Genomic DNA, 70040 nt, shown 5'->3' on the forward strand with positions numbered 1-70040 from the left:
AGGCGGACAGAGGGACACTTCACTGGACCGTGAGGGGGCAGAGGGACACTTCACTGGACCGTGAGGGGACACTTCACTGGACCGTGAGGGGACAGAGGGACACTTCACTGGACCGAGGCGGACAGAGGGACACTTCACTGGACCGAGGCGGACAGAGGGACACTTCACTGGACCGTGGGGGGACAGAGGGAGGGACACTTCACTAGACCGTGGGGGGCAGAGGGACACTTCAATGGACCGTGGGGGGCAGAGGGACACTTCAATGGACCGTGGGGGGCAGAGGGACACTTCAATGGACCGTGGGGGGCAGAGGGACACTTCAATGGACCGTGGGGGACAGAGGGACACTTCAATGGACCGTGGGCGACAGAGGGACACTTCACTGGACAGTGGGGGACAGAGGGACACCGTGAGGGGGCAGAGGGACATTTCACTGGACCGTGGGGGACAGAGGGACACTTCACTGGACTGTGGGGGACAGAGGGACACCGTGGAGGACAGAGGGACACCGTGAGGGGGCAGAGGGACACCGTGACAGAGGGACACCGTGAGGAGGCAGAGGGACACCGTGAGGGGACAGAGGGACACCGTGAGGAGGCAGAGGGACACCGTGGTGGACAGAGGGACACCGTGAGGGGACAGAGGGACACCGTGAGGGGACAGAGGGACACCGTGAGGAGGCAGAGGGACACCGTGACAGAGGGACACCGTGAGGAGGCAGAGGGACACCGTGAGGAGGCAGAGGGACACCGTGAGGGGACAGAGGGACACCGTGAGGGGACAGAGGGACACCGTGAGGAGGCAGAGGGACACCGTGGTGGACAGAGGGACACCGTGAGGAGGCAGAGGGACACCGTGGTGGACAGAGGGACACCGTGGTGGACAGAGGGACACCGTGGTGGACAGAGGGACACTGTGGCATGCGAGGAATCAAACCACACAATAAATAAAAAGCAGACGAAGCATTAAACACAAAAACCCGGTGTTTTGTCGCGAAGAGAAGATAAACGTCACGTACCGGATCCACGCGCACGTGAGCTGTCGCGGGGTGATGACGTACAACACAAACACTGAGCTACAACGATGAGGAAACACTAAAGGCACGAGCCAAGCAAAACAAGTCACAATGACGTGTTTCCGGTATCTGGAAGTAATATATGTAAATCTTTGTTTCTTTAGAGGTGTTTGTGTGACAAGTGCGACAAACACTCAAAAACTGTGAATGCAAAAAGCAGCTATGAGGTTGCAGACTGGAGGCTGCGCCTACATGCCCGCACCCACACGCCCACACTCACACGCCCGCACCCACACGGCCGCACCCACACGCCCGCACTCACACGGCCGCACCCACACGCCCGCACCCACACGCCCACACGCCCGCACCCACACGCCCACACGCCCGCACTCACACGCCCGCACCCACACGTCCACACGCCCGCACTCACACGCCCGCACCCACACGCCCGCACCCACACGCCCGCACTCACACGCCCGCACTCACACGCTCGCACTCACACGCCCGCACCCACACGCCCGCACTCACACGCCCGCACTCACACGCTCGCACTCACACGCCCGCACCCACACGCCCGCATCCACACGCTCGCACTCACACGCCCGCACCCACACGCCCACACACCCGCACTCACACGCCCGCACCCACACGCCCGCACTCACACGCCCGCACCCACACGCTCGCACTCACACGCCCGCACCCACACGCCCACACACCCGCACTCACACGCCCGCACCCACACGCTCGCACTCACACGCCCGCACCCACACGCCCACACACCCGCACTCACACGCCCGCACCCACACGCCCGCACTCACACGCCCGCACCCACACGCCCGCACCCACACGCCCGCACTCACACGCCCGCACCCATTGTAAGCACGGACTCAGGGCTATGTTTGTTTCTTCATACATTTCTATTATTTCTGCACCTGAACGGATTAGAATGATTGACAGCTCTACTACAGGTGTGTGAGGCTCTACACAAAACACACATTTATGCAGAGACACTCTATAATATATAATATTATAATAAGAATAATAATACACTCATCAGACAGATGTGTTTCATGTGCCACAAACGTCACATTCAAAATGGTCCTTGAGTTAAACTGGTCATGATAAAACGCACCTGTCACGCACCTGTCACTCATGCAAATCAAAGCCACTTCTTTCCTGAAGACACGTCCTGTTTTTTGAGTGTGATTTAAATAAAAGACGATGTCGTTCACTGCGAGTGTTTTTTTCAAACTTCCTATAAGTGATCTGTTCTTTTCTTCTGTATCTACCTCTATACCTACCTGCGTTGCAACAATGAAATTTCCCCATGTGGGACAATAAAGGATTATCTTATCTTATAAAAGAGAAATAAAGCTCAAACACATTTATTGCTCGTTTGATATTTCAATGATTACGTTACCGTGTTCAGCAAAGCAAAGTGATACAATAATGTTAAGTATTGGGAGTACTACCTACTTTTAAAGTAACACTACTCAACACTGGTCATAATCCACATGCACTTCAAGTAAAACATGCTGCAGTCTTAACAAGAATCACTATTAAAATGTGCATATAACTATATAGATCTCTATGTAGATGTAGAACTATGTGTGGGTCAGCTATAAATACTATAATTGTGGTCATACGCTTCAAAAGTTCAAGAAATAATATTTCTGTATAAATTGACATAGAAAAGACAGGAGATTCTGAAGGACTTGTACATCAGTGTTTCCCATTGTGATGAGTAGATATAAAAAATGGCCTGCCACAACACAAAATACTTCTAATAAACTCTTGAGGTTTATGACTTAAGGGATAAGACGTAAAGTACAGCAGACACATTGTTTAGTAGAGGCTGTATTTACAGAAATCTCTCAAAACACGAGAAACGGAAACTTGTTCCCAAGTTCCACTCTTTTTTGCAGTGAAAGCTTCATCTGAGATTTAAAAAGTCTTTAAAAGTATCAAAAGTCTGCACAATTCTAACAATGTGTAGATATTTCTGTATTTTATTTTCACAAACATGTGAATAAGGTAAAGGTCATTTCCACCAGCAGAGGGAGCTGTCCTGTCCCTTTGTTGTGTGAGAACAAATCTACTGAAAGCTTCACAGCAACAAGTGTTCAGTGTGTTCAGTGTCCACTACAGTATGTTCATCCTGTTTCCTCCTCAAAGCTGGAGCTGCAGCTCAGAATGTCCTCAGAATGTCCTCAGAATGTCCTCAGAATGTCCTCAGAATGTCCTCAGAATGTCCTCAGAATGTCCTCAGAATGTCCCCTGCAGCTGGATTTTGTACGCACAGATGAGCAGCTTGACCTGCGCAAAATAAAGTCAATCACTGTTAATTATTAATAATAAAAAGTAGTATTTCTAGTAGTTTGACCACCTCGTCCCTTGTCACCTTCGGACCCCTCGAGGGTCCACATAGATTAATATGGCGCAGCAGCGGAGCGCGGGCGGCACCACGAGCCCCGGGTCAAAAGACAACTGGCCTGTCACTATTGTACTATATTTATGTGTAAATATCTCATGTTACAACATGAGCACCTGCGGTTTATTGACAGGTGCAACTTGTACATGGACAAGTTCCATTTTCGTAAATTTTGTGTGTTTTTATTCAGGAGCTTCAATAATACAGGGTGAAAAACAAGGTGCATTTCTGTGATTTGAATGAGTTACAAAAACACAGCAAATCTTCATTGACGCCATCAAAACACGTTTTGTTCAAACCATTATAAGAAGATGGATTTGAACAGACAGTGACCGTGTGACTGCCCCCCTGTGGCCCGTGTGGCCCCTGCGGCCCCTGTGACTGCCCCCCTGTGGCCCGTGTGGCCCCTGTGACTGCCCCCCTGTGGCCCGTGTGGCCCCTGCGGCCCCTGTGACTGCGGCCCCTGTGACTACCCCCCTGTGGCCCTGAGTGTAAATAAAGACAAAGAACTGCCATTCAGGAAGAGACTGTGAGAAAGAGGCTCTGGAGGCTGTGATGCAGCTGATCCACAGAGAACTTCAGCAGCAAAGATGAGCAGGAGGATCAGTGTGGACAAGGAGGAGAGAGGAGGAGAGAGGAGGAGAGAGGAGGAGGAGAGCGAGGAGGAGCGAGGAGAGAGGAGGAGAAAAGAGGAGAGAGGAGGAGAGCAAGGAGAAGAGAGGAGGAGAGCGAGGAGAAGAGAGGAGAGCGAGCAGAAGAGAGGAGAGCGAGGAGAAGAGCGAGGAGGAGAGAGGAGGAGAGCGAGGAGGAGAGCGAGGAGGAGAGCGAGGAGGAGAGCGAGGAGGAGAGCGAGGAGGAGAGCGGAGGAGAGAGGAGGAGAGGGGAGCGAGGAGGAGAGCGAGGAGGAGAGCGAGGAGAGAGGAGAGAGGAGGAGAAAAGAGGAGAGAGGAGGAGAAGAGAGGAGGAGAGAGGAGGAGAGCAAGGAGAAGAGAGGAGGAGAGCGAGGAGAAGAGAGGAGAGCGAGCAGAAGAGAGGAGAGCGAGGAGGAGAGAGGAGGAGAGAGGAGAAGAGAGGAGGAGAGGAGGAGAGCAAGGAGAAGAGAGGAGGAGAGCAAGGAGAAGAGCAAGGAGGAGAGAGGAGAGCGAGGAGAAGAGCGAGGAGGAGAGAGGAGGAGAGCGAGGAGGAGCGAGGAGGAGAGAGGAGAGAGGAGGAGAAAAGAGGAGAGCGAGGAGAAGAGAGGAGGAGAGCGAGGAGGAGAGAGGAGGAGAGCAAGGAGAAGAGCGAGGAGAAGAGAGGAGAGCGAGGAGAAGAGAGGAGAGCGAGCAGAAGAGAGGAGAGCGAGCAGAAGAGAGGAGAGCGAGGAGAAGAGCGAGGAGGAGAGCGAGGAGAAGAGCGAGGAGGAGAGCGAGGAGGAGAGCGAGGAGGAGAGAGGAGGAGAGAGGAGGAGAGAGGAGGAGAGAGGAGGAGAGCGAGGAGGAGAGCGAGGAGAGCGAGGAGGTGAGAGGAGGAGAGCGAGGAGGTGAGAGGAGGAGAGAGGAGGAGAGCGAGGAGAAGAGCGAGGAGAAGAGAGGAGAGCGAGGAGAAGAGCGAGGAGAAGAGCGAGGAGGAGAGAGGAGAAGAGAGGAGAAGAGAGGAGAAGAGCGAGGAGGAGAGCGACGAGGAGAGCGGAGGAGAGCGAGGAGAAGAGCGAGGAGGAGAGCGAGGAGGAGAGAGGAGGAGAGCGAGGAGAAGAGAGGAGGAGAGAGGAGAGCGAGGAGAAGAGAGGAGAGCGAGCAGAAGAGAGGAGAAGAGAGGAGAGCAAGGAGAAGAGCAAGGAGGAGAGAGGAGAGCAAGGAGAAGAGCAAGGAGGAGAGAGGAGAAGAGAGGAGGAGAGAGGAGGAGAGCGAGGAGAGCGAGGAGGAGAGAGGAGGAGAGAGGAGGAGAGAGGAGGAGAGAGGAGGAGAGCGAGGAGAAGAGCGAGGAGGAGAGCGAGGAGGAGAGCAAGAGGAGAGCGAGGAGGAGATAGGAGAGTAGGAAGAAGAGCAAGGAGGAGAGAGGAGGAGAGAGGAGGAGAGCGAGGAGGAGAGAGGAGGAGAGAGGAGGAGAGCGAGGAGAAGAGCGAGGAGGAGAGAGGAGGAGAGCGAGGAGGAGAGCGAGGAGGAGAGAGGAGGAGAGAGGAGAGCGAGGAGGAGCGAGGAGAGAGGAGGAGAGCGAGGAGAAGAGAGGAGGAGAGAGGAGAAGAGAGGAGGAGAGCGAGGAGAAGAGCGAGGAGGAGAGAGGAGGAGAGCGAGGAGGAGAGAGGAGGAGAGCGAGGAGAGAGGAGGAGAGCGAGGAGGAGAGCGAGGAGAAGAGCGAGGAGGAGAGCGAGGAGGAGAGCGAGGAGGAGAGCGAGGAGGAGAGCGAGGAGGAGAGAGGAGGAGAGAGGAGGAGAGCGAGGAGAAGAGCGAGGAGGAGAGAGGAGGAGAGCAAGGAGAAGAGAGGAGGAGAGCGAGGAGAAGAGAGGAGAGCGAGCAGAAGAGAGGAGAGCGAGGAGAAGAGCGAGGAGGAGAGAGGAGGAGAGCGAGGAGGAGAGAGGAGGAGAGAGGAGAAGAGAGGAGGAGAGGAGGAGAGCAAGGAGAAGAGAGGAGGAGAGCAAGGAGAAGAGAGGAGAGCGAGGAGAAGAGAGGAGAGCGAGGAGGAGAGAGGAGGGGAGAGGAGAGAGGAGGGGAGAGGAGAAGAGAGGAGAGCAAGGAGAAGAGCAAGGAGAAGAGAGGAGGAGAGCAAGGAGAAGAGCAAGGAGGAGAGAGGAGAGCGAGGAGAAGAGCGAGGAGGAGAGAGGAGGAGAGCGAGGAGGAGCGAGGAGGAGAGAGGAGGAGAAAAGAGGAGAGCGAGGAGAAGAGAGGAGGAGAGCGAGGAGGAGAGAGGAGGAGAGCAAGGAGAAGAGAGGAGGAGAGCGAGGAGAAGAGAGGAGAGCGAGGAGAAGAGAGGAGAGCGAGCAGAAGAGAGGAGAGCGAGGAGAAGAGCGAGGAGGAGAGAGGAGGAGAGCGAGGAGAAGAGCGAGGAGGAGAGCGAGGAGGAGAGCGAGGAGGAGAGCGAGGAGGAGAGCGAGGAGGAGAGAGGAGGAGAGCGGAGGAGAGCGAGGAGGAGAGCGAGGAGAGCGAGGAGGTGAGAGGAGGAGAGCGAGGAGGTGAGAGGAGGAGAGAGGAGGAGAGAGGAGGAGAGCGAGGAGAAGAGCGAGGAGAAGAGAGGAGAGCGAGGAGAAGAGCGAGGAGAAGAGCGAGGAGGAGAGCGGAGGAGAGCGAGGAGAAGAGCGAGGAGGAGAGAGGAGAAGAGAGGAGAAGAGAGGAGAAGAGCGAGGAGGAGAGCGAAGAGGAGAGAGGAGGAGAGCGAGGAGAAGAGCGAGGAGGAGAGCGAGGAGGAGAGAGGAGGAGAGCGAGGAGAAGAGAGGAGGAGAGAGGAGAGCGAGGAGAAGAGAGGAGAGCGAGCAGAAGAGAGGAGAGCGAGGAGGAGAGAGGAGAAGAGAGGAGAGCAAGGAGAAGAGCAAGGAGGAGAGAGGAGAGCAAGGAGAAGAGCAAGGAGGAGAGAGGAGAAGAGAGGAGGAGAGCGAGGAGAGCGAGGAGGAGAGAGGAGGAGAGAGGAGGAGAGAGGAGGAGAGCGAGGAGAAGAGCGAGGAGGAGAGAGGAGGAGAGCGAGGAGGAGAGAGGAGAGTAGGAAGAAGAGCAAGTAGGAGAGAGGAGAAGAGAGGAGGAGAGAGGAGGAGAGCGAGGAGAGCGAGGAGGAGAGAGGAGGAGAGAGGAGGAGAGCGAGGAGAAGAGCGAGGAGGAGAGAGGAGGAGAGCGAGGAGGAGAGCGAGGAGGAGAGAGGAGGAGAGAGGAGAGCGAGGAGGAGCGAGGAGAGAGGAGGAGAGCGAGGAGAAGAGAGGAGAAGAGAGGAGGAGAGCGAGGAGAAGAGCGAGGAGGAGAGAGGAGGAGAGAGGAGGAGAGCGAGGAGGAGAGCGAGGAGAAGAGCGAGGAGGAGAGCGAGGAGGAGAGCGAGGAGGAGAGCGAGGAGGAGAGAGGAGGAGAGCGAGGAGGAGAGCGAGGAGGAGAGAGGAGGAGAGAGGAGGAGAGAGGAGGAGAGCGAGGAGAAGAGCGAGGAGGAGAGAGGAGGAGAGCAAGGAGAAGAGAGGAGGAGAGCGAGGAGAAGAGGAGGAGAGCGAGGAGAAGAGAGGAGAGCGAGGAGAAGACAGGAGAGCGAGCAGAAGAGAGGAGAGCGAGGAGGAGAGCGAGGAGAAGAGCGAGGAGGAGGGAGGAGGAGAGCGAGTAGGAGAGCGAGGAGGAGAGAGGAGTAGAGAGGAGGAGAGCGAGGAGAAGAGCGAGGAGGAGCGAGGAGAAGAGCGAGGAGGAGAGCGAAGAGGAGAGAGGAGGAGAGCGAGGAGAAGAGCGAGGAGGAGAGAGGAGGAGAGCGAGGAGAAGAGCGAGGAGGAGAGCGAGGAGGAGAGAGGAGGAGAGCGAGGAGAAGAGAGGAGGAGAGAGGAGAGCGAGGAGAAGAGAGGAGAGCGAGCAGAAGAGAGGAGAGCGAGGAGGAGAGAGGAGAAGAGAGGAGAGCAAGGAGAAGAGCAAGGAGGAGAGAGGAGAGCAAGGAGAAGAGCGAGGAGGAGAGAGGAGGAGAGCGAGGAGAAGAGAGGAGAAGAGAGGAGGAGAGAGGAGGAGAGCGAGGAGGAGAGCGAGGAGGAGAGAGGAGGAGAGAGGAGGAGAGAGGAGGAGAGCGAGGAGGAGCGAGGAGAGAGGAGGAGAGCGAGGAGAAGAGAGGAGGAGAGCGAGGAGGAGAGAGGAGGAGAGAGAAGAGAGGAGGAGAGCAAGGAGAAGAGAGGAGGAGAGCGAAGAGAAGAGAGCGAGGAGAAGAGAGCGAGGAGGAGAGAGGAGGAGAGCGAGGAGAAGAGCGAGGAGAAGAGCGAGGAGAAGAGAGGAGGAGAGCGAGGAGGGGAGCGAGGAGGAGAGAGGAGGAGAGCGAGGAGGAGAGCGAGGAGGAGAGAGGAGTAGAGAGGAGAAGAGCGAGGAGGAGCGAGGAGAAGAGAGGAGAAGAGAGGAGAAGAGAGGAGAGCAAGGAGAAGAGAGGAGGAGAGCGAGGAGGAGAGCGAGGAGAGAGGAGGAGAGCGAGGAGAAGAGCGAGGAGGTGAGGGAGGAGGAGAGAGGAGGAGAGAGGAGGAGAGCGAGGAGGAGAGCGAGGAGGAGAGCGAGGAGGAGAGAGGAGGAGAGCGAGGAGGAGAGCGAGGAGGAGAGCGAGGAGGAGAGAGGAGAGCGAGGAGGAGAGCGAGGAGGAGAGAGGAGGAGAGAGGAGGAGAGCGAGGAGAAGAGCGAGGAGGAGCGAGGAGAAGAGAGGAGGAGAGCGAGGAGAAGAGCGAGGAGGAGAGCGAGGAGGAGAGAGGAGGAGAGCGAGGAGAAGAGCGAGGAGGAGAGAGGAGGAGAGCGAGGAGAAGAGCGAGGAGGAGAGCGAGGAGGAGAGAGGAGGAGAGCGAGGAGAAGAGAGGAGGAGAGAGGAGAGCGAGGAGAAGAGAGGAGAGCGAGCAGAAGAGAGGAGAGCGAGGAGGAGAGAGGAGAAGAGAGGAGAGCAAGGAGAAGAGCAAGGAGGAGAGAGGAGAGCAAGGAGAAGAGCGAGGAGGAGAGAGGAGGAGAGCGAGGAGAAGAGAGGAGAAGAGAGGAGAAGAGAGGAGGGGAGAGGAGGAGAGAGGAGGAGAGCGAGGAGGAGAGCGAGGAGGAGAGAGGAGGAGAGAGGAGGAGAGCGAGGAGGAGCGAGGAGAGAGGAGGAGAGCGAGGAGAAGAGAGGAGGAGAGCGAGGAGGAGAGAGGAGGAGAGAGAAGAGAGGAGGAGAGCAAGGAGAAGAGAGGAGGAGAGCGAAGAGAAGAGAGCGAGGAGAAGAGAGCGAGGAGAAGAGCGAGGAGGAGAGAGGAGGAGAGCGAGGAGAAGAGCGAGGAGAAGAGCGAGGAGGAGAGCGAGGAGAAGAGAGGAGGGGAGCGAGGAGGAGAGCGAGGAGGACAGCGAGGAGGAGAGAGGAGTAGAGAGGAGAAGAGCGAGGAGGAGCGAGGAGAAGAGAGGAGGAGAGCGAGGAGAAGAGCGAGGAGGAGAGAGGAGGAGAGCGAGGAGAAGAGCGAGGAGGAGAGAGGAGAAGAGAGGAGAAGAGAGAGGAGGAGCGAGGAGAAGAGAGGAGGAGAGCGAGGAGAAGAGCGAGGAGGAGAGCGAGGAGAAGAGCGAGGAGAGCGAGGAGGAGAGCGGAGGAGAGAGGAGAGCAAGGAGAAGAGCAAGGAGAAGAGAGGAGAGCAAGGAGAAGAGAGGAGAGCAAGGAGAAGAGCGAGAAGGAGAGAGGAGAGCGAGGAGAAGAGCGAGGAGGAGAGAGGAGGGGAGAGGAGGAGAGCGAGGAGAAGAGCGAGGAGGAGAGAGGAGGAGAGAGGAGGAGAGCGAGGAGGAGAGAGGAGGAGAGCGAGGAGAGCGAGGAGGAGAGAGGAGAAGAGAGGAGGAGAGCAAGGAGAAGAGGAGGAGAGCGAGGAGGAGCGAGGAGAAGAAAAGAGGAGGAGAGCGAGGAGAAGAGAGGAGGAGAGCGAGGAGGAGAGAGGAGGAGAGAGAAGAGAGGAGGAGAGCAAGGAGAAGAGAGGAGGAGAGCGAAGAGAGGAGAGCGAGGAGAAGAGAGCGAGGAGAAGAGCAAGGAGGAGAGAGGAGGAGAGCGAGGAGGAGAGAGGAGGAGAGCGAGGAGAAGAGCGAGGAGGAGAGCGAGGAGAAGAGAGGAGGAGAGCGAGGAGGAGAGCGAGGAGGAGAGAGGAGGAGAGCGAGGAGGAGAGCGAGGAGGAGAGAGGAGGAGAGCGAGGAGAAGAGCGAGGAGGAGAGCGAGGAGGAGAGCGAGGAGAAGAGAGGAGGAGAGCGAGGAGGAGAGCGAGGAGGAGAGCGAGGAGGAGAGCGAGGAGGAGAGCGAGGAGGAGAGCGAGGAGAAGAGCGAGGAGGAGAGAGGAGGAGAGCGAGGAGAAGAGCGAGGAGGAGAGAGGAGAAGAGAGGAGAAGAGAGGAGAAGAGAGGAGGAGAGCAAGGAGGAGAGCGAGGAGGAGAGCGAGGAGGAGAGAGGAGGAGAGCGGAGGAGAGAGGAGGAGAGCGAGGAGAAGAGCGAGGAGGAGCGAGGAGGAGCGAGGAGAAGAGAGGAGGAGAGCGAGGAGAAGAGCGAGGAGGAGAGCGAGGAGAAGAGCGAGGAGGAGAGCGAAGAGAAGAGAGCAAGGAGAAGAGAGCAAGGAGAAGAGAGGAGGAGAGCGAGGAGAAGACAGGAGAGCGAGCAGAAGAGAGGAGAGCGAGGAGGAGAGCGAGGAGAAGAGAGGAGGAGAGCGAGGAGGAGAGCGAGGAGGAGAGAGGAGGAGAGCGAGGAGGAGAGCGAGGAGGAGAGAGGAGTAGAGAGGAGGAGAGCGAGGAGAAGAGCGAGGAGGAGCGAGGAGAAGAGCGAGGAGGAGAGAGGAGGAGAGCGAGGAGAAGAGCGAGGAGGAGAGAGGAGAAGAGAGGAGGAGAGCAAGGAGAAGAGAGGAGGAGAGCGAGGAGGAGAGCGAGGAGGAGAGAGGAGGAGAGAGGAGGAGAGCGAGGAGAAGAGCGAGGAGGAGAGCGAGAAGAGAGGAGGAGAGCGAGGAGGAGAGCGAGGAGGAGAGCGAGGAGGAGAGCGAGGAGGAGAGCGAGGAGGAGAGAGGAGGAGAGCGAGGAGAAGAGCGAGGAGGAGAGAGGAGGAGAGCGAGGAGAAGAGCGAGGAGGAGAGAGGAGAAGAGAGGAGAAGAGAGGAGAGAGGAGGAGAGAGGAGGAGAGCGAGGAGAAGAGAGGAGAGCGAGGAGAAGAGAGGAGAGCGAGGAGAAGAGAGGAGAGCGAGGAGGAGAGAGGAGAGAGGAGGAGAGAGGAGAAGAGAGGAGAGCAAGGAGAAGAGCAAGGAGAAGAGAGGAGGAGAGCAAGGAGAAGAGAGGAGAGCGAGGAGAAGAGCAAGGAGGAGAGAGGAGAGCGAGGAGAAGAGCGAGGTGGAGAGAGGAGGAGAGCGGAGGAGAAGAGCGAGGAGGAGAGAGAGGAGGAGAGAGGAGGTGAGAGGAGAAGAGAGGAGGAGAGCGAGGAGGAGGGGGAGGAGAGAGGAGGAGAGCGAGGAGGAGCGAGGAGAGAGGAGGAGAGCGAGGAGGAGATAGGAGAAGAGAGGAGGAGAGCAAGGAGAAGAGAGGAGGAGAGCGAGGAGAAGAGAGCGAGGAGAAGAGCGAGGAGGAGAGAGGAGGAGAGCGAGGAGGAGAGCGAGGAGGAGAGAGGCGCAGAGAGGAGGAGAGCGAGGAGAAGAGCGAGGAGGAGAGCGAGGAGGAGAGCGAGGAGGAGAGCGAGGAGGAGAGCGAGGAGGAGAGAGGAGGAGAGCGAGGAGGAGAGAGGAGGAGAGCGAGGAGGAGAGAGGAGGAGAGAGGAGGAGAGCGAGGAGAAGAGCGAGGAGGAGCGAGGAGAAGAGAGGAGGAGAGCGAGGAGAAGAGCGAGGAGGAGAGCGAGGAGAAGAGCGAGGAGGAGAGCGAGGAGGAGAGAGGAGGAGAGCGAGGAGGAGAGAGGAGGAGAGCGAGGAGGAGAGAGGAGGAGAGAGGAGGAGAGCGAGGAGAAGAGCGAGGAGGAGAGAGGAGAAGAGAGGAGGAGAGGTGGAGAGCGAGGAGAAGAGAGGAGGAGAGCGAGGAGAAGAGAGGAGAGCGAGGAGAAGAGAGGAGCGCGAGGAGGAGAGCGAGGAGGAGAGAGGAGGAGAGCAAGGAGAAGAGAGGAGAGCAAGGAGAAGAGCGAGAAGGAGAGAGGAGAGCGAGGAGAAGAGCGAGGAGGAGAGAGGAGGAGAGAGGAGGAGAGCGAGGAGGAGAGCGAGGAGAAGAGCGGAGGAGGAGAGAGGAGGAGAGAGAGGAGGAGAGAGGAGAGCGAGGAGGAGAGAGGAGGAGAGCAAGGAGAGCGAGGAGGAGAGAGGAGAAGAGAGGAGATCAAGGAGAAGAGCAAGGAGAAGAGAGGAGGAGAGCAAGGAGAAGAGAGGAGGAGAGCAAGGAGAAGAGCAAGGAGGAGAGAGGAGAGCGAGGAGAAGAGCGAGGAGGAGAGAGGAGGAGAGCGAGGAGAAGAGCGAGGAGGAGAGAGGAGGAGAGCGAGGAGAGCGAGGAGGAGAGAGGAGGAGAGAGGAGGAGAGCGAGGAGGAGCGAGGAGAGAGGAGGAGAGCGAGGAGAAGAGAGGAGGAGAGAGGAGAAGAGAGGAGGAGAGCAAGGAGAAGAGAGCGAGGAGAAGAGCGAGGAGGAGAGAGGAGGAGAGCGAGGAGGAGAGAGGAGGAGAGAGGAGGAGAGCGAGGAGAAGAGCGAGGAGGAGAGAGGAGGGGAGAGGAGGAGAGCGAGGAGAAGAGCGAGGAGGAGAGAGGAGAGAGGAGGAGAGAGGAGGAGAGCGAGGAGGAGAGAGGAGGAGAGCGAGGAGAGCGAGGAGGAGAGCAAGGAGAAGAGAGGAGGAGAGCAAGGAGAGGAGAGGAGGAGAGCAAGGAGAAGAGAGGAGGAGAGCAAGGAGAAGAGCGAGGAGGAGAGAGGAGGAGAGCAAGGAGAAGAGAGGAGAGCAAGGAGAAGAGCGAGGAGGAGAGAGGAGGAGAGAGGAGGAGAGCGAGGAGAAGAGCGAGGAGGAGAGAGGAGGAGAGCGAGGAGGAGAGCGAGGAGGAGAGAGGAGGAGAGCGAGGAGGAGCGAGGAGAGCGAGGAGAAGAGAGGAGGAGAGAGGAGGAGAGAGAAGAGAGGAGGAGAGCAAGGAGAAGAGAGGAGGAAAGCGAGGAGAAGAGCGAGGAGGAGAGAGGAGGAGAGCGAGGAGGAGAGAGGAGGAGAGCGAGGAGGAGAGCGAGGAGAAGAGCGAGGAGGAGAGCGAGGAGGAGAGCGAGGAGGAGAGAGGAGGAGAGCGAGGAGGAGAGCGAGGAGGAGAGCGAGGAGGAGAGAGGAGGAGAGCGAGGAGGAGAGGAGGAGAGAGGAGGAGAGCGAGGAGAAGAGCGAGGAGGAGAGAGGAGGAGAGCAAGGAGAAGAGAGGAGGAGAGCGAGGAGAAGAGAGGAGGAGAGCGAGGAGAAGAGAGGAGAGCGAGAAGAGAGGAGAGCGAGGAGGAGAGCGAGGAGAAGAGAGGAGGAGAGCGAGGAGGAGAGCGAGGAGGAGGGAGGAGGAGAGCGAGGAGGAGAGCGAGGAGGAGAGAGGAGTAGAGAGGAGGAGAGCGAGGAGAAGAGCGAGGAGGAGCGAGGAGAAGAGCGAGGAGGAGAGAGGAGGTGAGCGAGGAGGAGAGAGGAGAAGAGGAGAGCGAGGAGAAGAGAGGAGGAGAGCGAGGAGGAGAGAGGAGGAGAGAGGAGGAGAGAGGAGGAGAGCGAGGAGAAGAGCGAGGAGGAGAGCGAGGAGGAGAGCGAGGAGGAGAGCGAGGAGGAGAGCGAGGAGGAGAGCGAGGAGGAGAGCGAGGGGAAGAGCGAGGAGGAGAGAGGAGGAGAGCGAGGAGAAGAGCGAGGAGGAGAGAGGAGAAGAGAGGAGAAGAGAGGAGAAGAGAGGAGGAGAGAGAGGAGGAGAGAGGAGGAGAGCGAGGAGGAGAGAGGAGGGGAGCGAGGAGGAGGGGGAGGAGAGAGGAGGAGAGCGAGGAGGAGCGAGGAGAGAGGAGGAGAGCGAGGAGGAGAGAGGAGAAGAGAGGAGGAGAGCAAGGAGAAGAGAGGAGGAGAGCGAGGAGAAGAGAGCGAGGAGAAGAGCGAGGAGGAGAGAGGAGAGCGAGGAGGAGAGCGAGGAGGAGCGAGGAGGAGAGAGGAGCAGAGCGAGGAGAAGAGCGAGGAGGAGAGCGAGGAGGAGAGAGGAGGAGAGCGAGGAGAAGAGCGAGGATGAGAGAGGAGAGAGAGGAGGAGAGCGAGGAGGAGAGAGGAGAGCGAGGAGGAGAGAGGAGGAGAGAGGAGGAGAGAGGAGGAGAGCGAGGAGAAGAGAGGAGGAGAGCGAGGAGGAGAGAGGAGAAGAGAGGAGGAGAGCAAGGAGAAGAGAGGAGGAGAGCGAGGAGAAGAGCGAGGAGGAGAGAGGAGGAGAGAGGAGAGCGAGGAGAAGAGCGAGGAGGAGAGCGAGGAGGAGAGCGAGGAGAAGAGCGAGGAGGAGAGCGAGGAGGAGAGCGAGGAGGAGAGCGAGGAGGAGAGCGAGGAGGAGAGCGAGGAGGAGAGCGAGGAGGAGAGCGAGGAGGAGAGCGAGGAGGAGAGCGAGGAGGAGAGAGGAGGAGAGAGGAGGAGAGCGAGGAGAAGAGCGAGGAGGAGCGAGGAGAAGAGCGAGGAGAAGAGAGGAGGAGAGCGAGGAGAAGAGCGAGGAGGAGAGCGAGGAGAAGAGCGAGGAGGAGAGCGAAGAGAAGAGAGCAAGGAGAAGAGAGCAAGGAGAAGAGAGGAGGAGAGCGAGGAGAAGACAGGAGAGCGAGCAGAAGAGAGGAGAGCGAGGAGGAGAGCGAGGAGAAGAGAGGAGAGCGAGGAGGAGAGCGAGGAGGAGAGAGGAGGAGAGCGAGGAGGAGAGCGAGGAGGAGAGCGAGGAGGAGAGAGGAGGAGAGAGGAGGAGAGAGGAGGAGAGCGAGGAGAAGAGCGAGGAGGAGAGAGGAGAAGAGAGGAGGAGAAGAGCGAGGAGGAGCGAGGAGAAGAGAGGAGGAGAGCGAGGAGAAGAGCGAGGAGGAGAGCGAGGAGAAGAGCGAGGAGGAGAGCGAGGAGGAGAGAGGAGGAGAGCGAGGAGGAGAGAGGAGGAGAGCGAGGAGGAGAGAGGAGGAGAGAGGAGGAGAGCGAGGAGAAGAGCGAGGAGGAGAGAGGAGAAGAGAGGAGAAGAGAGGTGGAGAGCGAGGAGAAGAGAGGAGGAGAGCGAGGAGAAGAGAGGAGAGCGAGGAGAAGAGAGGAGCGCGAGGAGGAGAGCGAGGAGGAGAGAGGAGGAGAGCAAGGAGAAGAGAGGAGAGCAAGGAGAAGAGCGAGAAGGAGAGAGGAGAGCGAGGAGAAGAGCGAGGAGGAGAGAGGAGGAGAGAGGAGGAGAGCGAGGAGAAGAGCGGAGGAGGAGAGAGGAGGAGAGAGAGGAGGAGAGAGGAGAGCGAGGAGGAGAGAGGAGGAGAGCAAGGAGAGCGAGGAGGAGAGAGGAGAAGAGAGGAGATCAAGGAGAAGAGCAAGGAGAAGAGAGGAGGAGAGCAAGGAGAAGAGAGGAGGAGAGCAAGGAGAAGAGCAAGGAGGAGAGAGGAGAGCGAGGAGAAGAGCGAGGAGGAGAGAGGAGGAGAGCGAGGAGAAGAGCGAGGAGGAGAGAGGAGGAGAGCGAGGAGAAGAGCGAGGAGGAGAGAGGAGGAGAGCGAGGAGAGCGAGGAGGAGAGAGGAGGAGAGAGGAGGAGAGCGAGGAGGAGCGAGGAGAGAGGAGGAGAGCGAGGAGAAGAGAGGAGGAGAGAGGAGGAGAGAGGAGAAGAGAGGAGGAGAGCAAGGAGAAGAGAGCGAGGAGAAGAGCGAGGAGGAGAGCGAGGAGAGCGAGGAGGAGAGAGGAGGAGAGAGGAGGAGAGCGAGGAGAAGAGCGAGGAGGAGAGCGAGGAGAGCGAGGAGGAGAGAGGAGGAGAGCGAGGAGGAGAGCGAGGAGGAGAGAGGAGGAGAGAGGAGGAGAGCGAGGAGAAGAGCGAGGAGGAGAGCGAGGAGGAGAGCGAGGAGAAGAGCGAGGAGGAGAGAGGAGAAGAGAGGAGAAGAGAGGAGGAGAGCAAGGAGAAGAGAGGAGGAGAGCGAGGAGAAGAGAGGAGAGCGAGGAGAAGACAGGAGAGCGAGGAGAAGAGCGAGGAGGAGAGCGAGGAGGAGAGAGGAGGAGAGAGGAGAGCAAGGAGAAGAGCGAGGAGGAGAGAGGAGAGCGAGGAGAAGAGCGAGGAGGAGAGAGGAGGAGAGCGAGGAGAAGAGCGAGGAGGAGAGAGGAGAAGAGAGGAGAAGAGAGGAGAGAGGAGGAGAGAGGAGGAGAGCGAGGAGAAGAGAGGAGAGCGAGGAGAAGAGAGGAGAGCGAGGAGAGGAGAGGAGAGCGAGGAGGAGAGAGGAGAGAGGAGGAGAGAGGAGAAGAGAGGAGAGCAAGGAGAAGAGCAAGGAGAAGAGAGGAGGAGAGCAAGGAGAAGAGAGGAGAGCGAGGAGAAGAGCAAGGAGGAGAGAGGAGAGCGAGGAGAAGAGCGAGGAGGAGAGAGGAGGAGAGCGGAGGAGAAGAGCGAGGAGGAGAGAGAGGAGGAGAGAGGAGGTGAGAGGAGAAGAGAGGAGGAGAGCGAGGAGGAGGGGGAGGAGAGAGGAGGAGAGCGAGGAGGAGCGAGGAGAGAGGAGGAGAGCGAGGAGGAGAGAGGAGAAGAGAGGAGGAGAGCAAGGAGAAGAGAGGAGGAGAGCGAGGGAGAAGAGAGCGAGGAGAAGAGCGAGGAGGAGAGAGGAGGAGAGCGAGGAGGAGAGCGAGGAGGAGAGAGGCGCAGAGAGGAGGAGAGCGAGGAGAAGAGCGAGGAGGAGAGCGAGGAGGAGAGCGAGGAGGAGAGCGAGGAGGAGAGAGGAGGAGAGCGAGGAGGAGAGCGAGGAGGAGAGAGGAGGAGAGAGGAGGAGAGCGAGGAGAAGAGCGAGGAGGAGCGAGGAGAAGAGAGGAGGAGAGCGAGGAGAAGAGCGAGGAGGAGAGCGAGGAGAAGAGCGAGGAGGAGAGCGAGGAGGAGAGAGGAGGAGAGCGAGGAGGAGAGAGGAGGAGAGCGAGGAGGAGAGAGGAGGAGAGAGGAGGAGAGCGAGGAGAAGAGCGAGGAGGAGAGAGGAGAAGAGAGGAGAAGAGAGGAGGAGAGCGAGGAGAAGAGAGGAGAGCGAGGAGAAGAGAGGAGCGCGAGGAGGAGAGCGAGGAGGAGAGAGGAGAGCAAGGAGAAGAGAGGAGAGCAAGGAGAAGAGCGAGAAGGAGAGAGGAGAGCGAGGAGAAGAGCGAGGAGGAGAGAGGAGGAGAGAGGAGGAGAGCGAGGAGGAGAGCGAGGAGAAGAGCGGAGGAGGAGAGAGGAGGAGAGAGAGGAGGAGAGAGGAGAGCGAGGAGGAGAGAGGAGGAGAGCAAGGAGAGCGAGGAGGAGAGAGGAGAAGAGAGGAGATCAAGGAGAAGAGCAAGGAGAAGAGAGGAGGAGAGCAAGGAGAAGAGAGGAGGAGAGCAAGGAGAAGAGCAAGGAGGAGAGAGGAGAGCGAGGAGAAGAGCGAGGAGGAGAGAGGAGGAGAGCGAGGAGAAGAGCGAGGAGGAGAGAGGAGGAGAGCGAGGAGAGCGAGGAGGAGAGAGGAGGAGAGAGGAGGAGAGCGAGGAGGAGCGAGGAGAGAGGAGGAGAGCGAGGAGAAGAGAGGAGGAGAGAGGAGGAGAGAGGAGAAGAGAGGAGGAGAGCAAGGAGAAGAGAGCGAGGAGAAGAGCGAGGAGGAGAGAGGAGGAGAGCGAGGAGGAGAGAGGAGGAGAGAGGAGGAGAGCGAGGAGAAGAGCGAGGAGGAGAGAGGAGGGGAGAGGAGGAGAGCGAGGAGAAGAGCGAGGAGGAGAGAGGAGAGAGGAGGAGAGAGGAGGAGAGCGAGGAGGAGAGAGGAGGAGAGCGAGGAGAGCGAGGAGGAGAGCAAGGAGAAGAGAGGAGGAGAGCAAGGAGAGGAGAGGAGGAGAGCAAGGAGAAGAGAGGAGGAGAGCAAGGAGAAGAGCGAGGAGGAGAGAGGAGGAGAGCAAGGAGAAGAGAGGAGAGCAAGGAGAAGAGCGAGGAGGAGAGAGGAGGAGAGAGGAGGAGAGCGAGGAGAAGAGCGAGGAGGAGAGAGGAGGAGAGCGAGGAGGAGAGCGAGGAGGAGAGAGGAGGAGAGCGAGGAGGAGCGAGGAGAGCGAGGAGAAGAGAGGAGGAGAGAGGAGGAGAGAGAAGAGAGGAGGAGATTAAGGAGAAGAGAGGAGGAGAGCGAGGAGAAGAGCGAGGAGGAGAGAGGAGGAGAGCGAGGAGGAGAGAGGAGGAGAGCGAGGAGGAGAGCGAGGAGAAGAGCGAGGAGGAGAGCGAGGAGGAGAGCGAGGAGGAGAGAGGAGGAGAGCGAGGAGGAGAGCGAGGAGGAGAGAGGAGGAGAGCGAGGAGGAGAGGAGGAGAGAGGAGGAGAGCGAGGAGAAGAGCGAGGAGGAGAGAGGAGGAGAGCAAGGAGAAGAGAGGAGGAGAGCGAGGAGAAGAGAGGAGGAGAGCGAGGAGAAGAGAGGAGGAGAGCGAGGAGAAGAGAGGAGAGCGAGAAGAGAGGAGAGCGAGGAGGAGAGCGAGGAGAAGAGAGGAGGAGAGCGAGGAGGAGAGCGAGGAGGAGGGAGGAGGAGAGCGAGGAGGAGAGCGAGGAGGAGAGAGGAGTAGAGAGGAGGAGAGCGAGGAGAAGAGCGAGGAGGAGCGAGGAGAAGAGCGAGGAGGAGAGAGGAGGTGAGCGAGGAGGAGAGAGGAGAAGAGGAGAGCGAGGAGAAGAGAGGAGGAGAGCGAGGAGGAGAGAGGAGGAGAGAGGAGGAGAGAGGAGGAGAGCGAGGAGAAGAGCGAGGAGGAGAGCGAGGAGGAGAGCGAGGAGGAGAGCGAGGAGGAGAGCGAGGAGGAGAGCGAGGGGAAGAGCGAGGAGGAGAGAGGAGGAGAGCGAGGAGAAGAGCGAGGAGGAGAGAGGAGAAGAGAGGAGAAGAGAGGAGAAGAGAGGAGGAGAGAGAGGAGGAGAGAGGAGGAGAGCGAGGAGGAGAGAGGAGGGGAGCGAGGAGGAGGGGGAGGAGAGAGGAGGAGAGCGAGGAGGAGCGAGGAGAGAGGAGGAGAGCGAGGAGGAGAGAGGAGAAGAGAGGAGGAGAGCAAGGAGAAGAGAGGAGGAGAGCGAGGAGAAGAGAGCGAGGAGAAGAGCGAGGAGGAGAGAGGAGAGCGAGGAGGAGAGCGAGGAGGAGAGAGGAGCAGAGCGAGGAGAAGAGCGAGGAGGAGAGCGAGGAGGAGAGAGGAGGAGAGAGAGGAGGAGAGCGAGGAGGAGAGAGGAGAGCGAGGAGGAGAGAGGAGGAGAGAGGAGGAGAGAGGAGAGCGAGGAGGAGAGCGAGGAGGAGAGAGGAGCAGAGCGAGGAGAAGAGCGAGGAGGAGAGCGAGGATGAGAGAGGAGGAGAGAGAGGAGGAGAGCGAGGAGGAGAGAGGAGAGCGAGGAGGAGAGAGGAGGAGAGAGGAGGAGAGAGGAGGAGAGCGAGGAGAAGAGAGGAGGAGAGCGAGGAGGAGAGAGGAGAAGAGAGGAGGAGAGCAAGGAGAAGAGAGGAGGAGAGCGAGGAGAAGAGCGAGGAGGAGAGAGGAGGAGAGAGGAGAGCGAGGAGAAGAGCGAGGAGGAGAGAGGAGGAGAGCGAGGAGAAGAGCGAGGAGGAGAGCGAGGAGGAGAGCGAGGAGGAGAGCGAGGAGGAGAGCGAGGAGGAGAGAGGAGGAGAGCGAGGAGGAGAGCGAGGAGGAGAGCAAGGAGGAGAGCGAGGAGGAGAGCGAGGAGGAGAGCGAGGAGGAGAGAGGAGGAGAGAGGAGGAGAGCGAGGAGAAGAGCGAGGAGGAGCGAGGAGGAGCGAGGAGAAGAGAGGAGGAGAGCGAGGAGAAGAGCGAGGAGGAGAGCGAGGAGAAGAGCGAGGAGGAGAGCGAAGAGAAGAGAGCAAGGAGAAGAGAGCAAGGAGAAGAGAGGAGGAGAGCGAGGAGAAGACAGGAGAGCGAGCAGAAGAGAGGAGAGCGAGGAGGAGAGCGAGGAGAAGAGAGGAGGAGAGCGAGGAGGAGAGCGAGGAGGAGAGAGGAGGAGAGCGAGGAGGAGAGCGAGGAGGAGAGCGAGGAGGAGAGAGGAGGAGAGAGGAGGAGAGAGGAGGAGAGAGGAGGAGAGAGGAGGAGAGCGAGGAGAAGAGCGAGGAGGAGAGAGGAGAAGAGAGGAGGAGAAGAGCGAGGAGGAGCGAGGAGAAGAGAGGAGGAGAGCGAGGAGAAGAGCGAGGAGGAGAGCGAGGAGAAGAGCGAGGAGGAGAGCGAGGAGGAGAGAGGAGGAGAGCGAGGAGGAGAGAGGAGGAGAGCGAGGAGGAGAGAGGAGGAGAGAGGAGGAGAGCGAGGAGAAGAGCGAGGAGGAGAGAGGAGAAGAGAGGAGAAGAGAGGAGAAGAGAGGTGGAGAGCGAGGAGAAGAGAGGAGGAGAGCGAGGAGAAGAGAGGAGAGCGAGGAGAAGAGAGGAGCGCGAGGAGGAGAGCGAGGAGGAGAGAGGAGGAGAGCAAGGAGAAGAGAGGAGAGCAAGGAGAAGAGCGAGAAGGAGAGAGGAGAGCGAGGAGAAGAGCGAGGAGGAGAGAGGAGGAGAGAGGAGGAGAGCGAGGAGAAGAGCGGAGGAGGAGAGAGGAGGAGAGAGAGGAGGAGAGAGGAGAGCGAGGAGGAGAGAGGAGGAGAGCAAGGAGAGCGAGGAGGAGAGAGGAGAAGAGAGGAGATCAAGGAGAAGAGCAAGGAGAAGAGAGGAGGAGAGCAAGGAGAAGAGAGGAGGAGAGCAAGGAGAAGAGCAAGGAGGAGAGAGGAGAGCGAGGAGAAGAGCGAGGAGGAGAGAGGAGGAGAGCGAGGAGAAGAGCGAGGAGGAGAGAGGAGGAGAGCGAGGAGAGCGAGGAGGAGAGAGGAGGAGAGAGGAGGAGAGCGAGGAGGAGCGAGGAGAGAGGAGGAGAGCGAGGAGAAGAGAGGAGGAGAGAGGAGGAGAGAGGAGAAGAGAGGAGGAGAGCAAGGAGAAGAGAGCGAGGAGAAGAGCGAGGAGGAGAGAGGAGGAGAGCGAGGAGGAGAGAGGAGGAGAGAGGAGGAGAGCGAGGAGAAGAGCGAGGAGGAGAGCGAGGAGAGCGAGGAGGAGAGAGGAGGAGAGCGAGGAGGAGAGCGAGGAGGAGAGAGGAGGAGAGAGGAGGAGAGCGAGGAGAAGAGCGAGGAGGAGAGCGAGGAGGAGAGCGAGGAGAAGAGCGAGGAGGAGAGAGGAGAAGAGAGGAGAAGAGAGGAGGAGAGCAAGGAGAAGAGAGGAGGAGAGCGAGGAGAAGAGAGGAGAGCGAGGAGAAGACAGGAGAGCGAGGAGAAGAGCGAGGAGGAGAGCGAGGAGGAGAGAGGAGGAGAGAGGAGAGCAAGGAGAAGAGCAAGGAGAAGAGAGGAGGAGAGCAAGGAGAAGAGAGGAGAGCGAGGAGAAGAGCGAGAAGGAGAGAGGAGAGCAAGGAGAAGAGCGAGGAGGAGAGAGGAGGAGAGCGAGGAGGAGAGAGGAGGAGAGAGAGGAGGAGAGAGGAGGAGAGAGAGGAGGAGAGAGGAGGAGGAGAGAGGAGGAGAGCGAGGAGAGCGAGGAGGAGAAGAGAGGAGGAGAGCAAGGAGAAGAGAGGAGGAGAGCAAGGAGAAGAGAGGAGGAGAGCAAGGAGAAGAGAGGAGGAGAGCAAGGAGAAGAGAGGAGGAGAGCAAGGAGAAGAGCGAGGAGGAGAGAGGAGAGCGAGGAGAAGAGCGAGGAGGAGAGAGGAGAGCGAGGAGGAGAGAGGAGGAGCAAGGAGAAGAGAGGAGAGCGAGGAGAAGAGCGAGGAGGAGCGAGGAGGAGCAAGGAGAAGAGAGGAGAGCGAGGAGAAGAGCGAGGAGGAGAGAGGAGAGCGAGGAGAAGAGCGAGGAGGAGAGAGGAGGAGAGAGGAGGAGAGCGAGGAGGAGAGAGGAGAGCGAGGAGAAGAGCGAGGAGGAGAGAGGAGGAGAGAAGAGGAGAGCGAGGAGGAGAGAGGAGGAGAGCGAGGAGGAGAGAGGAGAAACAGGAGAGAGCATAAAAGGCAAGATAGATAAAGGAATAGAACAATGAGGAGGTCAGTGGAGGACAAGGAGGGAAGGAGAGTAAGAGTTTGATGTGAGATGGAGAATGAAGGAGACTTTTACAGAGACACTGTGACATCATCATTGTCACAGCTGTCACTCATCAGGAGAGCCCCACCTGCAGGGCATCAGGTTTAACCCGAGTTAGTTCAGCTTGGCTGGTGTGGACCAGTTTGGATGGAATCTCAAATTTGTTCCAACGTTTTGTCTCCACAAAGGTCAGCTTCTCTACCAACGTCCTCAGACTTCAGCTTGAGTGATGGACTAGTCCCTCTGAGTCCTCAGACTCTGCTTCTTCTTTGTAAGATGTGATGTCTCCACCTGAACCTTGTTTGTGCAGCACTGCTTCCCTCTGAGGCGTGGGACGGTTCTTTGGGGCCGACAGATAAGTCCCGGGTTTTTGCCTCTGCGACAGCACCTGGATACTGGACTGGGGTCTGTCCATAACGAGCACCTGGATACTGGACTGGGGTCTGTCCATAACGAGCACCTGGATACTGGACTGGGGTCTGTCCATAACGAGCACCTGGATACTGGACTGGGGTCTGTCCATAACGAGCACCTGGATACTGGACTGGGGTCTGTCCATAACGAGCACCTGGATACTGGACTGGGGTCTGTCCATAACGAGCACCTGGATACTGGACTGGGGTCTGTCCATAACGAGCACCTGGATACTGGACTGGGGTCTGTCCATAACGAGCACCTGGATACTGGACTGGGGTCTGTCCATAACGAGCACCTGGATACTGGACTGGGGTCTGTCCATAACGAGCACCTGGATACTGGACTGGGGTCTGTCCATAACGAGCACCTGGATACTGGACTGGGGTCTGTCCATAACGAGCACCTGGATACTGGACTGGGGTCTGTCCATAACGAGCACCTGGATACTGGACTGGGGTCTGTCCATAACGAGCACCTGGATACTGGACTGGGGTCTGTCCATAACGAGCACCTGGATACTGGACTGGGGTCCATCAGGGGAGCAGCACCAGCAAAGGACGTGGTCATTTCAACAAACTCATCTGTAGAACTAGTCATGTGATCGGGCTGGAATTGTTTGTCAAAATGAGCGACAGGAGGACGCTGGACAGGAAGAGGACACTGGACAGGAGGAGGACACTGGACAGGAGGAGGACACTGGACAGGAGGACGACACTGGACAGGAGGACACTGGACAGGAGGACATTGGACAGGAGGAGGACACTGGACAGGAGGACACTGGACAGGAGGAGGACACGGACAGGAGGAGGACACGGACAGGAGGAGGACACGGACAGGAGGACACTGGACAGGAGGACATTGGACAGGAGGAGGACACTGGACAGGAGGAGGACACTGGACAGGAGGAGGACACTGGACAGGAGGACACTTGACAGGAGGAGGACATTGGACAAATTGCTCTTTCTCTTCCACAGGAGCATTTATACCACGCTCCTGCAGCTGTAACACAAGTCACCATATGATCCCTTATGATCCCCTATATGATCCATGCACTCTAGTTTATAGCCTTGATATAGTTTATTTACACTGGTATATGAACTTATGGCTATATTTGTACCAGATCTGTATTTGAGGCCAGTTTATCACCAGATTGTGGAAATGACAGAATGAATGTAACAGCAGCAGAATCCTGGAGTTACCTTCGCTGTGGGAGACTCTGCCAGACGGAGGAAGAGCTTGTTGATGCCGGGGACGGGACTGAAGGAGTAAATAAAGTGACTGTCCTAAAACACAAGGGACACATTAGCTGCACTGAGTACCAGACAGAGGGGGAGGAGCAAGAGAGAGTACCAGACAGAGGGGGAGGAGCAAGAGAGAGTACCAGACAGAGGGGAGGAGCAAGAGAGAGTACCAGACAGAGGGGGAGGAGCAAGAGAGAGTACCAGACAGAGGGGGAGGAGCAAGAGAGAGTACCAGACAGAGGGGAGGAGCAAGAGAGTACCAGACAGAGGGGAGGAGCAAGAGAGAGTACCAGACAGAGGGGGAGGAGCAAGAGAGAGTACCAGACAGAGGGGGAGGAGCAAGAGAGAGTACCAGACAGAGGGGGAGGAGCAAGAGAGAGAGTACCAGACAGAGGGGGAGGAGCAAGAGAGTACCAGACAGAGGGGAGGAGCAAGAGAGAGTACCAGACAGAGGGGGAGGAGCAAGAGAGAGTACCAGACAGAGGGGGAGGAGCAAGAGAGAGTACCAGACAGAGGGGAGGAGCAAGAGAGAGTACCAGACAGAGGGGGAGGAGCAAGAGAGAGTACCAGACAGAGGGGGAGGAGCAAGAGAGAGTACCAGACAGAGGGGGAGGAGCAAGAGAGAGTACCAGACAGAGGGGGAGGAGCAAGAGAGAGTACCAGACAGAGGGGAGGAGCAAGAGAGAGTACCAGACAGAGGGGAGGAGCAAGAGAGAGTACCAGACAGAGGGGGAGGAGCAAGAGAGAGTACCAGACAGAGGGGGAGGAGCAAGAGAGAGTACCAGACAGAGGGGGAGGAGCAAGAGAGAGAGTACCAGACAGAGGGGGAGGAGCAAGAGAGTACCAGACAGAGGGGAGGAGCAAGAGAGAGTACCAGACAGAGGGGAGGAGCAAGAGAGAGTACCAGACAGAGGGGAGGAGCAAGAGAGAGTACCAGACAGAGGGGAGGAGCAAGAGAGAGTATCAGACAGAGGGGAGGAGCAAGAGAGAGTACCAGACAGAGGGGGAGGAGCAAGAGAGAGAGTACCAGACAGAGGGGGAGGAGCAAGAGAGAGAGTACCAGACAGAGGGGAGGAGCAAGAGAGTACTAGACAGAGGGGAGGAGCAAGAGAGAGTACCAGACAGAGGGGAGGAGCAAGAGAGAGTACCAGACAGAGGGGGAGGAGCAAGAGAGAGTACCAGACAGAGGGGAGGAGCAAGAGAGAGTACCAGACAGAGGGGGAGGAGCAAGAGAGAGTACCAGACAGAGGGGGAGGAGCAAGAGAGAGTACCAGACAGAGGGGGAGGAGCAAGAGAGAGAGTACCAGACAGAGGGGGAGGAGCAAGAGAGAGTACCAGACAGAGGGGAGGAGCAAGAGAGAGTACCAGACAGAGGGGAGGAGCAAGAGAGAGTACCAGACAGAGGGGAGGAGCAAGAGAGAGTACCAGACAGAGGGGGAGGAGCAAGAGAGAGTACCAGACAGAGGGGGAGGAGCAAGAGAGAGAGTACCAGACAGAGGGGGAGGAGCAAGAAAGTACCAGACAGAGGGGGAGGAGCAAGAGAGAGTACCAGACAGAGGGGAGGAGCAAGAGAGAGAGTACCAGACAGAGGGGAGGAGCAAGAGAGAGAGTACCAGACAGAGGGGGAGGAGCAAGAGAGAGAGTACCAGACAGAGGGGGAGGAGCAAGAGAGAGAGTACCAGACAGAGGGGGAGGAGCAAGAGAGAGTACCAGACAGAGGGGAGGAGCAAGAGAGAGTACCAGACAGAGGGGGAGGAGCAAGAGAGAGTACCAGACAGAGGGGGAGGAGCAAGAGAGAGTACCAGACAGAGGGGGAGGAGCAAGAGAGAGAGTACCAGACAGAGGGGGAGGAGCAAGAGAGAGTACCAGACAGAGGGGAGGAGCAAGAGAGAGTACCAGACAGAGGGGGAGGAGCAAGAGAGAGTACCAGACAGAGGGGGAGGAGCAAGAGAGAGTACCAGACAGAGGGGAGGAGCAAGAGAGAGAGTACCAGACAGAGGGGGAGGAGCAAGAGAGAGAGTACCAGACAGAGGGGAGGAGCAAGAGAGAGTACCAGACAGAGGGGGAGGAGCAAGAGAGTACCAGACAGAGGGGAGGAGCAAGAGAGAGTACCAGACAGAGGGGGAGGAGCAAGAGAGAGTACCAGACAGAGGGGAGGAGCAAGAGAGAGTACCAGACAGAGGGGAGGAGCAAGAGAGAGTATCAGACAGAGGGGAGGAGCAAGAGAGAGTACCAGACAGAGGGGGAGGAGCAAGAGAGAGAGTACCAGACAGAGGGGGAGGAGCAAGAGAGAGAGTACCAGACAGAGGGGAGGAGCAAGAGAGTACTAGACAGAGGGGAGGAGCAAGAGAGAGTACCAGACAGAGGGGAGGAGCAAGAGAGAGTACCAGACAGAGGGGGAGGAGCAAGAGAGAGTACCAGACAGAGGGGAGGAGCAAGAGAGAGTACCAGACAGAGGGGGAGGAGCAAGAGAGAGTACCAGACAGAGGGGGAGGAGCAAGAGAGAGTACCAGACAGAGGGGGAGGAGCAAGAGAGAGAGTACCAGACAGAGGGGGAGGAGCAAGAGAGAGAGTACCAGACAGAGGGGGAGGAGCAAGAGAGAGAGTACCAGACAGAGGGGGAGGAGCAAGAGAGAGAGTACCAGACAGAGGGGGAGGAGCAAGAGAGAGAGTACCAGACAGAGGGGGAGGAGCAAGAGAGAGAGTACCAGACAGAGGGGGAGGAGCAAGAGAGAGAGTACCAGACAGAGGGGGAGGAGCAAGAGAGAGTACCAGACAGAGGGGGAGGAGCAAGAGAGTACCAGACAGAGGGGGAGGAGCAAGAGAGAGTACCAGGAAGATGGGCAGCTGGAACTTATCGTTCAGGACCACCGCATGGACAGCACACGGGCCACACAGACGAGCCGTGATCTCATTCTGGAAGTTAGCGTGAAAGATGAACAGCAGGATCCCGGCGCCTGCACAAACAGTGACATGAGCAATGCAGACCACATGAACATTGACTCTATCACTGTCCTGCATTAGAAAAGCCATTCTAGAATAAGTCTGTGAGAACACAGAGAAAAGTACCTTCAGGTTGTGGCTGTAACTTGTACCCAAACTCCATGTAGAAGTCGGGCCCCTCACACAGTCGGTGACAGGCCAGAGGGAAGACCGGCTCCAGGACCACCAGGCGAGACTCGAAGTACGCCCTGATGGCGTCCTCCGTCACGCTGCACAGCCTGAGACAAGGACCAGGTACAATCACAATCACAAGCACCACTGGAGAGACGTCTTCACCCGTTTACTTCATTTAAACATGAATTCAACCAAACAAAGAGGTGTATTTTTGTGTATTGTTTTTTTATTTGTCAAATAACAACTACTGTGTAAATAAGCTTTAGCTCTGATCCACTGTTTCATGATGTCAAATCATTATTATAAACTTAAAGGCGTAATGGACCATTTTTTGGTGAACGAGGCCCCGCGGGCGAACGAGGCGAACGAGGCCCCGCGGGCGAACAAGAACGAGGCCCCGCGGGCGAACGGCCGGGCGAGCGAGGCTCCGCCGGCGAGCGAGGCTCCGCGGGCGAACGAGGCTCTGCGGGTGAGCAGTAGGTGCCTCCTATGATTGATACGTGGCAGGACTAATCGGCACGACTAATCACAACACGAGGAAATGAGACTCAGATTTGGGCCAAAAAATCGTCCATTACGCCTTTAATTCAAAATGTCAAACTATTGAAAACTCTTCATAAAAACAGAGATAGAATAGGACGGGGTAATAGAATGTCTCCTGTCTTCTTATTTCAATAAACATGATCTGAAAAATAGATTCTTGGAGTTTTGAGTACAGGTCATATTCGGTTTGATCTCAAATACTCCTGGATTTAAACTAAATCCTAGAATTGCAGCCCACGGTGATATAGAATAGAAAAGTACTGACATGCTGCTGTGATCCTTGATGAGGTCACACACCATCAGGTTGTTGCCAAGTTTGGCGAAGTACATGGCCGTGTTTTTCCCGTGCTTGGACATGATGTTGCAGTCTGCTCCATATTCCAGCAGGAGGCGCACCACATCCATGTTTCCCCTCTTACAGGCCTGAAGAAGAATAGTGGGTTGAGAACTGACCAATGGACTTACTGTAAGATGTAGCTTTGCAATGCTGGTGTCATTCAAAATCACACCTGCCTGTACATAATGATCTACAAACACCCATTACAAACTTTCTAACGTCTTTTTTTCCATCACAATAGGTGTGCGCGACACAACAGGTGGGAAATGTCTACACTCATATTTACCTTGCCAGCCCCGCCCACATTCTGTTCGAATGCGTAAGGGTCTGGAACCCGAATCAGAGCCAATGAAGTCGTCGGTCATCCATTTACCGACCAATCCCAGGCGGAGGTTTTAACGCGTCACACCGAGATACGGAAGTAGCTCTTCACCCCCGATCCAAAACATTCAAGATGGAGGACCCGGCTCGTGACCCGGCTCATACTCGCCGTGATGAACGTGTGTTAGATGCGGTTATACGAAGGGCGTCATCTCGATTCAGGAGACATTTTCTGCGTTCAGGACGGAGAACGTGGAACACGCCTTGTTGACATGGGCTACGTAATATCCGGTTAAGCGTGTCACATTTTTGCGTCAATTCTGGGTTTATGTGATTGGTTCTGTCTCTGCTCTAAACTCCGCCCTAGAAATTGAACCGCAGCGGTCGAGCCCCAGAACCACACACAGTCTTGATAAGTAGTTTGCCAAAACGTGTTGGGAACGGCTGGTCAGGCAAAGGGGTTGTCAGACAGAACAAACCTTCATGAGCGCCGTCTCTCCTCCTAATGTCTGAGCGTTCACATAAGCCCCGGCCTCCAGCAAGATGGCGACTGTGGTCAGGAAATTCTACAAGGAACAAAGAAACGGTCAGATGAGCAGAGAGGTTAAGGTGACAAACACTGTCCTATGTGACGATGGCAGGGTTAGACGACCCTGCCACCGTGCTGCTCAGTGGTGGAGAGCGTGGCGCATGGGTTTGAGGCCTTCTCTGGTCTGGCCGATGTAATATGAATCTATAATCGTTACCCAACAACTGTAAACAAGGGCGTGTCTACATGCTACAGACCAGAGACATGTTTGCTGTGTACAGTGAGGAGTGCAAGTACCTTCTCCGCAGCGTGCATGAGCGCTGTGGTACCGTTTTTCTGGCGCCTGTTCACTCTCACTCCTTTCCTTATGAGCAGCCTCAGGATGTCGTCCTGCCCGCCCGCTGCAGCCAGCATGCTCAGAGACATGCCACTGCCATCCTGCCAGAACACACACCACCACACACCGTCAAGACGCCAGCAACGTCAGTCACCTTCCATTCATTTCACTCTTGACATGGCTTTAAAAAGGTGCACAATGAAACTTTTCTGGTGGAGGGTCTGCCACTTGCTCGTCTCCATGGAGGTGTGGCCTTGTATATCTTGCATTTATTAAATTACAGGTGGGTTGTTTGTACTTGGTTTCAGGAGTTGCAGTTCTACAACACATCAACACATCGACCTTAAACCTTTCCAGTTTACGCTGTATGGTGGTGCCTGAGAAATGAGACTAGTTTATGTGGAGGGTGGTAGTATTACTGGTGGTAGCTTAAGGATTTGAAAGAATAATGGAAGTGAACATAAAGATGACATGATTCTGACGGCGTTCCCACTTGACCAATTTAGTCCGGACTAAACTGGTCAAGTGGGAACGCCGTCAGAATCATGTCATCTTTATGTTCACTTCCACTTAGTCCGGACTAAACTGATCCGGCTCAGTTGGCGGCCATCTTTAGACCGGATCAATTGACATCATGTTCCCACTTGAGACTGGGGCCGATTCGGCAATTACACTCCACTGCCTAACGGACACTCATGTTACCAGCCTGGCTGGCCCTTTAAGAGAGGGGGGCAATGTGGGTAGCCCGGAAGTGTGTTGGTGTTTTCGGGGCGCGCGTTTGTCTGCCGCCGCTGGTCCGTATGCTTTCTGCATCCTGGTTCATGAAACGATATAAAATGGTGTTGCAAACGAGTCATATGCCTGCTCAGCCTCTGTGCTGCGGTCAGCCTCTGTGCTGCGGTCAGCCTCTGTGCTGCGGTCAGCCTCTGTGCTGCGGTCAGCCTCTGTGCTGCGGTCAGCCTCTGTGCTGGGGTCAGCCTCTGTGCTGGGGTCAGCCTCTGTGCTGGGGTCAGCCTCTGTGCTGGGGTCAGCCTCTGTGCTGGGGTCAGCCTCTGTGCTGGGGTCAGGAGATTACTGGGCAGGGGAAGAATGTAACAAATCAATTGCCGGTCTGGCTCCTGGCTTTTCCCACTTGTTCCGGAGCAAAACCGGGGCCAATCTCCCTTCTCCGATCTCCCTTCTCGGCCGGGGCGAGTGGAGCTGCTCTAATCTGTAAATTTCACTAGTGGGAACAAGTTGGAGCAAACTGATCCGGGGCGGACCCAGACTAAAAGTGGGAACGCAGCTACTATGGCAGACATTTAAAAGGTGAATTGGCCTATTCAAACGAAAATAAAGAAACATGGTTCTATCAACTCTGCTCCAACATCAGCATGACAACATGATCCAAACAAACAGCACTTACCTGTGGCTCCATTCTTATACTCGGAGTTGTTTGACGTCTATAGTCAAGAACAGACAAAAGGACAGAACCTGACTGAAACAGCACCGAGAGCAGACACAACTGAACCAGACTGAAACAGCACAGAGCAGACACAACTGAACAAGACTGAAACAGCACTGAGAGCAGACACAACTGAACCAGACTGAAACAGCACTGAGAGCAGACACAACTGAACAAGACTGAAACAGCACAGAGCAACACAACTGAACCAGACTGAAACAGCACTGAGAGCAGACACAACTGAACCAGACTGAAACGGCACTGAGAGCAGACACAACTGAACCAGACTGAAACGGCACTGAGAGCAGACACAACTGAACCAGACTGAAACAGCACTGAGAGCAGACACAACTGAACCAGACTGAAACAGCACTGAGAGCAGACACAACTGAACAAGACTGAAACAGCACTGAGAGCAGACACAATTGAACAAGACTGAAACAGCACTGAGAGCAGACACAACTGAACCAGACTGAAACAGCACTGAGAGCAGACACAACTGAACCAGACTGAAACAGCACTGAGAGCAGACACAACTGAACCAGACTGAAACAGCACTGAGAGCAGACACAACTGAACCAGACTGAAACAGCACTGAGAGCAGACACAACTGAACCAGACTGAAACAGCACTGAGAGCAGACACAACTGAACCAGACTGAAACAGCACTGAAAGCAGACACAACTGAACCAGACTGAAACAGCACTGAGAGCAGACACAACTGAACCAGACTGAAACAGCACTGAGAGCAGACACAACTGAACCAGACTGAAACGGCACTGAGAGCAGACACAACTGAACAAGACTGAAACGGCACTGAGAGCAGACTTTAGCTGGAAATCAGCTAGATGTTACTGCATAAATTGTACTGAAAGGTTAAATATAGTCAATACCAGAACAATATCATACAACATTGCATAAATGCATAATATTGACAATGGTAAACAATGCATTAAATTCACAATAGTGTTGAAAATGGAAAAGCAGTGCATGTTAAAAAGTAGTTAGGAATTTACCAAATATTTAAAATGCGTTTTACCTCGTTTACTTAATATCTTGTTACCCATTTATTCCTACTGATTACTTTAAATATGAAAACAAATCAGTATATTCAATTGTAGTTTTAATAATGACTTTACTTAAATTTTGATAAACAGTGAAGTACACACAAACCACAGCATAAAAAGTAGAAATACAGTTCATTTTTAAGTTCCTGGGAAGAAAGACAACTAGCTTCTAGAAATGACTGGGCTACAGGGCGGCTACAGCGGGACACTACAGCGGGACACTACAGCTCTACTCACGACTGCACCGAGATGCCATGGTCCTGGCAAAGAGAGGTCGCTGGGTTTTCTGAAATGTGTATTGAGGAGTGCGGTCTGAAATGTCCATACTGTAGTCATTTAAATGTTTAAAATGAGACTTTATGGAAGCACAGTTCATTTGTCACAGTTAAATATCATCAAATACTTCAGTTCGCCCTCTTAACAATTACTGGCATTGCATTTCTATGGTAATACTTGAAATAACAGTTTGACTGTTAAAAGTGCAATTTACAGAGACAGGTAGACGGGGGGATCCCACTCATTGCGTAGAGTCTGTATGCACGGCTCCAGCTCAGCTCTCCTCTGTTCTGGCTGGAGAGAGAACCTGTTCAACACAGGCTCAGAAGGCACTTTGACAAGTTCAAAGTCTCCAAGTTGCCTCCTCATTGAGTCCTGCTCCTCCTCAGGTGATAGCATTTTGCCTCTTTTTTTGTCACTGGAGTGCTGCGAATAAACTAGAGAGCTTAAACGTTCAGATGAAGCAAACATGCCCTCTTCAGCTGGGACAACCTGCGAGCAAGTGATGGGTGTTAAGGAACTAGAGGTATAATAAGAGCTTGAATGATCAAGTGGTTCAAAATCATTTCTGTCATTCATTGGAGAGTATGGTGGGAAAATGGCTGTGCTTAGTGTTGTGTAGGTTGGAAGCATCGATGTGGAGGGACAGTTGAGTGAGGTGAATGCAGGAGCTTCAGGCAGCTCTGTGTCCAGAGGAAGGTCCACAAAAGGAAAGGCTACACTGGACGGATCGTGCGGGTTTGAGGGGGACATAGAGGTCAGATATCTGCTCTCAGGAGAGTATGCAGGTTGCATTACAGTGTTTATTGTGCCCAGCTGAGTGTATGTCGGAACAACTTGTGTATCTAAAACCTTGGGTGATGAAAAGCTACATGTGGGGTTGGAATAGCCCATGTCTGAGCTCGCAGAGCAAAAGGACACATACACAGACGACAGATCCACGGGAAACTGTTCGGTCACATGTGAATGTGATGGTGGTGTTGGAGAGTCTTCCAGATTGGTGATTAAATTAGTGTAAATGTTATTATTCATTTCAGAATGTTTCCTGGAACTTTGGGTCACAGCTTTGAGTCTCTTTGGCTTGACTGTAGTTCTTTCAGGCTTGGGTTTCTCCGGCTGGTTTTGCCTCCGCTTTAGTGTTTGGAGAGTATTGTGAACAAAGTTTTTGATGTCAGTCCAAGACCTTCTGCAAAGGTCCGGCTCAGCTGCCAAACACGCATTACATTCTTTTTTGCCAGGAACCTTCATTTTAGTGATGAACTCGGACAGAAAGCGCCTCACGGCTGCCTGCTCCTGCTCGCTCCAAGGTCTTCTCTTCACAGGACATTTGGACTGGGCTCCTAAAAAGACAAAAACAAAGTATGAATATTCTTGCTGTATATTATTTTCAGAATATTTCTATGTGTCGACAGCTGAGATCAGAGCTTGTTCTAGAGTTATTGATCGATTCTTGTACTGATGACTAGACTCAACATAACATGCAAACAAGTTCTCACCGTCTTTTGGAGAACCTGTGGTGCTTGTGGGCAGGATTCGGTTCATCTGTAGCAGCTGCTTGCTCACCGTCTCAAACAGTGTTGTATTTTGTGATAATTGGCTACACTCCTGGCTGCCTCTTTCCATCAGTTTAGACACTGTGTCCAGGTCACTCTCACACAGACTGAGGAGCTGCCAGCTGCTTGCGATCTGCTGTCTCAAAGAGGGGCAGAGAAGTGCTTCTGGGTTCAACACACCACACTCTATGGCTGCCCTCCGGAGACAGTCCAGTCCTCTGATAAATGAAGGGCCTTCAGTGCGTGCAAACAAGTACAGGTTACTCTGCGACACGCCCACTTGATCTCGATGCTCAATGAGCAGGTCTATTAATGACACCATCCGCTGGGTCAGCACGACGAGCATGCTCCTTCCAAACTGTCCTTCTAGCTCCAGACTGGTCAACTGCTCATTCAGTTCTAGTTCTAACTTGGTACTTTTCCGTATTTGATCAGCAGAGGGAAAAAACGCTCCTGTGCTCCTTCTGCAAGTATAAGTTTCCAAGAGCAGCCGGCCAATATTTCCCACACGGATTCGGTTGAAGAGGCACACATCGGCTAACGTGGCTTCACTCAGTTTCTTCCATGTTGACAGGGTGGGACTCTGCAGAATGTCCTTCCTTGCGTCTTCCTCCTCTTGTGAGATGAATTGGTAGAGTTTAGCCAAGTCTGGAGTCACAGTGGACGTGTTCATCTTCTGAGGTTCCTCCTTCACTGGTGCCAGAACGCAGGGAGAAAAGGATGTGTTCCATTTTGCTTCTAGGAGGTCAATGAACGTTTTTAATTCAGAGTCATAGTCCTCCATCTGATTTCCGTTAAGAGCCACTTCAGCAGCTCTTTTTAAAGAAGATCCCATTTGTGAGACCAGTGAAGAGCTTTTACATGTGCTAGAAGATGGGTCAAAACCAATAGCTTTTTTAGCACCTTCAACAGCCAATTCAAACTTGGTCGGGAGTAAGATATCCTGTAAAAACTGCACACTGCCATCCAGTTCATTCACAGCTAGAACAAACCTGCCGAGTTCACGCATCGTTTGTGCTATATATGGAAACTGAGACTTGTCATGGTTGTGTTTGGCGGATAGGGCCTTGCCGTATTTGCAGATGAACGTGTCCTTCTGGATGTGCCTTGTGATGTGATCTTGTGTCATGATGTGGATGATCTCCTCACACTCTTCTGAGAGAAACTGTGGGGACGTCGAACTAAGGACACAGTCATTCTCAGTCTTGATCAACTGCTCATGCTCCCGTAATTCCTGTTTATTATCAAATGTAGAGCTGGTTTCGTTGTTGGTCTGTTTCTTTGGCTTGCTGTCCCCTTCTCGTTTTTTGGGAACCTTTTCTTCATCTCTTTTATTGTGGATTTGCCCAATTGCAAGTCTAATTTTGGAAGCTTTTGGAACGTGTAAAGCACAGGCCACATCCGTAGCAGCAGATCGTAGACCTGTGCGAGTTGCTGATGAAACTGCTGTATTACATTTGGGTGATGGTTGTTTGTTGACCCTCTTTTTGTCCCGTGCATGGTCTGCATCTTTCACTCCGGCGCTGCTCGCAAGGCTTTTGCTTCTTGGACTGGGTTTGCTTAACAGCTCATGAGTGTTGCGAGTATGAGAATGTTCCATCGATGCTATTGCAGTCTTGGACCTAGTAGACCTCGTTGTGACCCGGTGGGGCCTCTGACGGTTCCTCAGACCCACTGCATGGCCCTGCAAAAGAACGAGTAGAAGACTAGTTAATAGAAGTACATCAATTACTTTCCATCTAGTGGTGCCAACTGACATTTTCGCTCATCTTTAAAACACTTATTTTGTATGTTGTGTGATTCAACAGCACCTTGGCAAAGCCCCACCCTATTTCAAAGTTCATACAGACAACATCTCCAATCAAGAACACCACAAATCTACAATTGAAAAACCACGTGACCCATTACACAGGAGTAATGCTTTTATTGCATATGACAATCTTCACACTTCCTTAAGATAACTGTAGAGGTTATTGTCGCTTTCTTATATGAACAGCAGACCACAATTAAACTTCAGTGTATTTTAATGTGTACAGTATAACACGGTCAGATTAAAGCTCTGGTGTCCAGTATGTACCTGCTTCAAAAGGTGCTTCCTCTTGTCAAGAGTCAGTTTCCTCTTTTTTTTTCCACTGCAAAGAACAATGTTTGAATTAATACTGCACTCTGTCATAATCAACAGATGTCAAATTTATATGCAATGAAAAATCTTCTAAATCTATATTTAATAAATGTTTAGAATGTTCAGTTTTTTAACCCAATAATCTGTTTTTGGAAGGAGCTGTTTCTTACCTCTGTGTGTTGCTGAAATGGCTGCTTCAATGCTGACGAGGCTGAGAAGACGAGGAATCTACAAACGTAAAATCTACAATGTTTTCAGTTGAAATTCTGTTTGAGCTACTGTTAAAAACTGTCTAGATAATTTGTCATCATGCGCTTTTGTGTGTTTGTGAACACACGCGCGCATGTGCAAGAGCTGAACAACACCATCTTACAAAGTAAACTTGAGCCAACATCCGTCACACACACTCTGGGGCAGCCAAGGTGCGAGCTACAGAACAGACACCACAGAGGGCACGAGGCCCATGTCCCTCCTACTCTTTAAGAATACAGTTCAACCTGCACCAAAAGAAATGTCTTTCATTGGCAACTTCAGAAGGAGAAGCTTCATACTACAAACCACTATATGACCGCATGAGACAGTAATGAACACAACAGTACATCAACTTCTTCATCCACTTTTCACTGAGTGTAATACAGGCAGTTGTTCCCCTGTCACCGCCTCCAAACACCCGTGTACGTCTCAAAAGTCTCAAAGCACAACCTGATGACCCACAAAAAACCAGAGACTCAGCAGAAAACTTACCTCTTGGTCCAGATTGTAGTCCTCTTTTGAGTTCAGTGCAAGTTTCACAGCCAGGTAATCTCCACTCTTCACAGCATCTCGCAGCTCACCTGTGACAAGCAGAGTCAGATCATCAACTTAAACATGTGCTACTTGAGATAGAAGTTTTGGGAGTTCAGATCGTGTGTTTGTTGAAGCAGAGTTTGTCATCAATCCAGATACAAGTATTTGTAATAGAGTACTTGTTCAATCATATTACCATCAAGCGTAAGGATATATATATATATATTTTAGGGTCTCTAGAGTGTCTTTTGGAGAACAGCATATATTTGGTTTTATTTGAATTCAAGTGTGAGTGAAAATCCTCCCCACACAGAACTGCATTATCTGCATGTGGATGCTGCTGTGTTTTAGATTATGTCCAATTGAGTTTATGTAAATTGTAAATAACAGTGGTCCAAGGACGGAGCCTTGGGGAACTCCTTTATTAACCCTTCGGGGTCCGGAGCTTTTTTGGCCGTTTTTGGGTACCTTCAATTTTGCCCTGATATACTACATATAGATATACTACCAGACCAATGTTGGGTATATTTTTTTTCAGCTCAACCTCACCTATATGATCAGTTAGTTAGTTTTTCACTTTGACATACTATTTCAACATACTGAACCTAAACACACACAGAAAACACAAAGTCCGTCTAGAAAAATTATGTTTTTTTCATTGTAAAACCCTCAAACATGCTCAACCAAGCATTTAAAAAGGTTCAAACTGAACCACAAGGTGCAAATATAAAAAAAGTATATTTATATATATACAATATTATATAATAATGTATGTGATATATACAAGCAATAAACTACTATTTACAATAAAAAGTAGGTAAATCCACAGGCATTTTTCTTCTATTATTACCCTAACCCCATTTGTGCTGTACAGTTTCTGTCCAAAATGATATCACAGGCCTTGCACTTCCATGGAGTGAGGTTCAGAAGGAACTCTAAACCAGGTCTAATCCAGGTCTACAGCAGGACTAAAACAGGTCTAAAGCAGGACTAAAGCAGGACTAAAGCAGGTCTAATCCAGGTCTACAGCAGGACTAAAACAGGTCTAAAGCAGGACTAAAGCAGGACTAATCCAGGTCTACAGCAGGACTAAAACAGGTCTAAAGCAGGACTAAAGATGGACTAAAGCAGGTCTAATCCAGGTCTACAGCAGGACTAAAACAGGTCTAAAGCAGGACTAAAGCAGGTCTAATCCAGGTCTACAGCAGGACTAAAACAGGTCTAAAGCAGGACTAAAGCAGGTCTAATCCAGGTCTACAGCAGGACTAAAACAGGTCTAAAGCAGGACTAAAGCAGGTCTAATCCAGGTCTACAGCAGGACTAAAACAGGTCTAAAGCAGGACTAAAGCAGGTCTAATCCAGGTCTACAGCAGGACTAAAACAGGTCTAAAGCAGGACTAAAGCAGGACTAATCCAGGTCTACAGCAGGACTAAAACAGGTCTAAAGCAGGACTAAAGCAGGACTAAAGCAGGTCTAATCCAGGTCTACAGCAGGACTAAAACAGGTCTAAAGCAGGACTAAAGCAGGTCTAATCCAGGTCTACAGCAGGACTAAAACAGGTCTAAAGCAGGACTAAAGCAGGACTAAAGCAGGTCTAATCCAGGTCTACAGCAGGACTAAAACAGGTCTAAAGCAGGACTAAAGCAGGACTAAAGCAGGTCTAATCCAGGTCTACAGCAGGACTAAAACAGGTCTAAAGCAGGACTAAAGCAGGACTAAAGCAGGTCTAATCCAGGTCTACAGCAGGACTAAACCAGGTCTAAAGCAGGTCTAAACCAGGTCTAAACCAGGACTAAAACAGGTCTAAAGCAGGTCTAAACCAGGTCTAAACCAGGTCTACAGCAGGACTAAAACAGGTCTAATCCAGGTCTACAGCAGGACTAAACCAGGTCTAAACCAGGTCTAAAGCAGGTCTAAACCAGGTCTACAGCAGGACTAAAACAGGTCTAATCCAGGTCTACAGCAGGACTAAACCAGGTCTAAAGCAGGTCTAAAGCAGGACTAAAGCAGGACTAAAGCAGGTCTAAAGCAGGTCTAAACCAGGACTAAAGCAGGACTAAACCAGGTCTAAACCAGGACTAAACCAGGTCTAAAGCAGGACTAAAGCAGGTCTAAACCGGGTCTATACTTGATCAACATGAAGTGTGCGCCTCATTTTGCTTCACAACAACTATTCTACCAACAATAAAATACTTGAAATACTAAAACTCTCCAAAACTATTCAAAAACAGCATTATTCCTCTCGTTCGTTCTCTTTGACTATTTGTCATGTGACTGAATGTTTACATACTCGTGTGCATCCTGAACATCCGGGTTAGCACAAGCTAACGTTTTTTCCAGTTCCTTTTTTAATCACAAAAGACGACAAAGTTATTATAATAAATGCAACGCGCGCAGAAAAGAGCCCGAAGGGTTAAGGTAAGAACATTCAGATTGAAAGCATCAACAGAAACAGCTTGAGCTCTATTTGTGAGGTCATCTGCAAACCATTTTCAATATCATCCAGACGATCCAAGAGAATCCAGTGATCCACTGAATCCAGTGATCCACTGAATCAAAGGCTTTTGATAGATCAACAGAAACAGCAGCACATTCTTCATGATTGTCCAATGCAATATCGTTTATAACTTTGGAAGCAGCTGTGATAGTAAATCCAGTTATTTAAAATGGAATATTTCGTTAAGAAAGCTTTTGCTAAGCAGGATAGTTTTGAGATTGGACAGAAATTATTCAAAACATTTTTCTGCCCTACTTTGTGCAAAGGAAGAACAAAAGCAGTTTTCCATAGTAATGAGATACTTTCAGTTTGAATTGTGAGATTAAAAACATGAGTTAAACAAGTTACTATTAGTGGATCTGATAACAAAAGTAACTTAGGCTCGAGAGTGTTGGCTCCAGTGGACTTTTTTGGATCTATGAGAGCAACATATTTAATACTTTATACTGTGCATTTAATACTGTGCATTTAATACTACATACTGTGCATTTAATACTGTGCATTTAATACTACATACTGTGCATTTAATACTGTGCATTTAATACTACATACTGTGCATTTAATACTACATACTGTGCATTTAATACTTCATACTGTGCATTTAATACTTCATACTGTGCATTTAATACTACATACTGTGCATTTAATACTTCATACTGTGCATTTAATACTTCATACTGTGCATTTAATACTACATACTGTGCATTTAATACTTCATACTGTGCATTTAATACTTCATACTGTGCATTTAATACTTCATACTGTGCATTTAATACATCATACTGTGCATTTAATACTTCATACTGTGCATTTAATACTTCATACTGTGCATTTAATACTACATACTGTGCATTTAATACTACATACTGTGCATTTAATACTTCATACTGTGCATTTAATACTACATACTGTGCATTTAATACTACATACTGTGCATTTAATACTTCATACTGTGCATTTAATACTTCATACTGTGCATTTAATACTTCATACTGTGCATTTAATACTGTGCATTTAATACTACATACTGTGCATTTAATACTACATACTGTGCATTTAATACTACATACTGTGCATTTAATACTACATACTGTGCATTTAATACTTCATACTGTGCATTTAATACTTCATACTGTGCATTTAATACTTCATACTGTGCATTTAATACTTCATACTGTGCATTTAATACTTCATACTGTGCATTTAATACTACATACTGTGCATTTAATACTGTGCATTTAATACTGTGCATTTAATACTTCATACTGTCATTTCTGTTTCTGTAATTTCTTTGTGATATGAATGCATTTTCCTGCTGTGAAGCTTTGAATTGCCTTGTGTATGAAATGTGCTCTACAAATAAACTTGCCTTGGCCAAAATTGTGCAGAATTGCCCTGTGATTCTGTGAAAGTTGACGTAGTAAGATGTTTTGGCTTTACAAACAGAAGTGACATATTTATTGCTTTTTTGACAAAACTGCTGCCAATCTAATGCTGATTTGGTTGCCTTGGTTTCTGCCCAGGCCCTCAGCAAGAAGACTCTATATATCTATATATCTTGTATCTGTGCATCTCTCCATCTACAACTCTATATAGCCCTCTCTCTCATATATAATCATATATTATATACACAAATAATATGATTTATATACAACGAGAGCGCGAGAGCTCTCTGGGAACTACAGGTACTCACTTGGTGATAATGGAGGCCCACTCAGAACCTCATCATCTCCATTCAAATGCTTCTGGAAGTCCTCCAGGGTCATCCAGTCAAGATTCAGATCCATTCCCAAACTTAGAGTGGTTTGGGTCTTTTCTGCACAAAGCCCAAAAATCAATGCTAACAATTAGTCTCATTTTACACTCTTAAAGAATGGTGGTAAGTTAATTGTTGCCACAGATGTGTGGTAGCTGTGTGCCCCTGTACCTGCTCTGTCACTGGCCTCCGGCAGGTCCTGGCTCTCCAGTGGGTCATCACAGGCCATGAAGAGTCTGGGCTCACTGTCCTCTCGCCGCCGGGTGGAGGAGCTATACCGGTCCCAACCCAGCCGCTGCCCGTCATCTGGACGCTCCCTCCGTGCCTCGTCTCCAGCTCGACTTTTGGGGCTGAACCCGCCCTCTAACTCATCACTGTCCAGACAAAAGCCATGACTCTGGGCTGCTTTAGAGGCCGCTGCAGCAGAGAACATCCAAGTGAGGCTTTTGGCTTCTTGTAGAACTAAATGAGCCTGTTAAATAGATCGACTTTACCCATGTGCACACTGCCAAAACCTACCTTCTGTCTGCTTGGTCTTTTCAGTCCTTTCAGGGTCTCCCTTCTGCCCAGGAGACTCTTTAGATGACTTGGACAGCTTCTCAATTTTCCCGATTACCTAGAGTTGGAGAATAATGTCAAGAACAAAATGAGAATCATTTCTAAATCAGTTTTAATTTTTTAGATTGATATAAAACACAACAAAAAAAGGAACACAAAACACGATGCAGAGAGTGCAAATAAAAAGGGGTAAAAAGACATCTAAGGAAGGTACAACACAATCAGAAAAATGTTTATTCCCTTTGTCAGAGAACACAGTTCACAAACATAGGAACTTGTTTCGGCGTTAAGGTGCAACATATAACAATGTTTATTAAAGGTCGAATGGACGATTTTTTTGGCCCAAATCTGAGTCTTATTTCCTCGTGGCATGGACTGTCGATTAGTCCTGCCACGTATCAATCATAAAACGCACCTACCGCTCACCTGCAGCCGCGTGCGGCTCGTCCCCCGAGAGCAGCACGGTTCCGCGTGTCTAAGCGCATTGATCTATCATAATTATAGTTCCCTCAGTGACGGGACAAAATGAAGACGGAGATAGACAGTTCGAGTTGACTCATAAAAGACGGAAATCTACGGGAGACGAGAGATGTGATGCGCTCCGTTGCGCTAATAAACAAACGCACATGTGCGTTGTATCAGTCCACACGGGGGAGTGGCATGAGCACTTCCGCCTGCGTTCTCAAATCGCTGAAAAAAATGGTCCATTGCGCCTTTAAAATAATAATAGCAACATCTATAAAAATCAAATTATGCATGCATTGATTAAGAATTTACTAATAAAATACATTTATTTATTTTATAGCAATGGCTTTTCCCCTGCAGCCAAAGTGTGCTCAAAATATATCAATTTATTGTGTCCATGGTCAAAGTTTTGAGGCCCAGACACTGCCAAAAATAATTTGTAGTATTCCAATGATCTCAGTCCTATATTCCTGAGCGATGCGAGAGGCGCTAGATCTCTAAAAACGTGGGTTCGACTCCCGCTTGTCCCGAGTTTTTTTTCTGTGTGTTTTTAAACTTATATGTCGCTCTGTTTAGTTTGTTTTGGGATGAGTTATGTCAGAGATGAACAGAGGCAATGGTTCTTTACATTTTTGATAACATCAGTGTCAGATTAAAGTCAGGTTTGATCATTTTGGTGAGCGAGCTTTCCTTGGTTTAAACTTTAGTGGATGCACAACATTTTGTGAAATGTCCTGACATTTTGATGACACAAAACTGCAGAGCCTCAAAAAATGCAAGATTTTTTGACTGTGAGACTGAGGGCGGAGCTAGTGGGACTGAGGGTGGAGCTAGTGGGACTGAGGGTGGAGCTAGTGGGACTGAGGGCGGAGCTGGTGGGACTGAGGGCGGAGCTAGTGGGACTGTATAGCAATGAATGAAGTCTCCTGCAGCTTCTCCTCTTTCTGGTCCAGAACGAACTGTTTAAGGAGCTCTTATGGTTCATTCACGTTTGAAAATCTGACTCTGAAAGGGGCGGTGCCTCACTCGCCCTGAACCTCACCACATGTCACTGTGTATAAGCCTAAACATACTATTACATGGTGTATCATGTAACATCAGGCTTTGGGGGAGGAAACATCAGGCTTTGGGGGTGGAAACAGGGGACAGGGTGACTGCTCTGTATTAAGGACAGAATGACTGGGGCCATGTATCGCGAGATTTTGGTCAACAACCTCCTTCCTTCAGTCAGAGCATTGAAGATGAGTCAACATGACAATGACCTGAAGCAAACAGCCAGAAGAACCAAGGAGTGGCTCTGTAAGAAGCATCTCAAGGTTCTGGAGGGGCCAGTCTCAAACCTGAATCCAATAGAAAATCTTTGGAGGGAGCTGACAGATCTAGAGAAGATCTGTGTGGAGGAGTGGGCCAGAATCAAACCTGGTCAAGAACTACAGGAAATGTCTGACCTCTGTAATTGTAACAAATATTAACACCGATTTTATCAGGTATTGAAATACTTAAAATTAGAAATAACATTTCAGCAATTATTTAAAAATCATACAATGTGATTTCTGTATTTTTTTAGATTCTGTCTCTTAGAGTGGAAAAGTACCTATGATGAAACTTACAGACCCTTCCATAAGTTCTAAGTGGGAGAACGCAGGGTGTTAAAATACTTTTGTACTCACTGTACATGAAGCACTGCATTGTATATAAATACAGTACAAAGAAGGGTACCTTGAGGGGCTTGCTGGAGCTCTTCTCAGGGGGTGGCTGGTGGGGGGCAGGTCTCCGCGGAGCTCGGTCCTTGGCCTCACAGTTCAACAGGAACTTCTCAAATAGGTTGGTGCTACCAGCAGCATCCTTTTGTGCCAGAGTGTCCTCTTTGGCCCTGTCCTCCTTGACTTTTTCCTCTTTGGGCTTGTCCTCCTTGGCCTTCTCCTCTTTGGGCTTTGTGCTGGGTGCACCTGAGACGGACGAGGCGGCCAGGGCAGTCGGAGTCCTGTCTTTGCTCTTGGTCTTCCTTTGGGCTGTGGAGCCGTCACTGGAGTCTGACGAGTGTAGTGAGAGGTCGTCTTTGGCCTTAGACGTGAGGTTCTTCAGCTTCTGGAGGCTGCTTTCTTTGGGTGAGACGTCAGACCTTTTACTTTCCTTCTTCTGAATCAGTTCTTTAAAACCCTGCAGCTTCACCTCCCACTTGCCCTTCTTCTCTTTGAACTTATCATCCAGGTAGATGCGCTGGGCTGATTTGAGAGCTTCTGTGTTGGATTCGTCAGCAGGCATCTCGGGCATGCCTTCGCTGATATCTTCCTCAATGGGTGCAGTGTCATCATCTGAAGTGTCGATCTTTACCTCTTTCTTACCCTTCTTCTTCTTTGCTTCCTCGGCTTTGGGCTTAGTTTTTGCCTCTTTGCCCTTGTCCTTCTTGTGTTTCTTTGCTGGAGCTTGGTCCTGCTCATCCTCATCGGACTCTACCAGCCTCTTTTTGGGAGAAGGTGGAGTGGTGGCTATAGCATCCTCCTCATCAGTCTCTGGGGCAGGCAGCGGTCTAAAGTCATCCTGGTGACGCTCCTTCTTTTTCTTCTTCTTCTTCCTCTCTTTCGGAGGCAGTTCTTCCACATGTTTCTTCTTCTTTTTCTTCACTGGGAGGTCAGTCGGATGGTCTTTGTCACTTTCGCTGTCAGAGTCTGCGTCAAACAGGTCACTCTTAACAGGAAGCACTTTCTAAAAGGCAACCGAGAAGAAAGCTTTAGAGATGCAATTCACAGGATCAGATTTACGTGTACTTTAAAAGACAAATAATATTATCCTGCTGATTTGCCTTGCGTATGAATAGTGCTCTAAAAATAAATGTGTCTAGGGCTGCCCCAAAATAAATTGTCTGTTTGCTGTAACCCGAGCCAACAACTAGTGGGTCTGACGGTAGGCAAATTCTTTTTTTTTAACTTTGAAGGCAAAAAAAGATAAAAATTTTGCTATTTTTTGACTCTGAGTGACCGCCAGGGGTCGGGGCTTCAACAGTAGTCCAGGGGTTAGGCTTCAACAGTAGTCCAGGGGTCGGGCTTCAACAGTAGTCCAGGGGTCGGGCTTCAACAGTAGTAACAATACTAGTATTAGTACTCCAGATACGGTTTTTAAGAGGAACAATGTTAGAATACAAATACTGTCATTTATGCTACAAGTTTGTTTTCTATTATGGATAAGCATTTGACACTGAGACAAGAAACACCCCAAGGGTGTTTTGTTTTTTAATCTTTTTTACCCTCAGGCATCTGTCTGCACTTTAATCCTTAATAGGGATTACATGAAATGAATTAAATAATAGGCTATATTTGACAGAAAAGTGATATTTTATTAGATATTTAATATTGTTTTTTTTTCACACCAACGATCGCGGGCCGGCCCTCCGCTACTTGCCTGGATTGGAATATGGCCCTCGGAGGAAAATAATTGCCCACCCCTGGTCTAACCCCAACCCACCAAGGCACATCACCAGGTTACATTAAAACCATTTTGCATTTATTTTTTCCTCTAACTGGCCACATGATATACACACAATATATGAAAAAGTTGTGTTTGTTACAATTGCTAAAAACATTTAGCAGTTTTATGAACATCATAAAGTTCAATGATTGCAAATGAAAAATGTAAATTCTTACAGAACACTCAGACTAACTAAGACCACAGAACTGTTGTCTTTTTCCATCATCATTGTAATAATAATATTTTTTTATGTGCCGTCTATGCATGACCTGGCTATGACCTGTGTCACTGTAGTGGTCATTGTGTCCGCTGGGCAACGTACCACACTCTTTTTGGCCTCTGCTTCCCCCTTAGACTTGGCTTCTGCAATGTTCTTCTTAAACAAAAGCAGGACCTCCCTGCAGTCCTCCAGGTGGGCCTCGGGTTCCCACGTGTCGTCATCTGAGGAGTAGTTCTTCCAACGCACTCGATACAACACCTCCCCCTGAAACATGACAAGAACCACACCATCGCTGCCATGAACAGTCAAATGTACGAGAGCTTAGGGTTGAAACTAACGACTTATGTCAGCATTCGTTTGTTTACACACGTCAAAGGATTATTTCTATTCTACATTGTACTTTTTAAATGCATAATCAAAAGCCGAAATAGTTTCTTTGACATGATGATTTAATAATGCCACTGTCTGATAAAAGATCTTTTCATACATGTTTAGAGCCTGTACAGCCCAGATAACGATTACCATTGTAAAAAATACATTTTCTTTTACTATCAATTAATCATTGGAAAGAAAACAGAAAAAGATCCAGTTACAAAGCATTTATACTGGCAAAATGGAAATTAATAGCTCCATTTAATTCCTACTCATTTAGCACTGATTCATACAAAGGTCATTTCAGTCGTTCTTACACTGAATAGTTTGCACAAAATTATCTGCCTTTAACCCGCTTGAACGCTCATTATGAGAGACATCGTGGCTTTTCTCATCTAATACAGCGGTTTTCCTGTGAATTCTTTTACAATATTAATTAAATGAAGAGGCGCGTGTGCAATAGCAGCGATGTGGCGTTTATGATGCTTCTGTGGTTATGATGCTTCTGTGGGCATCTACACCCGGGCGTGTGGGCATCTACACCCGGGCGTGAGAGCATCTACACCCGGGCGTGAGAGCATCTACACCCGGGCGTGAGAGCATCTACACCCGGGCGTGTGGGCATCTACACCCGGGCGTGAGAGCATCTACACCCGGGCGTGAGCATCTACACCCGGGCGTGAGAGCATCTACACCCGGGCGTGAGAGCATCTACACCCGGGCGTGAGCATCTACACCCGGGCGTGAGAGCATCTACACCCGGGCGTGAGCATCTACACCCGGGCGTGAGCATCTACACCCGGGCGTGAGAGCATCTACACCCGGGCGTGAGAGCATCTACACCCGGGCGTGTGGGCATCTACACCCGGGCGTGAGAGCATCTACACCCGGGCGTGTGGGCATCTACACCCGGGCGTGAGAGCATCTACACCCGGGCGTGAGAGCATCTACACCCGGGCGTGTGGGCATCTACACCCGGGCGTGTGGGCATCTACACCCGGGCGTGAGCATCTACACCGGGCGTGAGCATCTACACCCGGGCGTGAGCATCTACACCCGGGCGCGAGAGCATCTACACCCGGGCGTGTGGGCATCTACACCCGGGCGTGAGAGCATCTACACCCGGGCGTGAGAGCATCTACACCCGGGCGTGTGGGCAGCTACACCCGGGCGTGAGCATCTACACCCGGGCGTGTGGGCAGCTACACCCGGGCGTGTGGGCAGCTACACCCGGGCGTGAGCATCTACACCCGGGCGTGAGCATCTACACCCGGGTGTGAGCATCTACACCCGGGCGCGAGAGCATCTACACCTGGGCGTGAGCATCTACACCCGGGCGTGAGCATCTACACCCGGGCGTGAGCAGCCCGTGACCGGCTGCGTCCTTGGCCTCAACAGGACCAGGGCTCGGATGGAAAAGACACGGACAACGTGGCATTAGCTCGTGCACTCGGCCCGGGGAGGATTTACACGACAGCACGTGGTTGTTGTCACATTTACAGAATGTTAATACAAAGCCAGCGCCCGTGTGGTTCCTCTCATTGTACTTTAGTCAGCCTGCCATGTTAGCTTTGGCCATGTTAGCTTTGGCCATGTTAGCTTTGGCCATGTTAGCTTTGGCCATGTTAGCTTTGGCCATGTTGGCTCTAGCCATGTTAGCTCTAGTTATGTTAGCGTTAGCCATGTTAGCGTTAGCCATGTTAGCGTTAGCCATGTTAGCTCTAGCCATGTTAGCTCTAGCCATGTTAGCTCTAGCCATGTTAGCTCTAGCCATGTTAGCTCTAGCCATGTTAGCTCTAGCCATGTTAGCTCTAGCCATGTTAGCTCTAGCCATGGCTCCGGAAGGAGATTCTAAACGTGAGTTTAGAGAATGCTACATTTAAATGCAGGCACAAAGCGGACACAATCTGCTTGAATGAAACTTGAATGTAGAATAATTATTACGAAATCCGTTGGACAGTCAATTCTACCGTGTATATTTATTCAAAGCGAAGAGTTTGTTTTGTTTTGTAGTCTCTCGTTGTTCGAGTCCCCGGTGCGGTGCGCAGTGTGTGCGGCTGCAGCTACCTCCTCCACCCGCATGTCTATGATCCTTTCCACTTCGTACACATCTTCCACCTCCTCCTCGCTCTCCCCCGGCTCCACTCGCTCGGTGTCCGCTGCCATGACCGGGGCTGTTGAAGGTGACGGGGGCGCTCCGGTACTCGAGGCTCCGGGGCAGGCTGGGGCTGCTTCACCGAGCACAGGCGCTTGTCTGCGGCTGCTGTCCAGTAGTATAAATGGACAGACCCAGAGCTGCTCTCTCAGGGCCGCACTGTGATGCCCGCGCTCAGGTGGGTCACTTCTCAGGTCTAACGGGAGCATGTTGTTTTGGATTTTTGGACGAGATTGGATCAAAACGTTCTAAATTATTAGCCTGGAATCTTAGAAAACAACACGCTGAAACAACAATTATTAAAATATGAAGCCGGCAAAGAACGGCAATCTTACCAAAACAAGACCAAATTCAATCATCATTTGAATCTTACAAAAACAATCTCAGGATAAAATGAATTCTGTTTTGTACACCCTAAATTTGCCTAGCAAAATAAAAGATTAGGAGCTGAAATAACAGTTTTGCAAATATATGGTGCAATCAAGAGACTAAAGAGCAATACATTTCCGGAAATTGGTGGGTTCACCTCCGAGTGTTATAAAGCTATAAATTCTTTTAGAGTCTAAAATAAACACTTTTCACTGGTCACTTATAAAACTCAGACCCCTCCGAGCTGGAAAGAAGCCATCATATCCCTAATATAATAAAGGCAAGGCAAGTTTATTTGTAGAGCACATTTCATACCCAAGGCAATTCAAAGTAAAGAGGGGAAGGACGTGGAGCCCTATGCGTCAGATTGTCAGTTTTATTGAATAAACTTTTTTGTTAATGGTCCATTTGACCCTCCTGCCATTTGTGGCACTATTTCACCTCTGCCTTCCTCTCCCCACAATTTGCGCAGTCTGCACATTGTCACGTCAAGTGTTTTTTTATAGATCACACTTCTTGCGTGAAAAAATGCGTACGCACATTTTTGGCTTCATTTTGTGTGTGCAGGAAATAATTTTAAGAAATGCTCTTCACCAAACGAAGATATTATGAAAGTGGTAAGAAATTCTCAAAATGATTAGCTTGGAAGCTTAGAAAACAAAGGGCAGAAAGAAAAAAATTAAAAATATGACATAATAATGTAAGAGGATAATGTAATTTTAACCAGACAAGACCTAACACAGTTATTATTTGAATCCAATCAAAATATTAGGAAACAAAGCAATAGAAATACAATCTTTTTTGGACATTCTCAATATACCCGCCATGACTGAAGAGAAAAACAAAAAATTGTGTGCTGAAAAAACAACTTCTGAAGTTCAGAATCAGAATAAGGTTTATTGCCATTTGTCGATGAACAAAAAATCACAAACATAGGAACTTGTCCTGGTGGTTCAGAGCAACACAAACAACAAAACATTGAACACTGTATACAAAAAACGGCATGATATGTACATAATAAAATAAAATATAAAGTTGTGTACTGCAATAGAAGTGAACAGTGCAGTGAGTGAAAGGTGCTTAGGCAGTGTTCATGAGTCCAACTGTAGAGGGAAAGAAACTGTTCTTATGACGGGAGGTTCTGGTCCTGGTGGGCTGTGGCCTCCTGCCTGAGGGGAGTGACCTCCTGCCTGAGGGGAGTGGCCTCCTGCCTGAGGGGAGTGACCTCCTGCCTGAGGGGAGTGGCCTCCTGCCTGAGGGGAGTGACCTCCTGCCTGAGGGGAGTGACCTCCTGCCTGAGGGGAGTGACCTCCTGCCTGAGGGGAGTGACCTCCTGCTTGAGGGGAGTGACCTCCTGCTTGAGGGGAGTGGCCTCCTGCCTGAGGGGAGTGGCCTCCTGCCTGAGGGGAGTGACCTCCTGCTTGAGGGGAGTGACCTCCTGCCTGAGGGGAGTGACCTCCTGCTTGAGGGGAGTGGCCTCCTGCCTGAGGGGAGTGACCTCCTGCTTGAGGGGAGTGGCCTCCTGCCTGAGGGGAGTGACCTCCTGCCTGAGGGGAGTGACCTCCTGCTTGAGGGGAGTGGCCTCCTGTCTGAGGGGAGTGACCTCCTGCCTAAGGGGAGTGGCTCAAATGGTCCGTGTCCAGGGTGAGAAGGGTGATTGGACCCTCACGTCCCAGAGTCCTGGAGACGTACAGGTCCTGCAGAGATGAAGTCTGCAGCCGATCACCTTCTCAACAGAGGGCGCTTTAGTCTGTGTTTGTCCCTGGCTGTGGCTCCAGTGTACCACACGGTGATGGAGGAGGTGATGGAGGAGGTGATGGAGGAGGTGATGGAGGAGGTGATGGAGGACTCGATGATGGTCGTGTAGAACTGCACCATCATCAGTTTGTCTTTCCTCAGCTGCTGCAGGAAGTACATCCTCTGCTGGAGCTTCTTGATGAGGAGCTGATGGTGGCTCCTCCCACTTGAGGTCCTGGTGATGGTGGCTCCTCCCACTTGAGGTCCTGGTGATGGTGGCTCCTCCCACTTGAGGTCCTGGTGATGGTGGCTCCTCCCACTTGAGGTCCTGGTGATGGTGGCTCCTCCCACTTGAGGTCCTGGTGATGGTGGCTCCTCCCACTTGAGGTCCTGGTGATGGTGGAGCAGAGGAAGTGGAGGGAGTCCTCAGTGGAGATGGGGGGGTCTGAGATGGTGAGGGGGGGCTGGGGGGCTGTGACTCTCCTGAAGTCCACGATCATCTCCACCGTCTTCTGGGCGTTGAACTCCAGGTTTTTACTGCTGCACCAGCAGCTCCACCTCCTGTAACAGACTCATCCCCGTCCCAGATGAGCTCGATGAGGGTGGTGTCGTCATGGTGATGAGGGTGGTGTCGTCATGGTGTTGAGGGTGGTGTCGTCATGGTGATGAGGGTGGTGTCGTCATGGTGATGAGGGTGGTGTCGTCCGCAAACTTGATCAGTTTTAAGGAGGCGTGGCTGGAGGTGCAGCAGTTTGTGTGCAGGGAGAAGAGCAGGGGAGAAAGTACACAGCCCTGTGGAGCTCCTGTGTCCAGCCACACGCACTGCCTCCGTCAGGAAGTCAGTGCTCCCCCTGCAGGTGGAGTCAAAATGCAATCAAAAGACTAAAGAACACCGGAGAGTGACGGTTTCCTGCCGAGTCAGAGGGAAGTCATCATATCCTTGATACTTAAAGAGGGGAAGGATCGCCTCATATAGCCCATTCTCAATTCTGAATATGGACTATCATATACTGTATACACCTCAATTACGTAAAATAAATGGAACAAATACTCCCAAATTTAACTCATGATTTATTAACAAACACAAGATAACATAAGATGATCTTTACACATTATGAACCAAATACAAAAACAACAAAACAAAGCTGTAATAAAATGTCTGAACGATGAAAAAGCTTTTTACTCTGTTAGCTGGCCTTATTTATTTAAAGTGCTAACCACATTTAAAATAGATGATTTAATGATTAAAAGATTTACAGAATAAAAATGAATGGTCATTTGACAGACTCGCTGACTTTGGAAAGAGGAGTGAAACAAGGCTGTGCTTGGTCTCCCCTCCTTTTGTCTGCTTTGTATTTGGAACCATTGGCGCAATATATTAGACGATTGGAAACAATTCATGGTGTTTCAATTGAACATAAAATTGCCTTCTACGCAGATGATGTCCTACTATATCTGACCAAACAGAAATGGCCATACTTAATGTTATTGTGGTTTGCTTCATGGCTGCCACAGTTTCTCCATCAATCAGTTTTTCCCTGTGAATAATGGGCACTTTGACATTTATGAGAAAAGAACAGAATTCCTTCTAAACGTGTGATTTTGTTGCCCAACCATTCAGTCCCTCCTACATTCTGTTCAAATGAAAGGGTCTGAGATCCAACCCAGTCGCTCCAAATTCCAATTATTTTTTTTTATTTAAGGACATAGCATTTAGTAGAAAAAGCTTCAGTTGTTTCATCTGGACTCAGTTTGAAAAAGTAGACGTTTCGACTCTCATCCAAGAGTCATTGTCAATAAAAGAATTTAGATCGAGAACTCCGATATTAATACTGTTCTGTGGTAAGACCCGCCCATTGGGAGGAGCCTTCCTGAAGTAGAAAGAGTTGTTTGTTTCAACAGAAATTCCCCCCTTGTATCTACCGAGCCTATTCAGAATCTTAATGGGCTATTAGAAACCTCTTTGTCTTTGTGAGACCCTGGCTCAACCACCCTGAGTACCTGATTAGCATCTAAATGTCCTGGTCCTCTACCTTTCCAGGGGTTCAGTAACCCATTATAAATAACAGGAAGATTAAACCTTAGCCCTCCATTTCTGTTTAAAGAAGGTCTTTCTTTTTTAACAAAAATAGCTTCCTTGACTCCTCTTTCAAACCATCTTTTCTCCTGCTTAAAACCTTCACCTCACCGTCTTCAAACAAGTGATTAGAGGCTTCAAGATGGAGATGCACGGCACTCTGAGGTCCTGAACTTGTATTTCTTCTGTGCTGATAAAGCCTCTACACAAGAGGCTTTATCAGAAAATACACAGAATAGTTAAAATACACAGAATAGTTCATTGTGACCCATATGCAGCAAGATCGTCTTGACTCATGATAAATAGGACACAGACATGACAATAATTTGATCAATATCCACAACAGTCACTGAAGAAGGTTGTGGAGAGAGCCACAAGCTACAATTTGAGACTGAACTTTAATAAGTGCCACATTCGAAAGTCACCTGTGCCTTATTTGGGACATTTGATAACAGCTGATGGACTGAAACCTGACACAGCTAAAACTAAGGCTGTTAGGTGCATGCCACCTTCTACAGACAAGGAAGGTGTCCGACGTTTCCTGGGATTTGTGACATACCTGTCAAAGTTTATTCCAAACCTCAGCGAAATCGACGCGCCACTGAGGCAACTCACCAAGAGTGATGTGGAGTTTGCATGGCAACAGCAGCAAGCGTTTGATAAGCTCAAGGATGTTTGTACACATCACCCTGTACTTAAGTTCTATGATGTGTCAAAACCTGTGGAGATTTACTGTGACGCAAGCAGCACTGGACTGGGAGCTGTGCTGGTTCAGGACGACCTTCTCATCAAGATCAATGACTGATGCAGAGACGCCCTACGCGCAGATTGAGAAGGGAATGCTCTCCATCGTTCATGCCTGCACTAAGTTCCACCACTACATCTTTGGGAAACATGTCACAGTATTCAACGACCACAAACCACTTGAGGACATTTATAAAAAAAAACGCTGCTGTCGACCCCAATGCGTCTACAAAGAATGAGGTTGCGGCTCCAGTGGTATGACATCACAGTTAAATACAGGAGAGGCAAAGACATGGAGCTACCAGACATGGAGCTACCAGACATGGAGCTACCAGACACGCTGTCACGAGCACAACTGTCCGACAAAACGCCAGAGGCAGGCTCCTTAGAGTGTGTCTCCATGATCAGCTTTCTGTCTGTGAGCAACGAGAAATATGCTGAGCTGCAAACACTTACTAAAAATTAACTGAGTCTTCTCCAACAGATCCTTCAACAAGGCCGGACAACAGAAGAGATGTGCCCATCCCTGTGCAGCCCTACTGGGACTCAAGAAGTCAACTGGCTGTTACAGATAGCATTGTGTACAAAGGTATGCATATTGTTGTCCCCCCCACCATGCAGAAACACATGTTAGGCCTGATACATCAGTCCCATTTAGGGTGAAATGCACAGTGAAGTGTTATATTGGCCAGGAATGAGTGCAGAGATTGAGAGCATGATCAGAAACTGCTCCAAATGTGCTGAAGTTCAAAACAAACTCCCAAAGCAACCGCTAATGCCACTGAAACGCCCGAGTTACCATTTGAAGTTGTAGCTTCGGATTTGTTTGAGTTTGAGGAAAAGCAGTACGTGGCACTAGTGGACTATTATTCAAAATATATTGAAGCTGACCAGCTGAAAGATCAGCGCTGCCGCACGACCATCAAAGCGCTGAAAGCTCAATTCAGCTGAACTATGATTCCTGCAAAACAAAACATCTACTGGACAAGACAAAGTGCACCCAGAAACTCTACCACGACAGGAGAGCAGCACGCCCCCGTCCAGATCTACAACCTGGAGATGAGGTCAGGATGGCTCCACATCCTGGCAGCCAGAAATGGTCCCCGGCAGTCGTCGTTCAGCCACACAGTGCTCCACGCTCCTACATCGTAGACCGTGGAGGCAAGTTGTTTCGTCGTACCAGCCAACATCTCCGTACCAGCACCGCAACTGCAAACCGGTCACGTCACATCGCACCTGATGAAGAGCCCTGGTGTGAACCACCGGAGAGAACACCAGCAGCCAAGGAGCAGCAGTGTGCTTCCCTTCCAGAGCTGCCGTCTAGACCCTGTGTGTGTGGCCCCCAGCGCTCACAAACTGAAACATCTACACCCTCTGTGTGTGGCCCCCAGCGCTCACAAACTGAAACATCTACACCCTCTGTGTGTGGCCCACAGCGCTCACAAACTGAAACATCTACACCCTCTGTGTGTGGCCCCCAGCGCTCACAAACTGAAACATCTAGACCCTCTGTGTGTGGCCCCCAGCGCTCACAAACTGAAACGTCTACACCCTCCGTGTGTGGCCCCCAGCGCTCACAAACTGAAACATCTACACCCTCCGTGTGTGGCCCCCAGCGCTCACAAACTGAAACATCTACACCCTCTGTGTGTGGCCCCCAACGCTCACAAACTGAAACATCTACACCCTCTGTGTGTGGCCCCCAGCGCTCACAAACTGAAACATCTACACCCTCTGTGTGTGGCCCCCAGCGCTCACAAACTGAAACATCTAGACCCTCTGTGTGTGGCCCCCAGCGCTCACAAACTGAAACGTCTACACCCTCCGTGTGTGGCCCCCAGCGCTCACAAACTGAAACATCTACACCCTCTGTGTGTGGCCCCCAGCGCTCACAAACTGAAACATCTACACCCTCTGTGTGTGGCCCCCAACGCTCACAAACTGAAACGTCTACACCCTCTGTGTGTGGCCCCCAGCGCTCACAAACTGAAACGTCTACACCCTCTGTGTGTGGCCCCCAGCGCTCACAAACTGAAACGTCTACACCCTTTGTGTGTGGCCCCCAGCGCTCACAAACTGAAACATCTACATCCTCTGTGTGTGGCCCCCTGCGCTCACAAACTGAAACATTTACAACCTCTGTGTGTGGCCCCCAGCGCTCACAAACTGAAACATCTACACCCTCTGTGTGTGGCCCCCAGCGCTCACAAACTGAAACATCTACACCCTCTGTGTGTGGCCCCCAGCGCTCACAAACTGAAACATCTACACCCTCTGTGTGTGGCCCCCAGCGCTCACAAACTGAAACATCTACACCCTCTGTGTGTGGCCCCCAGCGCTCACAAACTGAAACATCTAGACCCTCTGTGTGTGGCCCCCAGCGCTCACAAACTGAAACATATACACCCTCTGTGTGTGGCCCCCAGCGCTCACAAACTGAAACATCTACACCCTCTGTGTGTGGCCCCCAGCGCTCACAAACTGAAACATCTACACCCTCTGTGTGTGGCCCCCAGCGCTCACAAACTGAAACATCTACACCCTCTGTGTGTGGCCCCCAGCGCTCACAAACTGAAACATCTAGACCCTCTGTGTGTGGCCCCCAGCGCTCACAAACTGAAACATCTAGACCCTCTGTGTGTGGCCCCCAGCGCTCACAAACTGAAACATCTAGACCCTCTGTGTGTGGCCCCCAGCGCTCACAAACTGAAACATCTAGACCCTCTGTGTGTGGCCCCCAGCGCTCACAAACTGAAACATCTAGACCCTCTGTGTGTGGCCCCCAGCGCTCACAAACTGAAACATATACACCCTCTGTGTGTGGCCCCCAGCGCTCACAAACTGAAACATCTACACCCTCTGTGTGTGGCCCCCAGCGCTCACAAACTGAAACGTCTACACCCTTTGTGTGTGGCCCCCAGCGCTCACAAACTGAAACATCTACACCCTCTGTGTGTGGCCCCCAGCGCTCACAAACTGAAACATTTACACATCTACACCCTCTGTGTGTGGCCCCCAGCGCTCACAAACTGAAACATCTAGACCCTCTGTGTGTGGCCCCCAGCGCTCACAAACTGAAACATCTACACCCTCTGTGTGTGGCCCCCAGCGCTCACAAACTGAAACGTCTACACCCTCCGTGTGTGGCCCCCAGCGCTCACAAACTGAAACATCTACACCCTCCGTGTGTGGCCCCCAGCGCTCACAAACTGAAACATCTACACCCTCTGTGTGTGGCCCCCAGCGCTCACAAACTGAAACATCTACACCCTCTGTGTGTGGCCCCCAGCTCTCACAAACTGAAACGTCTACACCCTCTGTGTGTGGCCCCCAGCGCTCACAAACTGAAACATCTACACCCTCTGTGTGTGGCCCCCAGTGCTCACAAACTGAAACGTCTACACCCTCTGTGTGTGGCCCCCAGCGCTCACAAACTGAAACGTCTACACCCTCTGTGTGTGGCCCCCAGCGCTCACAAACTGAAACATCTACACCCTCTATGTGTGGCCCCCAGCGCTCACAAACTGAAACATCTAGACCCTCTGTGTGTGGCCCCCAGCGCTCACAAACTGAAACGTCTACACCCTCCGTGTGTGGCCCCCAGCGCTCACAAACTGAAACATCTACACCCTCCGTGTGTGGCCCCCAGCGCTCACAAACTGAAACATTTACACCCTCCGTGTGTGGCCCCCAGCGCTCACAAACTGAAACATCTACACCCTCCGTGTGTGGCCCCCAGCGCTCACAAACTGTAACATCTAGACCCTCTGTGTGTGGCCCCCAGCGCTCACAAACTGAAACGTCTACACCCTCTGTGTGTGGCCCCCAGCGCTCACAAACTGAAACGTCTACACCCTCTGTGTGTGGCCCCCAGCGCTCACAAACTGAAACATCTACACCCTCTGTGTGTGGCCCCCAGCGCTCACAAACTGAAACGTCTACACCCTCTGTGTGTGGCCCCCAGCGCTCACAAACTGAAACGTCTACACCCTCTGTGTGTGGCCCCCAGCGCTCACAAACTGAAACATCTAGACCCTCTGTGTGTGGCCCCCAGCGCTCACAAACTGAAACGTCTACACCCTCTGTGTGTGGCCCCCAGCGCTCACAAACTGAAACATCTACACCCTCTGTGTGTGGCCCCCAGCGCTCACAAACTGAAACGTCTACACCCTCTGTGTGTGGCCCCCAGCGCTCACAAACTGAAACGTCTACATCCTCTGTGTGTGGCCCCCAGCGCTCACAAACTGAAACATCTAGACCCTCTGTGTGTGGCCCCCAACGCTCACAAACTGAAACATCTAGACCCTCTGTGTGTGGCCCCCAGCGCTCACAAACTGAAACATCTAGACCCTCTGTGTGTGGCCCCCAGCGCTCACAAACTGAAACGTCTACACCCTCTGTGTGTGGCCCCCAGCGCTCACAAACTGAAACGTCTACACCCTCTGTGTGTGGCCCCCAGCGCTCACAAACTGAAACATCTACACCCTCTGTGTGTGGCCCCCAGCGCTCACAAACTGAAACGTCTAGACCCTCTGTGTGTGGCCCCCAGCGCTCACAAACTGAAACGTCTACACCCTCTGTGTGTGGCCCCCAGCGCTCACAAACTGAAACAGGTGAACAATATGGAACCTGACGGGGCTGATAAACTGAACTTATAGTCAGCGCGTACACAAACGCCAAAGCAGAAGTGATGTGCTGGCAACCTCTCCTTCCTAGTTAGATTGTATTATTATTATTATTGTTAGTATTGGTGTATAAAAAAAAAAAAAAAAAGGAAGTTTGTAAAATGCCATATTTTGCTGTTTCTATGTTTATATATGTGCATATTGAAAAAAGAACAATTTGATATATATGTGTATATTGAAGAAAGAAAAAAACAATTTATTGTGTAATATATATATATATATATATATCTGTGAAACATGGCAACAGCCCCTGGACTTCTATGCTCTCAACCAAGCCACTCCCTCCAACTACACTTACACTGCCAAACCCCGCCTCTCCGGGCGTGGGGGAGGTCTTGCTGTTATTCATAAAAAATCTACATCCATCACTGAACTGAACCTCAACCTTCCATCCATCTCATCATTTGAATACCTCGCCTTCTCCCTCCCCAACTCTATCACCGCTATCCTGATCTATCGTCCCCCAAAGCCCCACCCCTCTTTCCTCACTGAATTGTCTGAACTCCTCACCATCGCATCCTCTCTCTCTGCCCGCCTCCTACTCACTGGTGACTTCAACATCCACAGTGACTGCCCCAACGCCCCACTGACATCCGACTTCCTCTCTCTCCTGGACTGCTTCCATCTCACCCAACATATTGACTTCCCCACCCATACCAAAGGCCACACTCTGGACTTAGTCTGTTCCTCTCTCCTACCCATATCTAAGCCCCACCCCCTCCCCTTCCCACTCTCTGATCATCTCTGCATCCTTTTCTCCGCCCCCCTACCCTCGCCCCACAACCCCAAAAAACGCACCATCACCTACCGCAATATCAAGTCAGTCAACCCCCTCACGCTCTCCCAGCTCATATCCTCTGCTTTCCCCCCTGACTCCCCCCCCTCTTCCCCCGACGACTATGCTGTCATGCTCAACACCACCCTCTCCGACTCCCTTGACTTCCTAGCCCCCTGGAAAACCTCCTCCGTCTCATACATCAACCCCGCCCCCTGGTACACCCCTGAACTCCGCACCATGAAGCAGACTGGCCGCCAACTCGAACGACTCCTCAAAAGAACCCGCCTCACCGTCCACGCCGAAGCTTTCAAATTACACATCTCCTCCTACCGTGACGCTCTCCAAGCCGCCAAATCTGCCCACCTCTCCACCCTCATCAACACCTCCCACCGGAGCCCTCGCACCCTGTTCTCCACCGTCAACAAGCTGCTCCAGCCACCGGACATCACTCCACCCTCCTCCCCTGACCTCTGCAACTCTTTCCTCCTTGCCTTCAATGACAAAATTTCCAAAATCAACAGCTCCATGACTGCCGTCTCCATTAACTCCATCACCACCCCCACCCCTGCCCCCCCCCCCTCTCCCTGACCACCCACCCTTCCCTCCCCTCACCACCTTCTCCTCTGTTAACTCCTCTCATATCATAGACCTCATCACCGCTTCCAAAACCACCACCTGCTCTCTCGACCCCCTCCCAACGACTCTAACAAAGGCCTGCCTCCCTGCTCTCATCCCCCATCTCACCGCCCTCTTCAACCAGTCTTTATCCCTCGGCCATGTTCCTTCCATCTACAAACTGGCCTCCATCACCCCCATCCTCAAAAAACCCACCCTAGACTCCGCCAACCTATCCAACTACCGCCCCATCTCCAACCTGCCGTTCCTCTCAAAAACGCTGGAACGCATCGTCGCCGCCCAACTTCACACCCACCTCCAGTCAAACAACCTCTATGAACCCCTCCAATCTGGCTTCCGCCCACTTCACAGCACTGAAACAGCCCTGGTCAAAGTACTCAACGATCTCCTCACCTCTGCAGACTCCGGGGCCCTCAACATCCTGTTACTACTAGACCTCAGCGCAGCCTTTGACACTATAAACCATTCCATCCTCCTACAAAGGCTGCGCCAACTGGGTGTTGAGGGCTCTGCACTTGACTGGCTCACATCCTACCTCACCAACAGGCAAGAGTTCATTTCCCTCTCCGGTCACTCATCCACCCTCTCCCCAGTAACGCAGGGGTCCCCCAGGGCTCAGTCCTCGGCCCCCTCCTCTTCATCTGCTACATCTTCCCCCTTGGTCACATCCTCCGCCAACTCAACCTGGACTTTCACTGCTACGCTGACGACACCCAGATATACCTCACCACCAAATCCACCCAAAACCCTCTCCTCAGCCACATTGAAACCTGCATCTCTACAATAAAATCATGGCTCACTCTCAACTTCCTCAAACTGAACAGTGACAAAACAGAGCTCCTCCTCATTGGCACCAAATCCACTCTCAATAAAACTGGTCCCTTTTCACTCAGCATCGACACCTCGACCATCACCCCCTCCACCCTGGTACGCAATCTCGGTGTCATCATGGACCCCACCCTCTCCTTCACTCCCCATGTCAGCCACATCGTCAAGACGTCATACTTCCACCTCCGCCGCATCGCCAAAATCCAACACTGCCTCACCCTCCCCGCTGCTGAATCCCTCATCCATGCCTTCATCTCCTCCCGCCTCGACTACTGCACCTCCCTCCTCACTGGCATCTCCTCCCATTCCCTCCATAGACTCCAAATGGTCCAAAACTCCGCTGCCCGCCTCCTCACCCACACCCGCCTCCTCACCCACACCCGGTCCCGTGATCACATCACTCCCGTTCTCCGCTCTCTCCACTCTCTCCCCATCAAGCAGGGCATAAACTTTAAAATACTCCTCCTCACCTTCAAAGCTCTTCACCACCTTGCCCCCCCCTACCTGTCTGACCTCCTCATCCCCCACCGCCCCACCCGAGCTCTCCGATCCTCCTCCTCTCTCACCCTGACTGCACCAACATCCCGACTCAAAACTTTTGGTGACAGAGCATTCTCCGAACAGCACCCCGACTCTGGAACTCCCTCCCCCAACCTGTCCGCCACTCTCCCTCACTCACAACATTCAAATCCCGCCTAAAAACATACCTCTTCACCCAAGCCTATGACCTCCCCTACCCCTAGCCTCCTCTACCCCATTGCCTACTCTTCTACCCCCTGTTACATCCCCATCTTTTTCTCTCTACTTCTTCTGTCTTGTTCATTTTATCTGTATATTAATGTGTTCTGTACGTGTTGTCCCCCCCTGTCTGTAAATACCCCCCCCCCCCTTTTTTATATATGTTCAGCGTCTTTGGGTTACTGAAAAGCGCTATGTAAATAAAAGTTATTATTATTAATTATTATTAATATATATATATATATATATATATATATACACACACGGATGACTGTTCTTTTAACTGTTTATTTTAATCTGATAAAGGGGACTGTAATGTATTGCGCAACCGCGTATTATGTCCCTACTGCAATCCGTACCGGTACTTCCGGAGTTCCCGCACATGTGGAATAAACAAGTCTGAAGACACTCTCGCCTCGTATCTGGCTCGGCTAAACTTAAAACATACTATACAAGTATATTACAAGGACCAGACTGCAGGAAGACACCACCCTACAGGAAAGGACCAAACTGACACCTGAACACATATGTAAACTGTTGGACATCTGTCTGAACACCACTTACTTTCAATTCCGGGGACAATTTTACAGACAGATTCATGGCTGTGCCATGGGCTCGCCCGTCTCTCCCATAGTGGCCAACCTGTACATGGAGCACTTTGAGAAGAAGGCACTGTCCTCATTCTCAGGCTCCGCCCCAAAACTTTGGTTTGGCTACGTTGATGGTACATTTGTAACAATCAAGAAACATGAGCTGAAACCTTCTCTGATCACATCAATGCTGTGGACCCACATATCAGGTTTACAAGAGAAGACTAAGGAGACCTCTTGGCCTTTCTTGATTGTTCCACGATCAGAGGAGAGGAAGCTCCAAATAGAAGTATATAGGAAACCTACACACACGGACCAGTATCTGCTCTTTGCCCACCAGCTCAGAGGACAAGAGGAGCCCACCAGCTCAGAGGACAAGAGGAAAGAGGAAAAACACGTCTGGAATGCCCTGTCAGCCTGTGGACACCCGGCTTGGGCTCTCAACAGAGTGAAGAGAACCAAAAAGCAGGACAAAAGGCACAAAAGGGAAACAGAACAGAGAAGGAAGGGTGTTTCTATCCCTTATGTCTCGGGACTGTCTGAAAAATTGCAGAGAATTTTTATACAACACGAAATCCCTGTTTATTTTAAACCAGGAAACACTTTAAGACAAAACCTGGTTCATCCTAAGGACAAGATGCAACACAAAAACAGAGCAATGTAGTTTATTCTGTCCAATGCAGTGAAGAAAAGTGTGAAGAGCGTCACATAATGAGACTAAACAGCCTCTGCACAAGAGACTATCAGCACAGAAGACACTGGAGTTCAGGACCACAGAGCGCCGTGCATCTTCATCTTGAAGCCTCTAATCACTCTATTGAAGACAGTGAGGAGAAGATTCTGAGCAGGAAAAAAGATGGTTTGAAAGAGTTAAAGATGCTATTTTTGTTAAAAAAAAGAAAGACCTTCTTTAAACAGGAATGTGGGGTTTAAGATTCAACCTTCCTGTTGTTTATAATGGAATCTTGAATCCCTGGAGAGGTCGACGCCCAGAGCATTCAGATTCTAATCAGGTCCTCAGGGAAGAGAGAGAGTGAGACTGGGACATAAGGGAGACTAATAGCCCATTAAAGGACTTATAGTAAACAAGAGGCTAGTTTGATGGAAAACAAAGAGGTGTAAGTTTCTGGTGAAACCAACAACAACCTTTTCATCAGGAGGGCCCGCCTGGTGGGCGGGGCTTACCACAGAATAGGATAAATATCCGAGTTCCCAATTTAATTTCGCAGATTGAGAATGACTCTTGGATGAGAGTCGAAACGTTTACATTTTTCGAGTATCGAGTCCAAATGACTACAACTTTTTCTACAATGGAACACTCCTGGACGAATGAGGGACACCGACATCAAGCGAATATCTCAAGCTAAAAGCGATTTAGACCCATGGCAGCGCCCTTTGTCTTTGGTAGTGTGGCATGTCAGGGGTGTTTTAACTTTAGTTACTGTTAAAACCCACATGGGCATTAATGGGCCCAGGACCATATTGAAAACATTATAAGGCACAGATTCGTTGTTGACATGAGGCATGTAGACATTTTTAATACCGAATATGATTTATTTCTAAATAAGTTATTTCTCTGAACAATAAATTCCATAATAAAAACATTTGTCTCAGTGAAATAACACAATCGTTGTCCATAGAAACAATCACACTTTTGTTGAGGCTAAGAAAAAGGCAAGGTGGTGGAGCATTCTTGTCCCATCCCCCATGACCTAAAAGTTAAAGTTAGTTAGTTTTAAAGATGGAGCAGATATGGGCCTAAAATGCAGCTTTCCTTTTACCTACTGCAGGGAAACTTCTGCGGCGCACCCTTGACGGACAGCGGGCGTGGCTAGTTCAGCCGGCTACACACACATGGGACTCAGCTTCCAGAACTACCCGCCGCCAAAGCACAATCCAGGAGTTCCCCATAGGCACTGAGGACAGGAGAACAGGGCGTCGACACGGCCCAATCTGAGTGGGAGTAGCAGAGGAAGAGGAAGTGGTAGAGGGGAGTTTTTATAGAGTGGAGTGACACCTGCTGGCCAATTTGATTAAAGACCATCCACACTATCACATTCATCCCCCCCAAATTTTGTGTACACACACACAGTAGCGCTACCATTCATATGGGACGGGCTATGACGCACCGTTCTTAAAGAACTGACGAGGCACAGGATGCGGCCTTTGCCATGGTTACGCAGGCTTTTCTACCTGCAGATTAAAACTCAGCCATCACTGGCGTTTAGTACTGAACCCCCCTCCTCATCACAACACCCACTACACATGGATAAGGTGCCCTTTAAGGCTACTGGGATCGTTCACTAGGTCTATTAAAACAAAACTCGATCCCACTGCATGGGTAGATCTCCCTTACCACAGATTCACAACGGGTGCACTCATGTGCACTTTGTAAGGGAGCAGTGGCGGCTGGTGATTTTTTTTTTTAGGTGGGGCTTTGTAAAATTTTCAATTTCGTAGATGTGATTTGCTGTATTCTGGAGCATTTTAGGCAAACTTCTCAAAGCATTTGTCATCCCAGGGGGAGATAACGCGTAGTAAAGCGGGAGATCACCCCCCAGAGCGGCAGGTTTCAATTTCTCTCAGAATTAAATAAAGTAAATACGAACGAAAACACCGGAAGTCGTGCAACAGGACTTGTAGGACGCATATCCGTCCCACTTTACGCTCAACAGTATGTTTCTGTACTTAACAGACCGTGCAGACTTGAGCCGGTACTTGAATTGACCAGGCCGTAGGTCATCTGAGACACCACTATCTTTCACGTGGTTCACTCTCATGGTGTGGATGGTCTGTTGGGTCATGTTCACTTCTGGTCAGGTCCGAGTTGTTTTACAATGAGCTTTTCCTCAAAAGTTCTTCTTCAGAAGCAGATGTGAGGATTTGACTGAATTTGGGGCAAATTCATCCGACGTCGCCATTTGACACACTTTGCTGCTGGAATGAAAACACCTGTAAACAAGCAGCTGCAGCGGTGCATCTTGGTACTTTGGGGCGATAGTCTTCAGCGCCCCAAACCCATAAAATTCCTCGACGATGATTGGCGGATGTGTATTCTTTTTTGCCTGGCAGCAGGGCAGCCATTGGCTTAAATACAGCACAATGGGGCTGATAGAACAGGAGCCCCGGCACGAGCCTATTGGCTCCTACACCAAACATGATAAACGTTCCCGTTTTAAACGTGGAACTTGAAAGTGAATGTAAATATAACTCTGGAGAGTTCTAAACTCATAAAGCAAAATCATCAATAACATCTAATTAACACAGGTTATTTTTTCAAAATAAGAGATTATTTAAAAAATAAAATAAAATAAAAACAGGCAGCCAGGCCAGGTGGGGCGGCGCCCCAGCGCCCCCTATGGGCGAGCCGCCACTGTAAGGGAGGAATCCTCCTCACCTCACCACTACCGTTGTTGGGGTTAAAGCCCCACTGGAGTCTGCCCTTTTACAGTTGAGGACCAAGATGCTGTGCTTCTCCCACAAACGTCTCTGCACTCAGATACCCCAGCTCCATAACCGTTGTCACCTTGCCTTTTTTAAAACACAAAAACAGTTTCGGTTTAGGATACAAGACAAATTTGCACCATAGTTCACACAGCTAGTGCTGCAGCATTAATCTTATCATTTCAAATGTACCATCAACCCATGTAACATGACCAAGAACAGTATCAATATAATATATACACAACTTAAGCACACAAACTGCTACTCAAGTACATGCAAATGTACACACAAAAGAAAAAACATTAGTTGTTAGGCTACAGGTTTAGACTGACATGAGAAACCAGTAAGTCTCACTGCTACATTACTTTACCATGAAAGCTGTGTATTCAACACATACCAAAATGTCTATTTTAAATCAAATGCTTCAATATATTGTCAACGTCCTGCCAACAACGCCAAAATGTGGCAAGTCAGGGACGTTTTAACTTAAGGCGGAAGTGGGAGTAGCAGAGGAAGAGGAAGTGGCAGGGGGGTTTTATAGAGTGGAGTGACACCTGCTGGCCAATTTGATGAAAGACCATCCACACTATCACAGTAGGATAGAAACATGCGGACGAATGCAGTGGTGGGCCGTGAGGGCCAGCAAGGCCTTCTCCGTTAGCCTAAACATAATCAGAATATAATTAAAAAAAATATATATAATAATGTAAAAAATAATGTATACAAATATTTATTACATTATTCCCCAGAGTAAGAGTTTTACTCTTCATTTCATGGCGTTCCTCCTGGTTGCACTGCTGCTGCTCCAGGTTCAGATTTGGTGGCTGGTCTTATGTTAGATCTTTGATCCAATCATATTCAGCCTCATGTGTTGCCAGGGATCTAAAATCTGCCGAGGCCTTCATCTGACCTCTGACCTTCAGACTCAACAGAGCTGGTGTTTGTAGCTTCAAGTGAATGGAAATGAAAATGATGTGTCAACCAATCAGCTTCAGAGTTGGCTCTTGTACGTCTGCTACTGTTACACAGGTGCAGCAGGTGCAGCAGGTGCATGTCTTCTGATTGGATCGCCAATAGTGAGAGGCAGGTTTTATGGGTGGGGCTATGCAGAACCTCAGAACGAGGAAACTGGATTTGACAGACACATTAATCTGTGTACTACTAAGCTGTTTTTTCGACCCACAATGGTGGAGGGAGGAAAAGATATCGATTTGGTCGAGGATATAATTATAACGCTTTTCTCAAGACAAACTTTTCAAGAAGAGGACGTCCTACGCCGACGCTGCAAAGCTTGTTACAGGCGGGTTCGTTCCCTACTTTCAAAGTTTGGACATCGAGCGGACATTGGCACGGAGAACGCACAGAGAACGCGTGGACACCGGCGTGGAGAACGAGCAGAGAACGGTGCGGAGAACGGCGAGGAGAACGCGCAGACACCGGCATGGAGAACGAGCGGAGAACGGCGCAGAGAACGAGCAGAGAACGAGCAGAGAACGCGCGGACACTGGCGTGGAGAACGAGCGGAGAGCGGCGCGCAGAACGCGCGGACACCGACAGGACAAGGTGAGGCAACGCCTGGTTGAACTGCGTTTCTGTCTAAATGTACAGTGTCTAGAGCCATGACATCATAATGATGTAAAATTATGTAATAAGAGGTGGATTCATTCGGGTGGGACTGTGTACTGAAGGCCCAAGCCCCAGAACCACGACCCGCCACTGGACGAATGCGTTGCCACAATTTCTTTCTCTTTTTTTTACATTTTCTTCCAGTTGCCCCACTTTTAAACTCCTGAAAAAGCTTATAACTATTTTTATCAGGCAAAATAAAAGACCCAAGCTCAGACTGAAAGTTCTCTGCTCCCTTAAATACAGGGGTGGCCTGACCTGGATTGGATACAGTCACAAAATGGCTACAGCCAGAGCAGTGTTCGGTGGTGGATCGACCCATATCCAGAATGAATGGGTTGTATTGGAGCTAAGCGTAAATTCAGCCTGGAAGACCGGTCTCCACCCTGTATACCCGGGGGGCCGACTCTGTGGAAAGGTGTGTCCATGCTCGTGCAAAAAATTGCAGAAAAGGGGGGGTTTCCGTCCGTTTCCGGATTAGGGGTCCTTTTTTCTGCAAATAGGGGGACTTTTTCAAGCAATCTTGGTGAATTTTTTATTTGTTGACAGTCAAAAGTTTTTTGTGTATATGTCAGAAAGGTTTAGCCTGTTACTAGCCTATGCAATAGGAGGCAGCACTGCCCGGTGCTACTGCAAATGTCACTTTTCTAAAACGGTGCAAAATGCGTCATTTTCTTTTTGCGCCTCTGACCTTTGAACGGGATCTGCACGTACTTGTGCAGGTTCTCCTCCAGCCGCCGTAGTCCACGTCCTCGCCGGCCGTGAAAGGAGTCGCTATGGGCGGATAGATCCCGCTCAGGTACGGACTGGAGGCGGCGGAGAGGCTCCACGGCGCGGCTCTGCTCAGGGCGCGCACAGCTCTCCAAACCCAGGGACGGTGCATGGCGAGGCGGACACGGGCTGCACAGAGGCCACGCTGTGTCGCTGTGTCTGTGGGAGCGCGGCAGCTGCGTGCTAAATATCTGGAAAAGGGGTGCTTTTTTAGGCTTGGTCAGTAAAAAGGGGTACTTTTTCAGGGTTAGGGTTAGAGGTCAGTGATTAGGGGTGGTTTTTCAAACCTGTGTACGAGCATGGGCACTATCTAAAAGCTATAGAGTCGGCCCCCCGGACCAGTATGCATCCACTGCTTCACCAGGGCTCACTGGCTCTCCAGCCTCCATCAATGCACCCTAGTTACTCCTCCCCGTTGCATGGCGCACCTCCTCTGTACCCAATCAGTGCCCTGTCTGCCCCATTTAAAGCCTCATGCAGTTGGCTCAGCCGCGTACTGCGATTGAAAATACACTATGGGCCAGGGCTATTCAATTTCATTTACCCGAGGGCCAGGTTTTTCGGAGGGCCAATGCCTCTGAGCCGAAGGTACACAACACGACACTAACAATTTTGGGTTGGGTATTATTTCCAGTCTTGGATACCTCCTCCCTGTGTGAAATAGTCCCAATTGCTGCGGCTTGAGATGTATGGGGCCATCGCAGGAGCAGGAAACAAATTGTGGCGCTTTGTGATAACTTGTAGACGTCATAGAGGTCGTTCCGCCTCCAAATCTATAATGCCATTCATGCTCCCGTCACATGGTCGGCCGTCTAAAGTCATTTCGTTCGCAGAGCCTGAAATGAAACATCTGATGGCAACTCTGTTCCTATACAATCCGACCCCTCATTTCTACTCCAGGCACTCAGAATAGGAGCTGCCACAGCTTTGGCCACGCAGGGCACATCCTCAGCAGCTCTCCAACAACTCCGCCGATGGTCCTCTTCCACCTATGCTCAGTGCTTTGTCCAGACCTGCCTTCATTCTAGGCAGCCAAACACTCTCTCCACCCCTAGAAAGTCATTGCGTCTTTCAGCAAATACTAGTAGTGCTAGCTATTCTCAATTATCTGTCCCCTTGTCTTCCAGGCAATATTTGCTTTGTCCATTTCCTGGCAATCCTGCTGCTGTCTGTGACACATGTCTCACAGGCAACCTCTGCTTGTTACCACATTAGCAATACGCACCCCTGCCATTCCATTTCAGTAAGTTGCCTTGCTTACTGGTTTTGAGCATCCGTTTTTGATAATCACGGCTACTTAGAGGCGCAGAGCCTGGGTTTTTGGGGGGAAACATCTCATATAAATCCATCTCCCATATCTATCTCCCACTTCCATACTCTTCTTCTGTTTTCTGCCGGGGTCTTAACACCAAATAATAATAAGGGTCAGAGGAAAGCCGTGGTGGTGGACATTGCAGTTCATGGGATGGAAACATCCGGAAAAAGAACACGAGAAGCTAGAGAAATCCCAAGGCCTCAGAGAGGAGCTGGAGAAGGTCTGGAGCGTGACTGTATTGCTGGTGCCTGTAGTGACCGGCGCACTCGGGGCAGTGACCCCCAAACTGGAGGAATGACCCTCAAACTGGAGGAATGACCCTCAAACTGGAGGAATGACCCTCAAACTGGAGGAATGACCCTCAAACTGGAGGAATGACCCCCAAACTGGAGGAATGACCCTCAAACTGGAGGAATGACTTGAGCAGATCCAGGAAAAACATAGGAAATCTTGGTTCAGAAAAGTGCAGTGCAGGATCAGCAAAGATACTGAAGAACCCTCAAGCTCCCAGGGGCCTCTGGTCGAGGACCCGAGCTTGAAAGGGGACCACCCGCTCAGGGTGAGGTGAGAGTTAAAAATATAAATTAATTAATTATATATATATATATATATATATAGCACCTAGTAAACATATCATATCATTAAATGTTGCTCCTCATTCATCTCTCTCCCCCCTTCTCTTCCTTTCTCTCCATCCCTCCCCTGTTCTCCTCTTCCCCTCCCCTCGGGGAGCGAAGGGTTGCCAACTCATACTCTTTTCTCTCCAGAACCCGGGTCACCAGGTCTTACTCTTTTCTTGCAACAGGCTGCCAGGTCCCCGTCTCTTCTCTCCGGGCTCCGGGATCCCAGGTCCCACTCTCTTTCTCCCCCTGCTCTGGCTGACCTACTCTCCCAACTAGACCACATGGTACAGCTTTCGCTCCTTCCATAATGGCTTCAATCTGCCTTTCCCCGCGTTCGACCTACTCTCCCTAACCTATTACGTCTCGTTCTCCTTTGACTACCAGTCTCTATTTACCGGTACCTACCTGAGCGGCATCAACATCTTTTGGCTGCTCTTAGGCTCGGTGATCTCCTCTCCGTTCTGCAAAGAGGCCAAACAACGAAGGTCGCCAAACGTTTGCATTGGCATGTTCCTTGTTTCCTTCTTCGGTTTCTTCCCCCGCTCAGAGGTTACCTTGTCCTCAACCGTTCTTCTCACCTCGGCATCAAGGATCTTCAACTGCCGCATAGTCTTCCCCTCAAACAAGCATGATCACGTGGTAGTTCAACTACAGTCGACTTGTTAAAGCTAAACTCTGTTTTGAGCTCCTTCACAATCTTCCAGGACTTCTTGTACTGGTTGTAACACGGCGCTTCCCCCCAGGACTTGCTCCTCACTACATCAGGTTCTGGTTCATCCCTTACTTAAAGTAGATCCTCATTTGGTCCCCACATCTCCTCCTGAACTTTTTCCCATATTGGTGCTGCTACCTCTGCCTCCAGTCAAGGAGTCACTGACTGCCTCATAAAATCACACACACAGGTTCTCCATGGCCTTCAAGGCCTACATTCACCACAACCTCCGCCATCTACAGTCTCTGCCTCAGTTAAAGCTTCTTTTGGGGGTATCGAGGCCCGGGGGCCTATAGCCCTCATCCCCAGAAACCCCAAAACTGCATCCATTTCTGTGCATTTGTGTTCATGTTTCTCGTATGCAAATAAACACTTGGAATTTTGTTGGAAAAGTGTGTCTGGTTTCTTTTCAAGCCCATGTCTAAGTGCCCATTACTCACAGGGAAATGCAGACTGTTGGAGAGGATGTGGCAGCAGGAGGCAGACTGTTGGAGAGGATGTGGCAGCAGGAGGCAGACTGTTGGAGAGGATGTGGCAGCAGGAGGCAGACTGTTGGAGAGGATGTGGCAGCAGGAGGCAGACTGTTGGGGAGGATGTGGCAGCAGGAGACAGA

At 51.2% G+C, this 70040-nt stretch overlaps 1 protein-coding gene across 3 annotated transcripts; it reads right to left on the reverse strand.

Moving 5' to 3' along the window:
• Positions 1-3183: 3183 nt before the first annotated feature.
• mphosph8 (M-phase phosphoprotein 8) lies at positions 3184-47898 on the reverse strand. Of its 3 annotated transcripts, XM_072444168.1 has the most exons (14): positions 47667-47888; positions 45330-45491; positions 43262-44248; positions 41039-41135; positions 40691-40936; positions 40457-40579; positions 36224-36312; positions 28978-29118; positions 28631-28717; positions 27759-27916; positions 26903-27054; positions 26666-26790; positions 23792-23875; positions 3184-3331 (listed from the first exon to the last, which is right to left on the reverse strand). In XM_072444168.1, the coding sequence occupies exons 1-14, from the start codon at positions 47763-47765 to the stop codon at positions 3281-3283; spliced, it is 2601 nt and encodes an 866-aa protein (XP_072300269.1). In that variant the 5' UTR covers positions 47766-47888; the 3' UTR covers positions 3184-3280. The 3 variants fall into 3 exon arrangements, with proteins under 3 accessions (XP_072300269.1, XP_072300268.1, XP_072300266.1); XM_072444165.1 differs by lacking the exons at positions 3184-3331; positions 23792-23875; positions 26666-26790; ... (2 more) ...; positions 28631-28717; positions 28978-29118 and adding exons at positions 31941-33144; positions 33301-35041 and having other exon boundaries at positions 47667-47898; XM_072444167.1 differs by lacking the exons at positions 3184-3331; positions 23792-23875; positions 26666-26790; ... (9 more) ...; positions 45330-45491; positions 47667-47888 and adding exons at positions 31528-33144; positions 33301-35041; positions 35435-35563.
• Positions 47899-70040: the final 22142 nt, after the last annotated feature.

The sequence above is a fragment of the Eucyclogobius newberryi genome, unplaced genomic scaffold (assembly GCF_026437365.1).
Source record: "Eucyclogobius newberryi isolate DKJ021-1_F unplaced genomic scaffold, fEucNew1.0.hap1 SCAF_14, whole genome shotgun sequence".
NCBI classification, from domain to species: domain Eukaryota; kingdom Metazoa; phylum Chordata; class Actinopteri; order Gobiiformes; family Gobiidae; genus Eucyclogobius; species Eucyclogobius newberryi.

Coding starts and splice junctions, on each gene's coding strand:
- mphosph8 (XM_072444165.1), bottom strand. CDS start 47,765: ATGGCAGCGGACACCGAGCGAGTGGAGCCGGGGGAGAGCGAGGAGGAG. Junction 40,580..40,690: donor GGAGGCCAGTGACAGAGCAG/GTACAGGGGCAC, acceptor GGCTTTGTGCAG/AAAAGACCCAAACCACTCTA. Junction 36,313..40,456: donor TGGGCCTCCATTATCACCAA/GTGAGTACCTGT, acceptor TGCTTGTCACAG/GTGAGCTGCGAGATGCTGTG.